Genomic DNA, 72089 nt, shown 5'->3' with positions numbered 1-72089 from the left:
CAAACATAAAAAAGAGGGTGGACAAAAGTATTGGCACTGTTCGAAAAATCATGTGATGCTTCTCTAATTTGTGTAATTAACAGCACCTGTAACTTACCTGTGGCACCTAACAGGTGTTGGCAATAACTAAATCACACTTTCAGCCAGTTGACATGGATTAAAGTTGACTCAACCTCTGTCCTGTGTCCTTGTGTGTACCACATTGAGCATGGAGAACAGAAAGAAGACCAAAGAACTGTCTGAGGACTTGAGAAACCAAATTGTGAGGAAGCATGAGCAATCTCAAGGCTACAAGTCCATCTCCAAAGACCAGAATGTTCCTGTGTCTACCGTGCACAGTGTCATCAGGAAGTTTAAAGCCCATGGCACTGTGGCTAACCTCCCTAGATGTGGACAGAAAAGAAAAATTGACAAGAGATTTCGACGCAAGATTGTGTGGATGTTGGATAAAGAACCTCGACTAACATCCAAACAAGTTCAAGCTGCCCTGCAGTCCGAGGGTGCAACAGTGTCAACCCGTACTATCCGTCGGCGTCTGAATGAAAAGGGATTGTATGGTAGGAGACCCAGGAAGACCCCACTTCTTACCCCGAGACATAAAAAAGCCAGGCTGGAGTTTGCCAAAACTTACCTGAAAAAGCCTAAAACGTTTTGGAAGAATGTCCTCTGGTCAGATGAGACAAAAGTGGAGCTTTTTGGCCAAAGGCATTAACATAGAGTTTACAGGAGAACAAAAGAGGCATTCAAAGAAAAGAACACGGTCCCTACAGTCAAACATCGAGGAGGTTCCCTGATGTTTTGGGGTTGCTTTGCTGCCTCTGGCACTGGACTGCTTGACCGTGTGCATGGCATTATGAAGTCTGAAGACTATCAACAAATTTTGCAGCATAATGTAGGGCCCAGTGTGAGAAAGCTGGGTCTCCCTCAGAGGTCATGGGTCTTCCAGCAGGACAATGACCCAAAACACACTTCAAAAAGCCCTAGAAAATGGTTTGAGAGAAAGCACTGGAGACTTCTAAGGTGGCCAGCAATGAGTCCAGACCTGAATCCCATAGAACACCTGTGGAGAGATCTAAAAATGGCAGTTTGTAGAAGGCACCCTTCAAATATCAGGGACCTGGAGCAGTTTGCCAAAGAAGAATGGTCTAAAATTCCAGCAGAGCATTGTAAGAAACTCATTGATGGTTACCGGAAGTGGTTGGTCGCAGTTATTTTGGCTAAAGGTTGTGCAACCAAGTATTAGGCTGAGGGTGCGAATACTTTTGTCTGGCCCATTTTTGGAGTTTTGTTTGAAATGATCAATGTTTTGCTTTTTGCTTCATTCTCTTTTGTGTTTTTTCATTTAAGACAAATTAAATGAAGATAATAATACCAAAGAATTTGTGTTTGCAATCATTTTCAGGAAGAAACTGAGTATTATCTGACAGAATTGCAGGGGTGTCAATACTTTTGGCCACAACTGTAACACCCTACTCCATACCATCCCTCGAAAACCCAACCAGCGAACGACGACCAGCTCCCTGTTAAAACCCAGTTGCCTACCATCTGGCCTCACGTCCGCCCGAAATACCCCCCAATAGACGAACGAATGTCCGAAAATCCAAGCCAAGTAGGGCTGCCAACCTGAAATACATAACCACAACAAAAATCGTTAATTCCCCCGTCCGAGCTATGCCACTCCAATCAATGACGCACATATGTTCGATAGAAGCCCGAACTCCAGCGGCCAATCCGCTTGATCGCATCCGCCCCCATGCCCAGACTATCACCTTCAGATGCTGCCCCAATCCTAAAGGAATGCGACCCATACATGTCTGGCGGAAGGCCCAACTCTCCCAAACCCAATTTTAGCAGCACAATGAACTGGAAACGGGACTAGAATGCCCCGCCTTCACAGCACAACAATGGGCCGACCCGACCTGGCCACAAACGTCAATACAACTCCAAACACCTTTTTGGGCACATCAAAGCCCCTTCCTCGCTCCCCAACACCACACGCTTAACTCTTCCGAGCTGATCGGTTTTAGAACGCCGAATCCAAAATGCAATACCTCCCACCCCCAACTCCACATCCTCAGCCAGCAGGCCACCTGCCCTGCCCCTACTGAGCGACACTAGTTCACCTATACGCATAGCCCCAAAGAACGCTAAAGAAAAAGCTAACTTGAACAATGCCGCCTCAAAATTAGAACAGCAAATCGTCTCTAGGACTCTCCCTAACCGTTCCAAGATACTAAAAGAGATCAGTCTACGCCTGTCAAAATTCCGGTTACCCTTCCGAAAACCTTTTAGAGCCTGTTTTACCCGAAAATCCTTCGTCACATCAACCGAACCCTCCATCATAAAACCGAAGGCAAGACCAGCAATAAATTTGTTACCCTTCGAAATAGACCAACCTATTTCCGCTGCCCTGCCGACCAAAAACAAAACCCCTGACATTTTATCCTCCACAGACCCCAAACCTCCCCAACGGGACACCCAACTCCGCCATATTTGCCATGATGCCTTGTAGCCTTGTATGACCCCCAAGTCTGGCTTGTAACCGACTCACGAATCAACCTTCCTGCTCTTCCATAACAATCCGCCACAAGTGAGAAGGGCATTCCGTTCCGGAGATCTCCGCGCCTGGGGCCAGCTCCCGAAACCGCTCCCACTGTAAACGAGACAAAGCATCCACTATAGAATTTTGCACACCCAGCACATGCACAGCCGAAATCCACGCATTCAATTCCAGACACCGCAAAACAAGTTCTCTCACTAGCTTAATAACTGGGGGGGGAAGAGGACAAAGTGTTGATCACTGACACCACACCCATATTGTCACAGTGAAACCTAACTCTGCGGTTCTCGAACATTTCACCCCAAATTAATACTGCCACAACAATGGGGAACAACTCCAACAAAGCCAGATTTTTTGTGAAACCTCTCTGACGCCACCAATCCGGCCAGCTCCCAATGCTCCAACACCCCATACAATAAGCCCCGTAACCAACACCACCTGCTGCGTCCGTATAAATTTTGCAGTCGAAATCATTCAATATCTCCTGTTGAATCAGAGTTTTACCATTGTAATTCTCTAAAAACCACTGCCACACCGCCAGATCTTCCTGGTGTTCCCTAGTCAAACGAATAAAGTGGTGCGACAACCGTGCTCCCGCCATCGCACCCAACAACCTACGGCAGAAAATTCGGCTCATGGGCATGATCCTGTAGGCAAAATTCAACCTGCCTAAAAGCGACTGCAATTCTTTCAGTGTCACTTTTCGCAGTCTCCTAACTCGCTGCACTTCCAGCCTCAGCAACGACAACTTGTCCTCCAGTAACCGACCCTCCATTTTCTCTGAGTCAATCAGTATACCCAAAAAACTTAAGACCGTGCAAGGACCCTCGGTCTTATCTCTCACCAACGGCACCCCAAAAAGCTCTGACATCCATTCCATCGCAGCCAACATATTCTGACATAAAACTGAATCTGGTGGACCTATGAACAAGAAATCATCCAAATAATGAATCACGGACGGAACGCCGGCAACATCCCTAACCACCCATTCTAAAAAAGTACTGAACGACTCAAACAGTGAACACGAAATTGCACAACCCATCGGCAAACATCTATCCAAATAGTAACCTTAGTTTCAAAAACATCCCAACAAGGGGATGCTATCCGGGTGTACCGGTAGTAGTCTGAAGGCCGACTCAATGTCGGTTTTGGCCAACAAAGCCCCCTTGCTGTACCTGCAAACCCATTGTACCGCCGTGTCAAATGAGATAAATACTACCGAACACAACTCTTGATCAATGCCGTCATTGACCGACAACCCCTTTGGGTAAGATAGATGTTGAATCAACCTGAATTTATTCGGTTCCTTCTTAGGAACCACCCCCAATGGGGAAACAATCATCCCTTCTACTGGGACCAACGCAAATGGACCTGCCATTCTACCCAATTCAACTTCTTTTATTATTTTGGCACTCACCACCTCTGAATGCAGGTTAGCCGACCTCAAATTCTTAACTGAAAAGGGGACCGCGTGGCTGGGAGGAGGGATTCTAAAACCATCCGCAAAACCATTCCATATCACCCCAGCCTTTTCCTCATCAGGGTACCTACTTAGAAGCCTCACCGGCGTCTCCCCCTTGACCGGCCGCCACTGCTGGCTTACCCCTTGTTTTCCTAAAACATTTTGATGCCCCATGCGAGCTACCATTGCAATGGGAGCAAACATGCTCGAACTTGCAGGTACTGCTATACTTGCATTGACCCTCATTGAACTGCCAGCATGCTCCTGACACGCTCCTTGCCCGATACCCCCTGACTACCACTTCCGTGTCCTCCCCACTGATTGCCACTCCGTCCGCCGCCAAGAAATGACTGCCCATACCTAACTGGCGCCATCACCTTTAACCAAAGCCCGATGTCTTTTTGGTCCCACCGAATCTCCAGCCGCACCGCCTTCTGCTGCCTAAATTGCTCATCGTAGCGCAGCCATGCCTGACCTCCATACATACGGTGAGCCTCCCCAATCGCATCCAGATAACAAAAGAGGCCAGAACAATTGTCAGGAGACTTTTCCCCAATCACACTCACCAATATCGCAAACGCTTGCAGCCAATTAACGAATGTCTGCGGAATCAGCCGCCACCTCCGCTTTTCTTCTTCTTCTTCCTTCTTACTATCATCCTTCTTCCCCTTGTCCAAATTTAACTTTTCCAATGGAAGAAGGGAGAAAATCTCCACGTACTCATCCCACCAAATCTTCTCTTTCACTTCTTTTTTTAAATGTGCATCCAACGGCCCCTCAAAATACACATATACCTCCCCTTTTGCTCGGTCATCTAATTTCACCAAATCAGCTTTTTCGTTTTCCGTCTGAACCGACATGGATACACCTGCCACTGGTATTTGGTCCCCTCCAATCGGCCTCACTGCCTCGCTCGCCATGTGCATCCCTGACCCCATTCCCGGGATTCATGCCCCCGCCGGTGACACCCCGGACACGGGTAATCCTGCTGCAGGTACTTGCTCCCTTTCAGCCGGTCCCAATACCTCGCCCGCCGTGGCTGGCCCAGGCCCTGACCCCGAGGTCCATGCTCCTGCTGGTGACATCCCGGACCTGCTCGCCGCCCGACCTTCCATCCTCCTTAAAATTTGCAACATGCTGCCGCTCTCCATCCTGCTGCTTCTCACTGGTGGAGTCAGAATCTTCTGCGCCGCTCGTGCTGCCCCAGGCCCGCGCCTCTAGCCTCCTCAGCACTAGGGGGGACTGGAGCTCCCGCAGAGCAATGCACCTCCGACCTCAACCTAAATTGCGAAAGCGTCTGCCCAAGAGACCAGGCAGATTAGCCCAGTCCAACCCATGTCCCCTGCCAGGCAGCTCGTCCCTGCTGCCTGCCGCTCCCCCGGCCATCTGCTGAGTGCCAGGGCCCAGCAGCAGAGCGTCCCGCTGCTGCTGCCTGCCCACCGGAGTCCTCTGCCAAGTGTTCTTCACTGTCCCCCCACTACGGCCACCACCAGGGGTGCCTGCTGCGCCGCTGTTCCCGGCTTCCGCGACGACATCCGGCCTCCTCGCGGTCACTGCTGCTGCCTCGTACCTCCGGGAAGTCTCACCCCTCCCGGGTGTGCAGCGGGCCCTCGCCGCCGCCTGCTGAGCTGCAGCAGGCCGCACTTCCGTTGTGGCCCTCACTTCCTGTGCAGCCCGCACAGCGGTGACGCGTCGCCTTCCTGCACCTGCCGGCCGGCTGCTTGGATTCCTGCCAGAGGTGGTGTCGCGGGAGGGAGCCATGCTGCTGCACCCAGCCTCCGCAGGGTCCCCGGAGGGGCTCCGGAGCCTGCGCCTGCTGCGCACGGTTACCTACGGGGAAAGTCTCTCTGGAGGCCGCGATCTCCTGCTCCTGCCCACGTTCTCCCGGGTCCCGGCTTCACCCAACAGAGAAGAAAGCTGCTCCTCCAGCCATCCTTCCCTTCTGTGAAAAATGAGGATGAATGAACTCATGGAGATCAACATCCAACACTGCGGAGACACCATCACATGTTTCTCAATGCAAGCAATGACTAGCCAGGTCTTTCCCCGGGAAGGAACAACCACGGGAAGGGCAGTCTCCAATAAAGGAAACCACCTATGCCAAAACATGGGATCCATCCACAGACAGCTGTTTCGGGGTATTGCCCATCATCATTGTGGAGTAGGAAACTGGCCAGTAGGAGCAATGCCTAGTAGAAGACTGTGAAAAATGAAGATGAATGAACTCATGGAGATCAACATCCAACACTGCGGAGACACCATCACATGTTTCTCAGCGCAGTGATTCTAGAGCAATGCCCCCATCCCTTATGGGAAATATGTAAAAATATGCAAAACACAAGCCGCGGAGACACCATCACATGTTTCTCAACGCAAGCAATGACTAGCAAGGTCTTTCCCCGGGAAGGAAAAACCACGGGAAGGGCAGTCTCCAATGAAGGAAACCACCTATGGCAAAACATGGTATCCATCCACAGACAGCTGTTTCGGGGTATTGCCCCTCATCAGTGTGGAGTAGGAAACTGGCCAGTAGGAGCAATGCCTAGTAGAAGACTGTGAAAAATATAATTAGACTTACCGGTAATTCGGTTTCTAGAAACCTTCCACGACAGCATAGGAGGTTGTCTCCACGCCCTAATGAAGGACAGGAAGCACGAAAGGTTAAAAGGTCCCTCCCACCTCCCTCTCACCAGTGACTTATAACTGATCACCATAGCACCGGTTACCTTAAGATTCTCAGAGTTTCGTCCAAGAATACAGGGAGGGAAATAGTGGTGTCGTGAAAGGTTTCTAGAAACCGAATTACCGGTAAGTCTAATTCTATTTTCTCTAGCAACCTTCCACGACAGCATAGGAGGCATAACAACCTATACTGCATTAGGGGGGGACAACGGCCTGAAGAACTTTTCGGCCAAAGACTAGATCCCTGTTGGACACAAGGTCCAACCTGTAGTGCTTAGTGAAAGTATGTAAGGAGGACCAGGTTGCTGCCTTACAAATCTGCTCTGAAGATGCGCCTGCCCTCTCAGCTCATGAAGTAGAGGTAGATCGTGTTGAATGCGCTTTGATCCCCGTAGGGGGAGTGATGTTCTGCGCCAGGTATTCTTTGGAGATGGCCTTCTTAATCCAATTGGCAATAGTGTTCTTTGCTACCTTTTTTCCCTTGTTTGGACCAGAGGTATGGATAAATAGGTTGTGGTCAATTCTATAGGGTTTGGTACACTCTAAGTAGTAGAGAATTATGCGCCTCACGTCCAGCGTATGAAACACCTCTTCCTTAGGGTTTGCTGGGTTTTGACAAAATGAGGGAAGAATTATTTCCTGTGATCTATGGAAGTCAGACACAACTTTTGGTAAGAACGATGGATCAAGGGAAAGAACTATGGAATCGTCTCTAACTGTTAGGAAGGGTTCCCTGATTGAGAGAGCTTGGAGCTCTCCTATTCGCCTTGCCGAGGTTATTGCTATAAGGAAGGCCACTTTACAGGAGAGGAGCTGAGGAGCACAAGATGGCAGGGGCTCAAAGGGAGATTGAGTGAGTCCCGTAAGTACCACATTCAAGTCCCATGGTGGAATGGCAACTAGCCTTTTTGGATGTAGCCTAGTGGCTGATATAATGAATTTTTTTATCTACCTGTGGTTGGCCAAGTCACAGTCAAACATGGAGCTCAATGCTGATACCTGGACTTTAAGTGTGCTGGGCTTTAGACCTAGCTCAAGCCCCCTCTGTAAAAAATCCAGAATACGGGAAATGTTAGGGTTTTCTAGGTCAGGCAACTCTGGCAGACACCATGAGGAAAGCTTTTTCCATATTTTGTTGTAAATAGCAATGGTGACCGGTTTCCGAGATTTCTGGAGGGTTTTTATTACTGCTTCTGATAGCCCCCTGGCCTTCAAGATCTGGGTCTCAGTAACCAGGCCACTAACTTCATTCCCCGGAGGTTTGGGTGATGTAGAGGGCCCTGGAAGAGAAGGTCATCTTTCAGGGGTAGGTGGAATGGCCCGTCTACCTGTAGCTCTGTAATTAGAGAATACCAGCTCCTCTTTGGCCATAGCGGGGCTACTAGAGTGGTTTGGGTCTGATCCTCCTGGATTTTCCTCAGGGTTGCGGCAAGGATTGCAACTGGTGGGAAGGCATACGCCAGACGAAACCTCCACTTGTAGGCGAAGACATCTACCCCCAGGGATCTGTCCCTGGGGTTCAGGGAGAAGTAGTTTCTCACTCGGGCATTCTCTCTTGAGGCTAGTAGATTCACCTCCGGAAGACCCCACCTGTTGACCAGCCTCTGAAAGATTCTTTCGTTTAGGCTCCACTCGACAGGCTGGATGCATTTTCTGCTCAAGAAATCTGCTTGAAGATTGGAGGTACCCTTTACTTTAACTGCTGTTAGAGAACGGAGGTGTCTTTCAGCCCAGCAAAATATTTGGCCTGAAAGGCTCTGTAGGCTGCTGGATCTTGTGCCACCTTGGTGTCGGAGATCGCCACTGTTGTTATGTTGTCCGAGTAGACTCTGATATGATGGCCCTGGACTAGGTGTCTTGCTGCCAGGAGAGCTTCCTCCACAGCCTTCAGCTCCCTGAAGTTTGAGGATTTTGCACTCACTTTCTGGCTCCACAACCCCTGGAATGGTGGTCGGGATACCACAGCTCCCCAGCCTTTTTTGCTGGCGTCTGACGTTACCGTGACCAGGGGGATCTGGGACCAGTTGATTCCCTTGCACAGATTCTTGTGGTCCATCCACCATACTAGTGAAGCTTTCACCCTTCCTGGGGTCTGGACTCTTTTGTTCAGGCAGGTGTGATCTCCCTTCCAGTTTCCTAAGATGTGGGACTGGAGCATTCTGGAGTGGGCCTGCGCCCAAGGCACTGACTGGATGCAGGAGGTCATTGACCCTAGTATGGACATGGCTGACCTGAGGGTTGGGGACCTCTGTTCCCTGAAACTCGAGATCCTTGATATTATGGACCTCTGATGTTCCTCTGGGAGGAAGGTCATTTGTTTTCTTGAATCTAGGAGGATTCCCTAGAATTTTATCTCCTGGGAGGGTTGGATCTGCGACTTTTTTATATTTGGGATCCACCCCAGCGATTGAAGAATACCCAGGGTTTGAGTCACCTGGCTTTCCAGGACCTGGTAGGAGGCTCCTATAATCAGTAGGTCGTCCAGGTAGGGTACAATGCATATGCACTGGCTTCTGATGTGGGACACAGCTTCCGCCATGATCTTGGAAAATACTCGAGGGGCAGAGGATATTCCAAAGGGAAGCACGTTGTACTGATAGTGTCTGACTTCTGTACCCTGACGGATCGCAAACCTCAGATACTTCCTGTGAGAAGGATGTATGGGAATGTGAAAATAGGCATCCTTCAGGTCTATGGTTCCCATGAAGCAAGACGGCCCTATCAGAGGAATGGCGGTCTTTACCGACTCCATCTTGAATCTGCGATATGCGATGTGTCGGTTGAGGCCCTTCAGATTTGTTATTATTCTTGCCTCTCCTGTGGGTTTTTTCACTATGAAGAGTCTGGAATAATGCCCCCTTCCCTGTTCCTCCCCAGGGACCTGAGAGATGGCGTTTGATTGTAAAAGGAGCTTGAAGCCGGATTTCAGTGCTGGAGTCTCCCGAGGTGGTAGGGAGGTAACTCTTATACCCCGCGGGGGGAGGATTCGAGCTCTAGCAGTAGGCCCTCCTTGATCATGCTGAGGACCCAGGGGCTGTTGGAAATCAACTGCCAAGAGTGAATGAACCTCGAAAGTCTTCCCCCCACCGGGGTCGAGTCATTGTTTTTCTTGTGGCTGTTGCTGCTGCTGCTGCTGAGGGACCAGGATATTCCTGCCTCTCCCCTTAGCATAACTCCATCTTCCTGTCTTTCCCTTCCCTCTCAGCTGGGATGGCTGATTCTGGGGGGCTCGAAAAAGCCGCTTTTTTGTTGTCCTCTGCTCAGGAAGTACCTTCTTATCTGTGGCCTTTTCAAAAATTTCATCTAAGGCCGGGCCAAAGACATGTTCACCCTTGAAGGGTAAAGAGCAGAGTTTAACCATGGAGGTCACGTCCCCGCTCCACGTTTTAAGCCAAAGGGCCCGCCTTGCAGAATTGGACTGTACCATAGCCCTGGCAGAGGTGCGGATCATCTCCATTGATGCGTCCACCAAGAAACCTGTAGCTCTCTGTAGTATAGGAAGGGAGTTAAGGAGGTCACCTCTTGAGGTTCCCCGAGAAATATGACTCTCTAGTTCCTCTATCCATTGAAAGAGAGACATAGAGACACATGTGGATGCAAATCCTGACTTTAGGGAAAAGGCAGAGGTTTCCCAGGCTTTTCTTAGGAGGCTTTCTGCCTTACGGTCCATCGGGTCTCTAAGCTGGGACACGTCATCAAATGGAAGGACTGTTTTCTTTACCACCCTTGCCACCTGGACATTAACCTTCGGGATGTCCCATTTAAACTCCTCTCCCTCCAGGGGGAATCTATGCCTGAGTTCTGGAGGGGCTGAGTAGCGCTTCTCTGGGTACTCCCATTCCTGAGAGATCATATCCACTATGCTCCGATGTACTGGGAAACCTGTTTGTCTGGGTCCCTCAAATCCCCAGAACATGCGGTCCTGTGCTAACCGAGTAACTGGTTCGTCGTCTAGGCCCATGGTGGCCCGTACTACTCTGACCAGCTCCTCCACATATTCCGCAGAAAGGAGGTATTTTCTAGTTTCGGCTGATTTAGAAGTTCCTGGGTGCTCCCAATTCTCGGAGCCCGAATTGTATGACTTTTCTGATTCGGATTCTGAGTCCTGTAATTGTATTTTCCGTTTTTTTGGGGATGGTGAGCCTACAATCGGAGGAGGAGAAGGTGGTGGAGGGGGGGACAGGGCGGCTAAAGAAGTCTGAACCTGATGAGTGACCAGGCTGCGGATCTCGTCAATCAATGACGGGTGCTCAGCCCTGACCACCCTGTCTGTGCAAGCTTGATACAATTTCTTCACCCAATTTGAGGGAAGTTTTGCACTGCATATGGCACATTTGGCCGACTTGCTGGTGGTATTGGTGCTTTTGTGGGCAGACTTTTCTCCCTATAATAAAAGGGGGAGAAGCATTTTGAGGACCTCTATCCCAGGACCGCACCACTAGGACCCACCCCAGGTACACTTACTGTGGCTGGGGCAGCGCTGGACTCTGCAGACACAGGACAGGAAGAACCGTCCATGCTGACAGGGGATTTCGCTTTACCTGTCGGCGTCTTCCGGCGGGTTAATAAGGGGTTAACCCCGCCCTCAGCGCAGTTTTTTCATTTTTGCCCTTCTCCCTGGGTCCCAGAGCAGGCACAGCAGGTGCTGGTGAGCTCCTTCCGCCGGCAGCTGAATGGGGGCCGCAATGACAGGAAGTCGTCACACCCGGAAGTGACTGCGCGCGTGACGTCACTTCCGGGTCACCACACGGCGCGCAGCAGGAGGAGGAGAGACCAGAGAGCTGCGGGAGGCCTCCAGTCGGGGATCACTGGCCCGCTTTACTCCCCCTAGGGGAGCGCGGGTGGGCCAGAAAGGTCCCGTGTTCTTATGAAGACGGGAGCAGTCTGGAGGAGGGGAGGCAGTGCCGCCGACCACCACTGCCTGGCTTAAGGATTCCAGGTACGCTGCAGCAGCCGGCCACACAGCATACCGAACATCTCCATGCCCCATGGGGGACAGAAAAGACACTGGTGAGAGGGAGGTGGGAGGGACCTTTTAACCTCTCATGCTTCCTGTCCCCCATTAGGGCGTGGAGACAACCTCCTATGCTGTCGTGGAAGGTTGCTAGAGAAAATGAGGATGAATGAACTCATGGAGATCAACATCCAACACTGCAGAGACACCATCACATGTTTCTCAATGCAGTGATTCTAGAGCAATGCCCCCATCCCTTATGGGAAATATGTAAAAATATGCAAAGCACAAGCCACGGAGACACCATCACATGTTTCTCAACGCAAGCAATGACTAGCCAGGTCTTTCCCCGGGAAGGAACAACCACGGGTAGGGCAGTCTTCAATGAAGGAGACCACATATGCCAAAACATGGTATCCATCCACCATCACATGTTTCTCAACGCAAGCAATGACTAGCCAGGTCTTTCCCCATGTTTTGGCATAGGTAGTTTCCTACATTGGAGACTGCCCATCCCGTGGTTGTTCCTTCCCAGGGAAAGACCTAGCTAGTCATTGTTTGAGTTGAGAAACATGTGATGGTGTCTCCGCGGCTTGTGTTTTGCATATTTTTACATATTTCCCATAAGGTATGGGGGCATTGCTCTAGAATCACTGCTTTGAGAAATATGTGATGATGTCTCCGCAGTGTTGGATGTTGATCTCCATGAGTTCATTCATCCTCATTTTTCACAGTCTTCTACTAGGCATTGCTCCTACTGGCCAGTTTCCTACTCCACACTGATGAGGGGCAATACCCCGAAACAGCTGTCTGTGGATGGAACCCATGTTTTGGCATAGGTGGTTTCCTTCTTTGGAGACTGCCCTTCCCGTGGTTGTACCTTCCTGGGGAAAGACCTGGCTAGTCGTTGCTTGCGTTGAGAAACATGTGATGGTGTCTCTGCGGCTTGTGTTTTTCATATCCTCCCCTTCTGGACCTGGTGACGTCCCGCAGCCTCCCGATCAGCGCCTCCACCGACTCCATCCAGCCTGGTCAGGTATGTCTTCTCTTGGCATCCTCCTGTGCAAGAGTGCGGTTTTCCCGCACTTTTTCCCCCCTCCAGCATCATCCGCCCCTCCCAGTACTCCTCCCTTATCCTGCCTCCACCAATCCCCTTCAAAACCTTAACCTGTCCCAGCGCAGTCATGGGGGGGCCTCCATCCAGCTGCGCTTATTTCCAGCCCCCCGTCTATATAAAAATATACAATAAATTATATTTCTGTTCAGTGCCATGTAAAAGTATTTCTTCATTGATATTTTTGCATTCAAAGTTTTTCATGAGTTGAACTAGATGGACTTTTAAAGTATAAGTTCCCTTTATTAACACACAAGGGCCCATTGAGATAACAGAATATACCCTGCAAGCTATCATGTGCGAGAGCGGCAGCCAGAATGAAGAAGTCGGACATGGTAGGAGATGAGGAGGTGCATCGTGACAGACAGCAGAATGAATTAAAAGTACAATTATGGTACGTAAAGGCACCTTCCCCTTTCAGACATTTTTTCCTATGTGCCCTTTGCAGTGAAAAAATAGATAGTATATATAAATAATATATAATATATATATGAGTAGAGTTGAGCGATACCGTCCGATACTTCAAAATATCGGTTCGGAATGGATCGGCCGATCTTTAAAAAAAGTATCGGTATCGCCGATGCCGATACCGGAAGTCCCATTCAAGTCTATGAGACTTCCGGTATCGGAATTGGAAAAACCCTTTCCTGCCCTTGTACAGCCTCTCGGGGGTCTGTACGGGCCTTCCGGGGGTCTCTGCCGGCCTGCCGGGGGTCTGTGCCGGCCTGCCGGTGGGCTGTGCGGACTGCCCGGGGTCTGTGCACCCTGTGGGGGTCTGTACCGGCCTGCCGGGGGGCTGTGCTGGCCTGCCGGTGGGCTGTGCGGACTGCCCGGGGTTTGTGCACCCTGTGGGGGTCTGTACCGGCCTGCCGGGGGGGCTGTGCCGGCCTGCCGGGGGGCTGTGCTGATGTCCGGGGGTCTGTGCAGGCATCGTCCGATGGGACTACAAGTCCCATCGGGCGATGCCTGCTACCATGACAGTGATTGACACATTAGCCAATGATGGGACAGTAGTAGTCCCATCATCCGGCTAATGTGTTAAATGTAAAAAAAAATAAAAAATACTACATACATACATACTACATGCTACATACATACTACATACTACATATATACTACATGCATGCTACATACATGCTACATACATACTACATACTACATACATACTACATATATACTACATGCATGCTACATACATGCTACATGCTACATACATACTACATACATACTACATGCTACATACATACTACATACATGCATCATACATACTACATGCTACATACATACTACATACTACATATATGCATCATACATACTACATGCTACATACATACTACATACATACTACATATATACTACATGCATGCTACATACATACTGCATGCATGCTACATACAGTACATACTACATACATGCTACATACATACTACATGCATACTACATACATACTACATGCATGCTACATACATACCACATATATACTACATACATACTACATGCATGCTACATACTACATACATACCACATATATACTACATACATACTACATGCATGCTACATACATACTACATGCTACATACATACTACATACATACTACATGCATGCTACATACATACTACATGCTACATATATACTACATGCATGCTACATACATACTGCATGCATGCTACATACATACTACATACATGCTACATACATACTACATGCTACATACATACTACATACATACTACATGCATGCTACATACATACTACATGCTACATATATACTACATACTACATATATACTACATACATACTACATATATACTACATGCATGCTACATACATACTACATGCTACATGCATGCTACATACATACTACATGCATGCTACATACATACTACATGCTACATACAGTGGGGCAAAAAAGTATTTAGTCAGTCAGCAATAGTGCAAGTTCCACCACTTAAAAAGATGAGAGGCGTCTGTAATTTACATCATAGGTAGACCTCAACTACGGGAGACAAACTGAGAAAAAAAAATCCAGAAAATCACATTGTCTGTTTTTTTTTCATTTTATTTGCATATTATGGTGGAAAATAAGTATTTGGTCAGAAACAAAATTTCATCTCAATACTTTGTGATATATCCTTTGTTGGCAATGACAGAGGTCAAACGGTTTCTGTAAGTCTTCACAAGGTTGCCACACACTGTTGTTGGTATGTTGGCCCATTCCTCCATGCAGATCTCCTCTAGAGCAGTGATGTTTTCGGCTTTTCGCTTGGCAACACGGACTTTCAACTCCCTCCAAAGGTTTTCTATAGGGTTGAGATCTGGAGACTGGCTAGGCCACTCCAGGACCTTGAAATGCTTCTTACGAAGCCACTCCTTCGTTGCCCTGGTGGTGTGCTTTGGATCATTGTCATGTTGAAGGACCCAGCCACGTTTCATCTTCAATGCCCTTGCTGATGGAAGGAGGTTTGCACTCAAAATCTCACGATACATGGCCCCATTCATTCTTTCATGTACCCGGATCAGTCGTCCTGGCCCCTTTGCAGAGAAACAGCCCCAAAGCATGATGTTTCCACCACCATGCTTTAAAGTAGGTATGGTGTTTGATGGATGCAACTCAGTATTCTTTTTCCTCCAAACACGACAAGTTGTGTTTCTACCAAACAGTTCCAGTTTGCTTTCATCAGACCATAGGACATTCTCCCAAAACTCCTCTGGATCATCCAAATGCTCTCTGGCAAACTTCAGACAGGCCCGGACATGTACAGGCTTAAGCAGTGGGACACGTCTGGCACTGCAGGATCTGAGTCCATGGTGGCGTAGTGTTTTACTTATGGTAGGCCTTGTTACATTGGTCCCAGCTCTCTGCAGTTCATTCACTAGGTCCCCCCACGTGGTTCTGGGATTTTTGCTCACCGTTCTTGTGATCATTCTGACCCCACGGGGTGGGATTTTGCGTGGAGCACCAGATCGAGGGAGATTATCAGTGGTCTTGTATGTCTTCCATTTTCTAATTATTGCTCCCACAGTTGATTTCTTCACTCCAAGCTGGTTGGCTATTGCAGATTCCGTCTTCCCAGCCTGGTGCAGGGCTACAATTTTGTTTCTGGTGTCCTTTGACAGCTCTTTGGTCTTCACCATAGTGGAGTTTGGAGTCAGACTGTTTGAGGGTGTGCACAGGTGTCTTTTTATACTGATAACAAGTTTAAACAGGTGCCATTACTACAGGTAATGAGTGGAGGAAAGAGGAGACTCTTAAAGAAGAAGTTACAGGTCTGTGAGAGCCAGAAATCTTGATTGCTTGTTTCTGACCAAATACTTATTTTCCACCATAATATGCAAATAAAATGAAAAAAAAACAGACAATGTGATTTTCTGGATTTTTTTTTCTCAGTTTGTCTCCTATAGTTGAGGTCTACCTATGATGTAAATTACAGACGCCTCTCATCTTTTTAAGTGGTGGAACTTGCACTATTGCTGACTGACTAAATACTTTTTTGCCCCACTGTACATACTACATACATACTACATGCATGCTACATACAATACATTCATACAATACATACATAGACATACAGTACATATAACATAGAATAACATACTTACCAATACTTGTCACATTGTTCCCCGAAGCCATTGTCGTCTACGGAATAAATATTAACATAACAAACCACAAAAATACTCACCCATGATCCGAAGCAGTCCACGAGTGTGTCCCACGACGATCTTGGGTAGAGAACTGCAGCATCAGCTGATGCTGCCGCTCTCTACGGGCTGCAGGAATCCAATGACGGAAGGTAGGTATCCTTCCGCACTGTATTCCTCCGCCACTTAAAAAAAAAAATCCCTAGTCTCACTTTATGGTAAAAGCTGTCTGGGTCAATGTACTGTACCAGCAGAATCATCTAGCAGTGGCTGGGCATCAGTGCACTCGTGGTGCCCCCAGGAGTACGGTCGCCACAGTGGCATTACCTTCCTCCTAGGGAGTGTGATGTCATGCTTGGGAGCAACAAAGGATCTCTCTAGCAGTTAAACCAACACACAACACAGTTCCCACTCTAGGCCAGCAGGGAGAGCTCTGAACCTGACTGCTGAGGAGCTGCTCTCTGTGGTCAGGAGGAGGGAAGTTAGGGCAGTCTGTGAAGGGAAGGGGAAGTGTGTGGACGTGAGAAGGGGAGCTGGAGGATGAGCAGAGTTAAGGCTCACTCCTAGCTGGAGCGCATAGTCGGGATTCCGGTCTCCGAGTTAGTAGGGACACTGACGGTCCTGCAGCAGAAACCGGAGGAAGTAGCAGCTGTAAATGCTCTGTTCCCAACTAAGGCTTGGAGGCCCCAGCAGAGACGTGTGTCAGCAAGAAGGAAAAGGCTATGGCTGCCTGCCATACGAGAAAGTTCCAAAAGAGAGTCAAGAGGGGGAACTTCAGTGAACTCAGTACTGCGAGTACCTCAGATAAGCGCTAGAATGGAGGCCACACTACCTATCTGCAGAGAGAGAATTCCAAATTTGCTTCAGGCTGACCAACTCCTCCATCTGTACTCTGGGTCCTGGATGGCACTTACCAAGTACAGGTAAAGGAACTGCACGACTGTGTCTGTCATCTTTCTCCTGCACCTGGCGCACGGCTCTGCTACATCCTGCACTGCACACCATCTACCAACTCTTTCATCTGCCCTGCGACTACGGCCGTACCTGTGCAGGGCTTCTACTTCTTAGCTGGACCACAACATCTGTCCCAGAGAAGCGACACTGCAGCGCGAGTCAATCTGATCAGAAACCACAGGTGGCGTCATGTATCATTCACCTATAAACATTATTCACCCCTTTGCATGGACGCCTAGGGCCACGGAATGGGTCATCACCACCAACGTTACACATCCCTGTGAGACACCGGCCCAATACCGATTAACCCCACTGCCCTGGCTGGCCACCCACACTCCATGTCAGATTCATCTTGGACTGGGGAATTCGCGATTTGACTTGATAACCCAGGCATGGTATGATAGAAAGAGCTACATGGACTAATGTGAAGTGTGGCCTGCTGCATCATTCACCTTTGGTGGGGGCGAAGGACACAAGGAAAGGGGTTCTTCCTGACCAGGAGCCAGCACTTGATGACTCAGTGCTTGCATTTTTTGAAACTTCAGAAGAGGAGGGCATATTAGCTGGAGTCTGTTTCGACAATGTAAGCCAAAACCAGTTCCTGATGCTCCGGCTTTAAAAGTGGTTAACCTACTCCCGGAAAAGGTAGCCTTCCAGGCGTTCCAAAGCCAGACCATGACGCAGGCTCAACACCTCCTGCCTTAGCTGCTATTGTGCTTTTGCCACTACCAGCAGATGCACCACCACCATCAGCACCAGCTGGGCCCCCCATGCCCACGTCCGCGGCCTCTTCCACCAAACTTCAAAATGTTGCAGAAAATGAACTCAAAATAACATCAGATATATGGTACTGTATCAGAAGCGTACAGCTCTATACAGTCAAAGGATGATTGTCAATCTCCCTATATATACCATCAGTCACACAGAGACGCTCACAGGCTCAGTATGGATTAGACAAGAATATGAAAAGTAGAAAAAGTTTACAGTATCATCAGATAGCAGGTATAAATAGTATAGTTTAAACATTCTAAATCTCCGTAGATATTTCAGGAGGCAGACACAGACGTTCTCAGGCTCAGTATGGATTACAACACAATATAACAAGCCGTAAAACGGTAATTGATCTGAAGAGTACAGCTGTACACAGTGTAGGGGTCATTGTTGTCAATCTCAGTATTTATTTCCACAGTCAGAAAATAACTCTCACTTGGTAAGTTTGGATTAGACCAGAATATAAAAAGCAGTTAATGGGTAATGTATCACAAGCGTAGAGCTGTATACACTAGTGTTGGGGTAATTTTTAAATGTACATCTAAATTGCAGGAGTAACCCACGGACTGTTACACGCTCAGGATGGATTACACCACAATATAACAAGAAGATCCGCAAGAAATAATCACACATTTGGGGACAATGTTCCAGGTATCAATGACACACTTAGAGTGGTGGGTGGAGGAGGACTTCCTGGCAGAAAGGGTACAGTATCACCAGATACCAGGTATATATAGCATAGTTTAAACATTGAAAATGTACGTCTATACATTCAGGAGTAGTGTTGAGCCACCCCGCTAGTGTTCAAGTTCGTTTTGGTTCGTCGAACACGAGGCAAGTTCGTCGAATGTTTGTCGAACGCTCGACGAACAACGTCGAACACCATTGAAAACAATGGCAGGCAAACACAAACACATGCAAACACATAGAAAACAATTACAAAACACCTTAAAAGATGTCCCAAAGCAGACAAAATGCTCAGAATACAAAAATAACATATGAAAAATGGCAACTACATATAGAAAAGAGGTGGAGGAGTAAAAGGAGGAGGAGGAGACACAGATATAGGCATGTCATGCCCTTATGAAGTCAAGAAAGGCTGGTATAAAAATGTAAAATACCAAAAACCAGTAAAATTCTGAAATTGAAGACGATCATATACAGTCGGACTTCCCACCATAAATTACGTAGGTCAACTGCTGATCGGGCGGCGTTATTCCCATCAACCTCCGAACAGCGTCCATGAAGGACGTGTTTGGTTTCCGGGGGCAGTATCGTTGCAAAGCTGAACCTTAAAGGAATTTCCAGAAGGGACCACCAGGAGTGGAACCTGCGGCTTAATCCGACTCCACCCGGGAAGCCACAACCATGCCAGCTACAAAAAAGATTGACAGATTGCAAGCTTTGTTGATTCTGTGGGTGGTGGTGGATGTCCATTTTTAGTTGTGCTAGCGATTTGTCAGCTTAATTCTGTTAACGAACGAACTCCGGCATGCCCCCGCGGTTGGCGTCAAGCTTACTAGAGGGACACGCGAGGCTCTGGCACGTGAGATCGAGCAATAACAGGTTTATTATGCACTTACATGTCCGGGGCTGCATGCGCGCTACACTGAAAGGTCCAGCGTGTGTCGCTCACAGGTGCAGATAACGCGCAGAACCCCGTTAGTGATGGGGATCTGGGATTACAATTCTTCCCCGCGAACGAGGATTTCCCAGTAAGTGCAGGTCAACCAGAATTCCGGAATTAGGCCTAACTGGCATTCCAGAAAAAATGAAAAAATTAAGTGTCCAAACCACAGGTGCTGTAGCTTGCTTAACAGCTGGGTTCCTATGCTGAGTAGCACGCAGTTCTTACATAAACAGGCGGCATAGCTTGGTTCACTGGTGGGCTCCTCTGCTGAGTAGCAGACAGTGCTGCAAGGCCCAAAAGGATTTTCTGGCCAAGATGCAGTAAAAAATAAATAGAAACACACACGTTGTAGCTCCTTGACAGGTGTACTACACCACTTGCTGCCACACACCGCTATTATGCCATGAAACAGTCTATTAACATTGAAAACCATTATGTGAAAATGAAGTTACGCTTTTGGTGAACGAACCATTCTCAAACGGAACCTCGAACAGCCTAATTTTAAGCAAAGTGTTCGAGTTCGACGAACGGCTCGAACACCGCCCAAAACAGCTGGAATTTTAACTTGGCGAACAGGTCGACTCGAACACCGCTCATCTCTAATCAGGAAGCAGACTCAGACGTTCTCAGGCCCAATATGGATTCGACAAGATTGTAGAAAGTTGAGAAAGGGTACAGTATCACCGGATAACAGGTATATATAGCATAATTTAAACATTAAAAACCTACAGTTGTGGCCAAAAGTATTGACACCCCTGCAATTCTGTCAGATAATACTCAGTTTCTTCCTGAAAATGATTGCAAACACAAATTCTTTGGTATTATTATCTTCATTTAATTTGTCTTAAATGAAAAAACACAAAAGAGAATGAAGCAAAAAGCATAACATTTATCATTTCACACAAAACTCCAAAAATGGGCCAGACAAAAGTATTGGCACACTCAGCCTAATACTTGGTTGCACAACCTTTAGCCAAAATTACTGCAACCAACCACTTCCGGTAACCATCAATGAGTTTCTTACAATGCTCTGCTGGAATTTTAGACCATTCTTCTTTGGCAAACTGCTCCAGGACCGTGATATTTGAAGGGTGCCTTCTCCAAATTGCCATTTTTAGATCTCTCCACAGGTGTTCTATGGAATTCAGGTCTGGACTCATTGCTGGCCACCTTAGAAGTCTCCAGTGCTTTCTCTCAAACCATTTTTTAGTGCTTTTTGAAGTGTGTTTTGGGTCATTGTCCTGCTGGAAGACCCATGACCTCTGAGGGAGACCCAGCTTTCTCACACTGGGCCCTATATTATGCTGCAAAATTTGTTAGTAGTCTTCTGACTTCATAATGCCATGCACACGGTCAAGCAGTCCAGTGCCAGAGGAAGCAAAGCAACCCCAAAACATCAGGGAACCTCCGCCATGTTTGACTGTAGGGACCGTGTTCTTTTCTTTGAATGCCTCTTTTTTCTCCTGTAAACTCTATGTTGATGCCTTTGACCAAAAAGCTCTACTTTTGTCTCATCTGACCAGAGAACATTGTTCCAAAACATTTTAGGCTTTTTCAGGTAAGTTTTGGCAAACTCCAGCATGTCTTTTTTATGTCTCGGGGTAAGAAGTGGGGTCTTCCTGGGTCTCCTACCATACAGTCCCTTTTCATTCACTACGCCGACGGATAGTACGGGTTGACACTGTTGTAACCTCGGACTTCAGGGCAGCTTGAACTTGCTTGGATGTTAGTCGAGGTTCTTTATCCAACATCTGCACAATCTTGTGTTGAAATCTCTTGTCAATTTTTCTTTTCCGTCCACATCTAGGGAGGTTGGCCACAGTGCCATGGGCTTTAAGCTTCTTGATGACACTGCGCACGGTAGACACAGGAACATTCAGGTCTTTGGAGATGGACTTGTAGCCTTGAGATTGCTCATGCTTCCTCACAATTTGGTTTCTCAAGTCCTCAGACAGTTCTTTGGTCTTCTTTCTTTTCTCCATGCTCAATATGGTACACACAAGGACACAGGACAGAGATTGAGTCAACTTTAATCCATGTCAATTGGCTGCAAGTGTGATTTAGTTATTGCCAACACCTGTTAGGTGCCACAGGAAAGTTACAGGTGCTGTTAATTACACAAATTAGAGAAGCATCACATGATTTTTTGAACAGTGCCAATACTTTTGTCCACCCTCTTTTTTTATGTTTGGTGTGAAATTATATCCAATTTGGCTTTAGGACAATACTTTTTGTGTTTTTTCATAATTAAATGAAGATAATAATACCAAAGAATTTGTGTTTGCAATCAGTTTCAGGAAGAAACTGAGTATTATCTGACAGAATTGCAGGGCTGTCAATATTTTTGGCCGCAACTGTATGTCTATATATCAGGAGGCAGACTCAGAGGGTCTCAGGTCCAGTATGGATTTGACATGATTGTGCAAATTTGAGAAAGGGTACAGTATCACTGGATAGCAGGTATATATAGCATAGTTTAAACATTAAAAATCTGCGTGTATATTTCCAGAGTCCGACAAAGACACTCACAGCCTCAGTATGGATTAGACAAGAATCTAAAAAGTAGAAAAAGGGTAATGTATTCGAAGCGTACACCAGTATGCACTGTTGGGGTATTTTTCAATATTCATATATATTTCAGTCTCAGTAAGACAGTAAGGACTCTCCGCAAGAGGAAACAAGATGGTTACAAGTACAGATGGAAAGTCGAGTGATTGCAGAAATTTTGGAATGACTAATCATGGTAAAAACTCCTTGTAGAATTCTCAGAGGCGATGCTGACCCTCAATTACTTTGTCTGTGGAGACAGCGAAAACAGTTCTTGTGAAGAAAGGTTTGCTGTATCGCAGTACCTTGGAACCCATCACCGTTACTCATCTCCATCAAATTGTGATCACATGGACAGATGTAGACATTGTCCTCACTGCCTATCATGATTTGTCAGGTAACTTTGGAGTGCAAAAGACACAAGCCACAGGCCTTAGGCGATTCTATTGGATTGGCATGAGAGGACACATTTAAAAATGTGGGCAGGAATGTCACACGTCTGTGAGTCGGAAAACCGTGAAAGCTGATGATAAACCACCACTGCCTCTCATAACATACAGTCATGGCCAAAAGTATTGACACCCCTGCAATTCTGTCAGATAATACTCAGTTTCTTCCTGAAAATGATTGCAAACACAAATTCTTTGGTATTATTATCTTCATTTAATTTGTCTTAAATGAAAAAACACAAAAGAGAATGAAGCAAAAAGCAAAACATTGATCATTTCACACAAAACTCCAAAAATGGGCCGGACAAAAGTATTGGCACCATCAGCCTAATACTTGGTTGCACAACCTTTAGCCAAAATAACTGCGACCAACTGCTTCCGGTAACCATCAATGAGTTTCTTACAATGCTCTGCTGGAATTTTAGACCATTCTTCTTTGGCAAACTACTCCAGGTCCCTGATATTTGAAGGGTGCCTTCTCCAAACTGCCATTTTTAGATCTCTCCACAGGTGTTCTATGGGATTCAGGTCTGGACTCATTGCTGGCCACCTTAGAAGTCTCCAGTGCTTTCTCTCAAACCATTTTCTAGTGCTTTTTGAAGTGTGTTTTGGGTTATTGTCCTGCTGGAAGACCTATGACCTCTGAGGTAGACCCAGCTTTCTCACACTGGGCCCTATATTATGCTGCAAAATTTGTTGGTAGTCTTCTGACTTCATAATGCCAAGCACACAGTCAAGCAGTCCAGTGCCAGAGGCAGCAAAGCAACCCCAAAACATCAGGGAACCTCCGCCATGTTTGACTGTAGGGACCGTGTACTTTTCTTTGAATGCCTCTTTTTTCTCCTGTAAACTCTATGTTGAAGCTTTTGCCCTAAAAGCTCTACTTTTGTCTCATCTGACCAGAGAACATTCTTCCAAAATGTTTTAGGCTTTTTCAGGTAAGTTTTGGCAAACTCCAGCCTGGCTTTTTTATGTCTCGGGGTAAGAAGTGGAGTCTTCCTGGGTCTCCTACCATACAGTCCCTTTTCATTCAGATGCCGACGGATAGTACGGGTTGACACCGTTGTACCCTCGGACTGCAGGGCAGCTTGAACTTGTTTGGATGTTAGTGGAGGTTCTTTATCCAACATCCGCACAATCTTGCATTGAAATCTCTTATCAATTTTTCTTTTCCGGCCACATCTAGAGAGGTTAGCCACAGTGCCATGGGCTTTAAACTTCTTGATGACACTGCGCACGGTAGACACAGGAACATTCAGGTCTTTGGAGATGGACTTGTAGCCTTGATATTGCTCATGCTTCCTCACAATTTGGTTTCTCAAGTCCTCAGACAGTTCTTTGGTCTTCTTTCTTTTCTCCATGCTCAATGTGGTACACACAAGGACACAGGACAGAGGTTGAGTCAACTTTAATCCATGTCAACTGGCTGCAAGTGTAATTTAGTTATTGCCAACACCTGTTAGGTGCCACAGGTAAGCTATAGGTGCTGTTAATTACACAAATTAGAGAAGCATCACATGATTTTTCGAACAGTGCCAATACTTTTGTCCACCCTCTTTGTTATGTTTGGTGTGGAATTATATCCAATTTGGCTTTAGGACAATTCTTTTTGTGTTTTTTCATTTAAGACAAATTAAATGAAGATAATAATACCAAAGAATTTGTGTTTGCAATCATTTTCAGGAAGAAACTGAGTATTATCTAACAGAATTGCAGGGGTGTCAATACTTTTGGCCATGACTGTATGGACTTCGAGGCCTTGTGGAGCCAGACGATGACGTAGGCTCAACACCTCCTGCCTTAGGTGCTATTGTGCTTTTGCCACTACCAACAGATGCAACACCACCACCACCACCATTGGGACCAGCTGGCAACCCCCGCCCACTTCTATGGCGTCTTCCACCATACTTGCTTATTTTTGTGAAAATGTACCCAAAATACCACCAGCTATATGGTACTGTAAAACAAGGTAGAAGGTGTATCTACTATTGGTGAGATTTTTAATCTCACTATAGATTTGAGGACGCTGAACTATTGTCTCAGGCCCAGGAGAGATTACACCTCAATGTAACAGACTGAAATTGGTTGGTGTATGACAAGGTGTAGGGTGTCTATAGGATTGGTGCAAGAAAGATGTATATCTTTGTACCGTGTTAGTCAGTAGATAGAAAAATATTCAAAATTGAGAGTCCTCAGTGGTTGATACCTTTTAATGGCTAACTGAAAAGATGGTAACACATTGCAAGCTTTCGAGACTACTCAGGTCTCTTCTTCAGGCTAGACTAATACAAAATCTGAAGAGTCACATATTTAGGCACAATACAACACAGAAAAAATGCAATGGATAAGACAAGTGACGTGAAGCAGAACTATTGTGCATAAATATGTGACTCTTCAGATTTTGTATTAGTCTAGCCTGAAGAAGAGACCTGAGTAGTCTCGAAAGCTTGCAATGTGTTACCATCTTTTCAGTTAGCCATTAAAAAGGTATCAACCACTGAGGACTCTCAATTCTGATTATTTTTCTATCTACTGACTAACACGGTACAAAGATATACAACTTTCCTGTATCAAAATGGAGGATACCAGAATGTACCGCATCTTTATGGAACTAAAACCACTTCTGAAGAAACGTGCACAAATGGACAGCGACATTTTTTTCTTATCTAAATGCAAAAAGGAGAATCTAATTCCCAAAGGACTCTGGATTACAAACCCAATTCTTCATACCTACAATACCCATTATGCACAAAACCTTTGTCACAGGACTTCTGAGAGACTAAGGAGCCACCTTTTACATGTCTGCTACAGCATAAGGAGTAAAGTCCAGGGGCAATTTGAAACTCTGAGGAAAACACTTACAGAAAGCACAGAGCAAAAATTACAACAATACTACAACAAACTACGGACCTTTCTGGTTCATAATAAGGAAAAGAAACTACACAGACTGCGCCTCAATTCAGGACTCTATATAAACAGATACAAAACCAATCCAAAACTTGACAACTTGGACAAACACTCCATTCCAGACAAAAAAGCATCTAACTGTGTCATCAATCTCTCAGATTATATACCCAACAAAGTGGAATTGGCCGTGCTTTCTAGAGGACTCTCATTTTGTCCCACATAGGTCCTAGATAAAACTGAACTCTGCAGTGATATGGAACATTTTTTCAGGAGACTGCGCCTGAGGGAATACTTCGGTGATACAGAAGATTCAGAAAACACTCAGACCGAAGGAAAAGGGATCCTAACAACTAGGAAAAGGTCAGACTGGACACCTCCACCTGGACGCAACCCTCATTTGGATAAATATATAGACTCCTTCAGACATTTGATAAAATCCACAATCATAGACACTAACAGGACACAAGCATCCAGCATCAGTGCCCAGTAGAGAAAGGCCATACAGTCTTTAAAAACCAACAAAGAAATCATCATTAAACCTGCTGACAAGGGAGGTACAATAGTCATGATGAGTACGTCAAACTACATGAAGGAAGCAAACAGGCAACTTATGGACACATGCTACTATAGAAAATTGGAGTCGGATCCTACAGAGGACTATTACAAGGAACTAAACAAGTTGGTATCTTGTCTGCCTGACCAGTCCATAAGAGCCGGTGATGACCTGATACCAGAGACTCCAAGAATAGGGACATTCTACATGCTTCACAAAATCCACAAGTCTGGAAATCCAGGAAGACCAATTATTTCGTGTGTGGGCACCCTTACTGAGCAGGTATCTGGATGGGTAGAGGGTATTCTTAAACCACTGGTGAAGGATACAACTAGCTACATTCAGGACACAACTGACCTATTGAATAAACTAGCAGCAATAGGTCCTCTACCAGAAGGAACCATCCTGGCCACCATGGATGTGGAATCTTTGTACTTTAATATCCCCCACCAAGATGGATTAAATGCCTGCAAATTCTTCATGGAAAACACAGGGACTGATGCTGATGCTGTGGTGAAACTTATAAAATTCATCCTCACCCACAATTACTTTGAATTTGACAACAAGATCTATCTACATGAGACTGGCACAGCTATGGGAAGTAAAATGGCTCCACAGTATGCAAATCTTTTCATGGCCAAGCTTGAAAGCGACTTTTTGTCCTCATGCCCCATCAGGCCCCTGGCCTACTACCACTTCATTGATGATATTTTAATCATCTGGACGGAGTCTGAGCAACAGCTAAAGACGTTCCATGAACAGTTTAATCAATTTCATCCCACCATCAATTTAACACTCAACTACTCCAGCACTGAGATTAACTTTTTGGACACCATCATTAAGCTAAAAAACAATGAAATAGAGACATCCCTGTATCAAAAGCCAATCGACCGTCCAACATACCTTAAATGGGACAGTTTCCATCCAAAACACATAAAGAACTCTATTATCTATAGCCAAGCCATCAGATACAATCGTATATGTTCCAACCCCATGGATAGAGACAAACACCTTGGTCGCCTCAAAAAGACCTTTTTGAATCAGGGCTACCATCCAAGAACAATTGAAAACCAAATTACAAGAGCCACCAGAATGTCAAGGAATCACCTGCTACATTACAAAGCTAAAGAAGAAAATAACCGGGTGCCTCTAGTAGTCACCTACAACCCAAATCTGGAAGTGCTAATGGGAGCTGCACGGAAATTACAACCTTTACTACAAAAAGATGCCCGATTGCAATCCATTTTTCCAGACCCCCCACTGCTGTGTTTTAGGCAGCCCACAAATTTAAGAAGCATCATTGTCAAAAGCTCACTGTCCTCTCCAACAACTGCAGGAACCTTTCCTTGCAACCAGAAAAAATGTAAAACTTGTCCATTTATAATGACCACGGACAAGATAAAGATCCCCAACTCACATCAGGACTACAAGATCCCAGGTACTTTCAGCTGCATTACATCTAATGTGGTGAACTTAATTATTTGTACTAAATGTCCAACTGGGGGTCTGTATGTGGGGGAGACAGGGCAAAAGCTTAGAACAAGGATGAATGCTCATCGTCACACAATAAGAGAAAAAAGAATGGATCTACCTGTGACAAAACATTTTTGCATCCTTGATCACAGCAACATGGATATGAAATTACTGGTATTGAAAGGTAACTTCACATCTCAGAGAGAGAGATGTGTTTGGGAGTATAAATTTATGGCGACCTTTGACACTCTCAGTGCTGGAATGAATGTGTCGCATGGATTTATGTCTTTTTACATCAATTAAGGAATTTGCTTTCAAGACCTGGTGGGGGCATCACAACACATTAGGAGACCCCAATCAGAGGACTATAAAATATCCGGACTCCTTATCTATGAACTGGTCCAATATTTATGTTTCTCCCTCTCCCATATTGATAGTTCTGCTTCACGTCACTTGTCTTATCCATTGCATTTTTTCTGTGTTGTAATGTGCATAAATATGTGACTCTTCAGATTTTGTATTAGTCTAGCCTGAAGAAGAGACCTGAGTAGTCTCGAAAGCTTGCAATGTGTTACAATCTTTTCAGTTAGCCATTAAAATGTATCAACCACTGAGGACTCTCAATTTTGAATATTTTTTTATAGGATTGGTGAGAATTTGAATCTCACTATAGATTTGAGGACGCTGAACTATTGTCTCAGGCCCAGTAGAGATTACACCTCAATGTAACAGGCTGAAATTGGATGGTGTATGACAAGGTGGAGGGTGTATGCAGTATTGGTGAGAATTTGAATCTCACTAGAGATTTGAGGACGCTGAACTATTGTCTCAGGCCCAGTAGAGATTACACCTCAATGCAACAGGCTGAAATTGGATGGTGTATGACAAGGTGGAGGGTGTATGTAGTATTGGTGAGAATTTGAATCTCACTATAGATTTGAGGACGCTGAACTATTGTCTCAGGCCCAGTAGAGATTAAACCTCAATGTAACAGGCTGAAATTGGATGGTGTATGACAAGGTGAAGGGTGTCTATAGGATTGGTGAGAATTTAAATCTCACTATAGATTTTAGGACGCAGAACTATTGTCTCAGGCCCAGTAGAGATTACACCTCAATGTAACAGGCTGAAATTGGATGGTGTATGACAAGGTGGAGGGTGTATGTAGTATTGGTGAGAATTTGAATCTCACTAGAGATTTGAGGACATTGAACTATTGTCTCTGGCCCAGTAGAGATTACACCTCAATGTAACAGGCTGAAATTGGATGGTGTATGACAAGGTGGAGAGTGTATGTAGTATTGGTGAGAATTTGAAACTCACTATAGATTTGAGGACGATGAACTATTGTCTCAGGCCCAGTAGAGATTACACCTCAATGTAACAGACTGAAATTGGATGGTGTATGACAAGGTGGAGGGTGTCTATATGATTGGTGAGAATTTGGATCTCACTAGAGATTTGAGGACGCTGACAATGATCCTCTCAGTCCAAGTATGGACGCAGGCAGCCTACTAAGCAGGACTGCTGCACACATAAAAGGGTGGAAAAATGACCGCTTGGTAACTGTGCAAAAGTGGAAGAAAAGTATTTTTGCTTTTAAAAAAGCAGTTTGCACAGCAGTGTGCAAACAGCAGTGCAGGGAGCTTTATAAGGCTGCCTAATATCCAACAGAGCTGATGGACAAAAATAGAGCCCACCTGTCACTGCACACAAAGTGTTGTGTTGTAAGTGGAAATCGCTAACAGCACAAGCAGTTTTTGGTTCTTCTTCTCTGCCTAATGCTCTCCCTACAGAATCAGCAGCAGCAGCTCTCCCTATGCTAAGATCTGCATAAGTAATATGGCGGTCGGCGTTCACACCCTTTTATAGCATCTGTGACGCCACACAAAGCCAGCCAATCACTTGCATGCCCTTCTCAAAGGTGGTGGTGACCGATGCCTATGTCATCGCGTTTGTCATGTCGGACACTGTTCGCACCAGGGTGTCCGGCAGACAGCGGTAATAACCCATCCTACCACATGGTTCTCAGCGGTGCTGGTTGGTCTTCTGATCCAGCTTGGACTGGGTTAACCAGGTTGTCATTCTGGCTGAGGGCTTAGCCACGCCCTCTGTCTTTAAATTGCCCTGTGTGACTATGGGCGTCGCCGAGTATAGCTCTTGCCTTGTGCTAAGCGATACCGGTCTGGAGTGGTGGTCTAAGGAGCATACGGTTGCTGGTGTAGTATATTCCATTGTTGCCATTTTGCCTCCCTGTGTTGTATTATTTGGTTGCCCTTGCACACTACTGTATTCCCCTGTGTGTACGCGGTGTGGTGCATTTCCGTTATCCCTGTCCATACTTATTTGTGGGGTCTGGTGTTTGGTCTCCTCACTGGGTGGAGGGTGGTGGGTTCAGCTTAGGGCTGGACAGGAGACAAGGACAGGGTGGAGGCCCAGGCAGGCACACCTTCAGTGTAAACCCTGGGTTGAGGGACAGACAGGGTTTCCCCTAGTCTGAGGGACACCGCAGGGGCCCCGGGGTTTCAGCCTAAAGTTACCTAGGCTTCCCATGACATTATAGTCGGCCCAAAAAGAAAAAAAAAAAAGAAAAAAAAGGAATTATTTACCATGGATCCTATAGTCTCCATAACCAAGAAGCTGGAGGCTCTGTCCATACAGGTCACTGAACTGAGGGGGGCGGTCCAGCAACAAGGCCTGTCTGTTCCTGCTGTGCAAACTGAGGCATCAGTCAGGGCAGCTGAACCCAAGTTACCTCTCCCTGAACGATTTTCTGGTGATCGCTGTAAGTTCGTTGTATTTCGTGAATCCTGCAAATTGTATTTTTGCATGCGTCCTCTCTCCTCAGGAAATGAGGCTCAGCGTGTGGGCTTGGTAGTTTCCTTGCTGGGTGGTGATCCACAAGCATGGGCGTTTTCACTACCTTCTGATTCACCTGCATTTGAGTCCGTAGACCTTTTTTTTTCTGCTCTGGGTTTAATCTATGACGATCCTGACAGACTGGCGTTAGCAGAGTCTAAAATATGCTCTCTACTCCAGGATGAGCGACTGGCGGAGGATTATTGTACGGAATTTCGTCGCTGGGCTGTGGACACGCAATGGAATGACCCTGCACTAAGGAGTCAATTTTTGCATGGGGTTTCCGAAAGGGTTAAACAAGCTCTGCTAATGAATGAGTCTCCCGCTTCTCTGGAGGCTGCTATGGTGCTTGTAGTACGCATTGATCGCCGTTTTCGTCAGAGGTCGCAGGAGACATTGCCTGTGGGGGGAGGGGCAGTCTCTGGTGAGGTCGCCTCAGGTGAATCCGTGGAACCTATGCAGATCGCTGGTATATCACATACACATAATAACAAGCATAAATGTCCCTTGCCCAGAAAGCAAGGGGTCTGTTTTTTTTGTGGCAAAAAAGGACATTTTATTAATGCTTGCCCCCTGGTACCTAAGAAAGACGTGTCGGCAGAAAACTGCTAGGCTCAGAGGGTTTGGAGGAGTCTAGTCTGAGCCTTTGCATATCCTCCGTGGTGGTCTCCCAGTGTATGCTCCCTGCCAAGGTAGTTATCGGGGGCCAAGAGCTGTCGATTACTGTATTTGTAGATAGTGGTTCAGCCGCTAATCTCATTGATGAAAAGTTTGCGCGTACTGCGGGATTTAAGGTGGAGACGCTGCCTAATCCTATCCGGGTGGTTACCATCAATGCCTCCCCTCTCTCACAAGGGGAGATTAAAGAGTTTGTGGCTGATGTAAAACTCCACATTGGGGTCCTACACTCTGAGCGGGTAACATTTATTATTATTATTATTATTATTATTTATTGTTATAGCGCCATTTATTCCATGGCGCTTTACATGTGAGGAGGGGTATACATAAAAACAAGTACAATAATCTTAAACAATACAAGTCATAACTGGTACAGGAGGAGAGAGGACCCTGCCCGCGAGGGCTCACAATCTTCAAGGGATGGGTGATAATACAGTAGGTGAGGGTAGAGCTGGTCGTGCATGTAAGGTGCTCAGTAATTTACCTTCTCAGGTAGTTCTGGGGTTTCCATGGTTGTCTATGCACAATCCGGTGATTGATTGGAAAACCCAGGACATAATTCAGTGGAGCAGATACTGCCAGGAGAGTTGTCTGGCCACGTGTATCTCTGCTGTGACTCCCAGCATCCCGGAGCCACTGCTGGACTTTGCTGATGTATTTTCTGAAAGAGGTTGTTCAGAGCTGCCACCGCACCGACCCTATGACTGTGCTATTAGGTTAAAACTGGGGGCCAAGTTACCAAAAGCCAGGATGTTTAATATCTCATGTCCTGAGAGGCAAGCTCTCAAAGAATACATTGCAGAAAGTCTAAGCAAAGGGCACATCAGGCCTTCGTCATCTCCATTGGCGGCGGGGTTCTTCTTTGTCAAGAAGAAAGATGGCGGATTACGCCCGTGTCTGGATTTCAGGGACCTCAACCAGATTACGGTTCATGACCCCTACCCGATGCCACTGATACCCGATTTGTTCAACCAGGTGTCTGGTGCCAAATGGTTTTCCAAGCTTGACCTCAGGGGGGCGTACAATCTCATAAGAGTCCGTCAAGGGGATGAATGGAAGACAGCATTTAATACCCCTGAGGGTCATTTTGAGAATTTGGTGATGCCATTTGGGTTGACGGGCGCGCCAGCAGTATTTCAACATTTCATAAATGATGTCTTTCCTCATCTCTTGGGGAAATTTGTTATTATAAACCTTGATGACATTCTTCTTTACTCACGCGACCGTGATGCACACATAGAGCATGTTAGGTAGGTGTTGCAGTTGCTCAGGGAAAACAAGCTCTATGCCAAGCTTGAGAAATGTGTATTTGTCGTCCAAGAATTACCTTTTTTGGGTTATGTAATTTCCGCCTCAGGGTTTAAAATGGACACCGCTAAGGTGCAAGCGGTGCTGCAGTGGGATCGGCCTGATAATCTCAAGGCGCTTCAGCGATTCCTGGGCTTTTCCAACTATTATAGGAAATTTATTAAGAATTTTTCTATGATTGCTAAGCCGCTCACCGACATGACTAAAAAAGGTACCAATTTTTCTGACTGGTCTGAGGCTGCTGTGCACGCATTTGAATTCCTCAAAAACAGTTTTGCTTCAGCTCCCATCCTGGTTCAGCCTGATGTCTCTCTACCATTTACCGTGGAGGTGGATGTATCTGAGGTTGGAGTGGGGGCGGTACTGTCTCAGGGTCCATCCTTGGGTGAATTGCATCCGTGTGCCTACTTCTCTAAGAAACTGTCGCCGGCCGAGCGTAATTACGATATTGGTAACAGGGAATTGTTGGCCATCAAGTTAGCATTTGAGGAATGGCGACACTTCTTGGAGGGGGCGTCCATCAGATTACTGTTATAACAGACCATAAGAATCTGCTTTATTTAGAGTCTGCTAAATGCCTGTCCCCCAGACAGGCTCGCTGGGCGTTATTCTTCACCCGGTTCAATTTTTTTGTGACATACCGACCAGGTTCTAAGAATACTAAGGCGGACGCCTTGTCCAGATGTTTTCCGGGTGGAGAGCCACGTGAGGATCCGGTGCCTATCCTCCAAAAGGGAGTTGTGGTCTCGGCTCTCACGACAGAGGTTGAGGCAGAGATTGCTGATGCTCAGGAGGAGGCACCGCCGGATCTGCTTCCTAATAAATCGTTTGTGCCACTACACCTACACTTAAATGTGTTAGGGGAACATCACGATACTGTCCTGGCGGGTCACCCAGGAGTTAAGGGCACTCTGGAACTTGTATCACGTCGTTTTTGGTGGCCCAAAATCCGGCAGGACGTGGCCTCATATGTGTCAGCCTGTACCACGTGCGCACGGGCCAAGACACCACGCTCCCGTCCTGCTGGCACATTGCATCCTCTCCTTGTGCCCAGTAAGCCATGGACTGAGATTTCCATGGATTTCATTACGGATTTGCCCTCCTCGGCTGGGAACACGGTCATTCTGGTAATAGTTGATCGGTTCTCTAAAATGTCGCATTTCGTTGCTTTGCCATCTTTGCCCAATGAGAAGACCCTTGCTCAGGTATTTATTCGCGAGGTGGTCAGACTTCATGTGTCCCGTCTGACATTGTATCTGATAGAGGTACACAATTTGTGTCAAAAATTTGGAGAGCTTTTTGTTCACGCCTAGGGATTAAATTGTCTCATTCATCGGCTTTCCATCCTCAGTTGAATGGGCAGACTGAGCGTATGAACCAAAACCTGGAACAATACTTACGCTGTTTTGTGTCTGACAATCAGGAAGAGTGGTCGGCGTTTCTTCCTCTGGCTGAATTCGCGATAAACAATCATTATAAGGAATCGTCTGGGGAATCTCCTTTCTTTTGTGTTTATGGTCAACATCCCCAATTCTGTACCTTGCGCCAAGGGAGCTCTGCGGGCGTCCCTGAGGAGGACCAGTTGGGAGCACAATTGTCATCCGTTTGGAGGAGAGTAAAGCTGCGCTTGCTGAATGTAGGTTCTAGGTATAAACGTGTGGCTGACGGTAGACGTGTGCCTGGTCCGGACCTGTGTGTGGGTGATTGGGTGTGGTTGTCTACAAGGAACATCAAACTCAAAATACCATCGCTTAAGTTGGGGCCCAGGTTCATTGGTCCATTTAGGATCTCTGCAATTATCAACCCTGTGGCATTTCGTTTAGAGTTACCTGCCGTATACAAGATACATAATGTGTTTCACAAGGCGTTACTTAAGAAAGTCGTGGGTGCTGTTGATGTTTCTCCCGTGCCACCACCTCCCGTCTTGGTGGATGGCACGTTGGAGTTTGAGGTGTCCAAGGTGGTTGACTCTCGGGTAGTGTGTCGCACTCTACAGTACCTGGTCCACTGGCGTGGCTATGGTCCTGAGGAGAGGACTTGGGTGCTGGCCTCGGACATACATGCGGACCGACTGATTACAGTGTTTCATCGCCGCCATCCGGACAAGCTGGGTCCTCGACATTGTGAGGATCCTGGGGTCCCTCGTAGAAGGCGGGGTACTGTCATGTCGGACACTGTTTGCACCAGGGTGTCCGGCAGACAGCGGTAATACCCCATCCTACCACATGGTTCTCAGCGGCGCTGGTTGGTCTTCTGATCCGGCTTGGATTGGGTTAACCAGGTTGTCATTCTGGCTGAGGACTTAGCCACGCCCTCTGTCTTTAAATTGCCCTGTGTGACTATGGGCGTCGCTGACTATAGCTCTTGTCTTGTGCTAAGCGATACCGGTCTGCAGTGGTGGTCTAAGGAGCATACGGTTGCTGGTGTAGTATATTCCATTGTTGCCATTTTGCCTCCCTGTGTTGTATTATTTGGTTGCCCTTGCACATTACTGTATTCCCCTGTGTGTACGCGGTGTGGTGCATTTCCGTTATCCCTGTCCATACTTATTTGTGGGGTCTGGTGTTTGGTCTCCTCACTGGGTGGAGGGTGGTGGGTTCAGCTTAGGGCTGGACAGGAGACAAGGACAGGGTGGAGGCCCAGGCAGGCACACCTTCAGTGTAAACCCTGGGTTGAGGGACAGACAGGGTTTCCCTTAGTCTGAGGGACACCGCAGGGGCCCCGGGGTTTCAGCCTAAAGTTACCTAGGCTTCCCATGACAGCGTTGCCCACAGTGTGCGTCCTCCATCATAGGCTGAAAAAGGGTGCTGGAAGCATCTTTTGAAACGCGACTTTGACACTCTGGTCGCCGACCTCGTTGCCGACCTCACGCTATGGTCGGGTTTCGTTTCATGAAACCCGACTTCAGCGAAAGTCGCCGACTTTTGAATATGACCGACCCGTTTCGCTTAACTCTATTCAGCAGCCTTTGCCATCTATAATCTGTGGCACTGCTGAGCTTGGTTGTCTGTAGCACTGTCTGTCATGGCAGCTAATCAGTGAACTCAGCAGCCTGTGCCATCTATAAGGCCGGGGTCACACATGCAAGAAACTCAGATGAGTCTCGCATATTAATAGCTGGCACTGCCATCGGCACTTGGGAGCGGAGCGTGCGGCTGCATGTATTTCTATGCTGGTATTAACATGTGAGACTCGTCCGAGTTTCTCGCATGTGTGATCCCAGCCTAATCTGCAGAGCTGCTGAGCTTGGTTATCTGCAACACTGTCTGTCATGGCAGCTAATCAGTGAGCTTAGCAGCCTGTGCCATCTACATTGTTAGGCTGGAGTCACACTGCCGAATTTCTCATGCGATAATCGCATTGTATACAGGGCCAGTTTTAGGCAAAGTGGGGCCCTAGGCAAAGTTTAAAATGGGGCCCCAAATGCTAACATATTGCACATCACACAGAAGCATTTTGATTGTATTTACATGTGCTGAATTCAGGTCGGCAAATTATCGACAAAATTGAAGAAGTCGTTCAATACTTGCTTCCCGGCCTCTTTCCACCGTCTGAGAAAGAATGATGGGGACAGAACGATCACTAATGGATCACCAAGGGCGTGTGCACACGTTGCGGTTTTTGCTGCGGATCCGCAGCGGATTTGCTCCTGCGGATCCGCAGCAGTTTCCATGCGGTTTACAGTACCATGTAATCCTATGGAAAACCCAATCCACCGTGCACATGCTGTGGAAAATTCCGCACAGATTTGCTGAAGTTTACTTTCCGCAATATACTACTTCTTTTTTGCAGAACCGCAGCTGCAGTGTACGTTCGGGGACATACAAATCAATCAATCTCTCTCTCATCTGCACTGCCAAACCTCACTAGAACCTGCATCAAACCCACTGTACACATGCTAGGAATCCGCAGTAAAAATGCATGTGTTTTACTCTGCGGTTTCTGCCAAGAGATATGGATTCTCTGCAGAAAAAGCCGCAGAGTAATCCGCAACGTGTGCACACACCCTATCAGATCACCATACAGTATTATGTTATCAGCAGTACACCTACAGTTTACACCCCATAGTCCTCCATATAATATAATCTGACCCATAGTCCTTCATATAGTATAATACACTCCTCATAGCCCTCCATATATTAAAATACACTTCTCCGTCCTCCATATAGTATAATACACTCCTCATAGTTCTCCATATAGTATAATGCACCACCATAGTCACCCATGTAGTACAATTCATTTCCCATAGCATAATGCAATATAATGTAGCCCCAAATAGAATAGAATACAGCACACCTCCCCATAGAATATAATGTAGCCCCCCATATTATATAACACAGCCTCCCCTATAGAATATAATGTAAAATGTACCCCCCATAGTGTATAACACAGCCGCATAGTATATAGCAGAGCACCACATGGTATATAGCCCAGCACCACATGGTATACAGCCCAGCCCACCATGGTATACAGCACAGCCCACCATGGTATATAGCACAGCATGGTATATAGCCCATCATGGCATAATACAGCCCAGCATGGTGTACAGGCTGTATACCATGCTGGGCTGTATACCATGCTGGGCTGTACAATACAGCCCAGCATGGTATACAGACCACCATGGTATAATACAGCCCAGCATGGTATATAGCCCCCCCAGAATGGTATAATACAGCCCAGCATGGTATATAGCCCCCCAGAATGATATAATATGGCCCAGCATGGTATAATACAGCCCAGCATGATATATAGCCCCCCAGAATGGTATAATACAGCCCAGCATGGTATAATATGGCCCAGCATGGTATAATACGGCCCAGGATGGTATATAGCCCCCACCAGAATGGTGTAATACAGCCCAGCATGGTATAATACATCCCAGCATGGTATATAGCCCCCCCAGCATGGTATGATACATCCGAGCATGGTATATAGCCACCCCCAGAATGGTGTAATACAGCCCAGCACGGTATAATGCAGCCCAGCATGGTATTATACGGCCCAGCATGGTATATAGCCCCCCCAGCATGGTATGATACAGCCGAGCATGGTATAATACAGCCCAGCATGGTATATAGCCCCCCAGAATGATATAATATGGCCCAGTAAGGTATAATACAGCCCAGAATGGTATATAGCCCCCCAGAATGGTATAATACAGCCCAGCACGGTATAATACAGCCCAGCATGGTATATAGCCCCCCAGAAGGGTGTAATACAGCCCAGCATGGTATATAGCCCCCCAGAATGGTATAATACTTTCCAGCATGGTATATAGCCCCCCAGCATGGTATGATACAGCCCAGCATGGTATATAGCCCCCCCAGAATGGTGTAATACAGCCCAGCATGGTATATAGCCCCACAGAATGGTATAATATGGCCCAGCATGGTATATAGCCCCCCATCAAGGTATGATACAGCCCAGCATGGTATATAGCCCCCCCAGAAGGGTGTAATACAGCCCAGCACGGTATAATACAGCCCAGCATGGTATAATATGGCCCAGCATGGTATAATACGGCCCAGGATGGTATATAGCCCCCACCAGAATGGTATAATACAGCCCGGCATGGTATAATACATCCCAGCATGGTATATAGCCCCCCCAGAATGGTATAATACGGCCCAGCATGGTATATAGCCACCCCCAGAATGGTGTAATACAGCCCAGCACGGTATAATACAGCCCAGCATGGTATAATACGGCCCAGCATGGTATATAGCCCCCCAGCATGGTATGATACAGCCGAGCATGGTATAATACAGCCCAGCATGGTATATAGCCCCCCAAGCATGGTATGATACATCCAAGCATGGTATATAGGCCCCCCCAGTCCAGTACTCACACTGATTTAAAAAAAAACACTCCTCACCTTCTCCTCGTGCCCACGCTGCCTGCTGCTCCTGTCTCCTCCTGCTCTGTCTCGCACACAGTGAGAGCGCGATGACGTCATTGTGCCCCCGCTGTGTCAGAGGCAGAGCAGGTAATGATGGGAGAGGGAGCGTCAGCTGACGCTCTCTCCTCCATCACTGTCTCCTTCAGTGTGGCGGTGACAGGAGTCAGCACTGGGGGCTGGGGGAAGGCGGGCCCCCCTGCCTCACAGGGGCCCCATAGCAGCTGTGCGATGTGCCACTGGCTGGGGGCCCCTGGAGGAGCGGGGGCAGCCCTAGGCAGCTGCCTGGTCTGCCTGTCCATAACACTGGCCCTGATCGTATAGCATGGACTGGCCAGCACCTCTCCTGACCTGAGCTTGACAGCATGATGGATTACTATGCAGCTCTCAAGCTCAGGTCTGGGTAGGTGCCGGCCAGGGCAAGTTTTACGATCCGATTCTCGGACGAAAAATACACCAGTGTGTCTCTGCCCATAGACCTGCTGAGCTTAGGTGTCTGTAGCATTGTCTGTCATGGCAGCCAATTAGTGAGCTCAGCATCCTGAGCCATCTATATCGGCAGAGCTGCTGAACTCAGTTGTCTGCAGAATTGTCTGTCATGGTAGTCCAGCACTGCAGAAAACAACAGACACCTGGAGCAACCACTGAGACTCAGGGCTGGACCTGGATATGGTGTTTTTTGTTTTTCCTATTAAGGAAAAATGTTTCTGAAAAGTGACAACCCCTTTAAGCACTATAATAGAAAGTTGTCCCCTTTTAGAAAAGTTTTTCCTACAAGGGCCCATGCTGCCCTTCTTCACCCACACCGCACAACCACCCTCTTCAGTAAATGGGGGTCTCTGTTGCAAATATAAAAATAAAAGGCACTCCAACATGTACAACCTTCAGCAATAAAGGTGAGTACAAAAAATTATGGTAACTTAGTTAGACAGAAATCAGACACAAAGCTGTTCCACACATGCAATCTCACTTTCTTATTCATCTGTGTATCAAGGACTATCCCTTACTGATATCACAGTGTTCAAAGAAAATGCTAGCAACCAGTGAATAAAACAAGGCAGATTTCATGAGGGAGCTACCAGCAAACTGAAGGTAATTTTCATGGTAAATGTCAGGCAAAATTTATGGTATAATTGTACATCACATCTCAGAGTTGCACAGTCTCCTTCATTAGGTCAATATAAAAGTCCTGATCCACAAGCAATTTACTAGTTTCAATTTAAAAAGGGGTAAAAAATGTTTTGCCTATATTAGCGATGAGTGAGTGTGCTTGTCACTACTCGTTACTTGCTTAAGCATCAGTGTGCTCGGGATTTCTCGGTGAGTATTTTTTTAATATTTCAAGCAAGTGTCCCAGCCTTACACGTTTGATGTCCTGGCCCAGGTGCTCAACTTCAGTGGTTTCTCAAAACCAACCCAGATGTGCCTGAGCTACTAACGAAATAATACCCCATGTGTGCCCATGTCCACAAGTCGGCTACAATTTTTACAGGCCTACTGTACCTCGCACATTCTTTTGTTTATATATATATATATATATATATATATATATATATATATATATATATATAGTGCATGGGCATTACCAGTCTAGGATACCCATTCCTTATAAATGGAAAAAATTAATTATGAGGCCCTCTACTATGTCTCTTCAAAGGGTCATTGGAGTACCTCACGCTAATTTTTTGGCATCCCTTGCACTTACTGCATACGCTTTACCAGTCTAGGAGACCCACCCCTTATTAGTGGGAAAAAAATGCTTTTCTGAGGATCTACCTTCAAGTTGTCAGAAAGTTTTTTCAAGCCAAAAGAGCTAGTTGGTTCCATTAGTAGTTGATCCAGTGCCTTGTGTGCTTTTAGGTTGTTGTCACTTAGAGAGTTCTCACACTGCATACAAGATTTCACAGCTTGAACAGCTGCTACTTCCAATAGGTGGCACTAGAGTTCTAGTCCTCTTTCTCTCTGAAGAGGCAATTTGCATTTTTCCCAGAGGAACATTTCGGCTTTGTCCCCTCATCTCGGCATGCTTAGCATGTTAATCTCCGCAAGAAGAAACGATACTTCTTGGTTAACAGTTGGAATAGGAAAGTTTGCACATTAAGTACAGAAGATCCTGGTCTCCTCTATAGGCTGAGTAGATGCAAAACGCTCCACTATATTCCCCGGCAGGGTTGATGAAATAACAGTCCTTGATGCTACTACATTAAACTAATCACTTTTTAGGGCTAATTCAAATTCTATTCTGTTATAATAATACCTCTCTTATCTGCAATTTGTTTATGGTGAGGTGTTGCAATAGGTATAGCGTATGACAGGCATCTAGTCAGGGATTATTGCCTTATAAATTCTAAGCCATGCTGTTGATTTTTTCCATGGACTCCTTGAACGATTCACATTTTTACGGTGTTCTGTACTCAGAAATTTTTAAAAGGCAAAATTAAATGATTTACAGTATTTTTCAGACTATAAGATGCATGGGGGTACATATAAAAGTCCATCTGTACCTGCTTTGGCTGGGGAGGTGGAGAGTAGCAGCAGTGGATCAGCAGGTGACAGGAGCCAGGGGCCTGCTGCTGCGGCTAACACATGTGACCACTGCTAAAGAGAAATGAATATTCACTGCTCTCCACGCCCATGGGTGTGGAGAGTAGTGAATATTCATTGATCTTTAATAGCGGACACGCTGTTAGCCACAGCAGCCTGCTTCCTGCAGCAGCTGGACTCTGAAGTGTGTCCACTACTTAAGGGAATGAATATTCACTGCTCTCCATGGGTATTGAGAACAGTGAATTTTCATTGCCTTTAGTAGCAGGCACACGTGATTGAGGTTACTGTGCCTGCTATTAAAGAAGATGAATATTCACTGCTCTCCACGCCCATAGTCCCAGCTTGGGGAGCAGTGAGTGTTCTGGCAACTGTCTTCTGCTTGTAATCAGCGCATGACGCCAATTCCATGTGTGGCTTACAAGCATAAATCAGCTGCCGACATCAGAACAGAACACTGCAAGTAAGCTCAGGTAAGGTAAGTAAAAAGGTTTATTTTTTTTCTTTTCTGATGGGAGGCATGCATACCAGGATAGGGATGAGGGGCCATGCATAGCAGGATAGGGATGAGGCGGCCATGTATACTGTGATAGGGATTAGAGGACCATATATACCAGGATCGGGGACATTAGTTCAGAATTGATCGCATTTTTTGCTTCAATTTTTTTTCTATTTTCCTCCTCTAAAACCTATGGCTCCTATGGTCCGATGCGTCTTATAATCCGAAAAATACGGTAATTTGTCCATTCACAGTTTCTCGCTAGCATCTGTATGTAATACATAGTAGTTGGCCACTTTACACTACTGGAGCTGGAATTACCACTTCTGAATTTTTGAGTGCTTTGTTTCTAACTATTTCTGGGTGCTACTTTATGTATATTTGGGGTCATTGTCCTGCTGGAAGACTCATGACCTACGAGGCAAACCCAGCTTGCAGACCCTGGACACTACATTGTGACATAAAAATCATTTGTACCTGAGCTGAGGTGGAGAGAGGTTGCAGAGTAATCTACTGTGGGCAGTAAGCAGAGGGTTACATGTCAATAGAGTAACTACTAAGCAGATTAACTGTTCTGCCTTCATACACGTTGACACTGTTTGCAATCTAGCATACAGCATAAACCACCTTCTTTCTTCCAATATAGGCAGACTGTTCTCTGTAGTCTAACTTGTTTATTGGTGAAGAGTATAGAACATTCAGTAAAACTATAAAGAATACAAACAACATTGGTAAATTGGGCAGATGATCAAACAGCTAACACAAATTACAGGAATTATTCAGTGTGCAAACTTTACATAGAAACACACAGGTGTCTAATTACATCTACTGAGCACTGGCTGACATACAGTTAATAATCTCTCTTAACAACACTGCATTGTAAGAAAAGATGTTAGTCTTACCAGATATGCTTTACCTGAATATATAAACTCAAGTAGGGGAGTTAACAGGAGCACAAATAAACATGTGTGTCCTTATGAAATACACAGAATAAAATGGCATCTTCTTTATCCCAGAATACACTGCTTCATTCCCACAATGCATTGCTTCAATCACACATGCATTGCTTCTGTTAAAGACACAGACTGTAAATGCTATTTCAGACACAGCTATAAATTCAGCCACCACTAAATGGTGCTATGACTAAACCCAGCATATAACCAGCACATAATATAAACACATTTGCCCTATTCATAGGGCAGAACAGTAACTATTAAGCAAGCTTCTGCACCTTGCTGAAGTGCTGGCAAGGTCATCGGTGTCTTATCTCTATATACACTGATAGCTTCTATTGCGCAGGACATTTTGAAGTGGATTTTTTTTTAGATATCAGGATAACCTCAATCATAATAATTATATGCACATTATACATGCAATTATGCTGCAGCCCCTGCAGAAGTTTTTTTTTTATTTTAGTATGCACAGCTCTGGCAAAAATTAAGAGACCACCACCTCAAAACCCTGTCATGGGCAGCACATTCTCCAGACCTGAACCCCATTGAAAACCTCTAGAATTTAATCAAGAGGATGATGGATAGTCACAAGCCATCAAACAAAGAAGAACTGCTTACATTTTTGTAACAGAAGTGGCATAAGGTTACCCAAAAGCAGTGTGAAAGACTGGTGGAAAGCATGCCAAGCCGCATGAAAGCTGTGATCAAAAATCATGGTTATTCCACAAAATATTGATTTCTGAACTCTTCCTGAGTTAAACCATTAGTATTGTTGTTTCCAAATGACTATGAAATTGTTTTCTTTGCATTATTTGAGGTCTGAAAGCAGTTTTTTCTTTTTTTTAAATTTTGACCATTTCTCCATTTCAGAAAAAAAAGCAAAATATATTGCATGGAAATTCGGAGACATGTTGACAGAAGTTTGTAGACTAAAATAATAATTTACATTTTACTCAAAAATATACCTATAAAGAGAACAATCAGACAAACTGAACATTTGAAAGTTGTCCTTAATTTTTGCCCGAGCTGTATATATAATATTCATTATAGAAATTAGGTGGCAGGTCACTTAGGGATCAGTGACCTGTCAGCAATCTTCATTAAGAATAGCTAATCAGAGCACCACATGAATACCCCCACAGGCCGCCCTGCACGAGCATATCATTAACTCAAAACTGAAAATAAAGATTAAACAACAACCACAAGGTGTATTTCATCAACCAAGGTATCATTTTAATCAGTATGACAGTGTATGTAGGTTACTCAGCACAATCCTGCTGACAGGTTCCCTTTAAAAAAAATTTCATCATTGAAAGCAATGCAAATGTGCAAAAAATGCTTCAAAACACTATGTGTGAACATAGCCCAAGGTGTGAAGGAGCATTTTTTTTTCTCTTATTTATTTTGACTTTTACACAAGTCATTATCCTGGAAAGATAACATTTTTTTTCAGTCAAATCCATTTTAACTGTGGTTTTGTATATTTTTTTGTCAGTCCATAAAAGTGGCATAATACTCTGACAATATTGTTCCCATCAGCGACCTGGGATTAAGAGATGCATCCAGGAGTGTTCCCCAAGCTGTTCCCATGCCATTTCAGTGATGTTTCCATTTTTAGCAATTTTAAGACCTCCTCCAGACCTTCTGGGGTAGTGGGAGGGCACCGAAAAATTGCTTGAGTTTCCCATTGACTTCCGCTATACTTGTTACTGGTTGAGCACCCGAACATTAAGATTTGCTCGACTCAAGTAGCGAGTAGCTGAGCACTTCAGTGCTCGCTCATCACTAGTCTTTATACCTTTAAAATATTCAGCTCCCACAAAGCTGAGTCAGTCTTTCCACATTGATGAGTAAAAGTTCACTTCTCTTGAGATAATGAGTAATTTCCTTGGTGGATTTGACTGCCCCCCCCCCCCCCGAATGAGCAGTATCCAAGCTTTAACAATGTGTTGTCATTTTTTCGGAAACTCAACAGATGGTGTTCAAATTCCCTACAACGCCACCAACAGACAAAGTAAGTAGAGTTGAGCGAAACGGGTCGAAAAATTTCAAAAGTCACCGACTTTTGGCAAAGTCGGGTTTCATGAAACGAAACCCGACCCTAGGATGAGGTCGGCCACGAGGTCGGCGACTTACGCACCAAAGTCGCGTTTCAAAAGTTTGTTTTGCGCTCTTTTTCAGCCAATCAGGATCCACGGACAATGTGGGCAACGTGATGACATAGGCAGGGGTCACCACCATCTTTCAGAAGGGCATGCAAGTGATTGGCTTGTTTTGGTGGGCGTCACAGGGGGTATAAAAGGGCGTGCACGCCAACCGCCATCTTACTTCTGCCGATCTCAGTATAGGGAGAGGTTGCTGCTGATTCTGAAGGGAGAGCGTTAGGCAGGGAAGAAGACAAAAAAACTGCTTCTGCTGCTAGCGATTTGGCCTGCACAACACACCAGTCACTGTGTGTGCAGTGCAAGGGGAGGCTATATAGTGGTGTATCAGTGGTGTTGGTTGTTGGGCTGCCTTCTAAGGCTTCCTGACATTCCTGCATTGCTGTTTACCCACTGCTCCGCAAACTGCTTTTTTAAAAGCAATCCCAATTTTTTTTTTTGTCCTGCTGAGAAGAAAAAAAAACTGCTTCTGCTGCTAGCAATTTGGCCTGCACAACACACCAGTCACTGTGTGTGCAGTGCAAGGGGAGGCTATATTGTGGTGTATCAGTGGTGTTGGTTGTTGGGCTGCCTTTTAAGGCTTCCTGACAGGCTGGCATTGCTGTTTACCCACTGCTCCGCAAACTGCTTTTTTAAAAGCAATCCAATCTCCCTTATCCTCTAGTCACTTTTGTCACAGCTGTGCCATCGAGCCTGTGACATAGCGCTCAGATATCAGTGGGCCTCACACAATCCAAAAGTGTCCAGTGTCCAAAAGTGTGTGCAGAGATTCAAAATCTCCCTTATCCTCTAGTCACTTTGGTCACAGCTGTGCCATCGAGCCTGTCACATAGCGCTCAGATATTCATTGGGCCTCACACAATCCAAAAGTGTCCAGTGTCCAAAAGTGTGTGCAGAGATTCAAAATCTCCCTTATCCTCTAGTCACTTTGGTCACAGCTGTGCCATCGAGCCTGTCACATAGCGCTCAGATATCAGTGGGCCTCACACAATCCTAAAGTGTCCAGTGTCCAAAAGTGTGTGCAGAGATTCAAAATCTCCCTTATCCTCTAGTCACTTTGGTCACAGCTGTGCCATCGAGCCTGTCACATAGCGCTCAGATATTCATTGGGCCTCACACAATCCAAAAGTGTCCAGTGTCCAAAAGTGTGTGCAGAGATTCAAAATCTCCCTTATCCTCTAGTCACTTTGGTCACAGCTGTGCCATCGAGCCTGTCACATAGCGCTCAGATATTCATTGGGCCTCACACAATCCAAAAGTGTCCAGTGTCTAAAAGTGTGTGCAGAGATTAAAAATCTCCCTTATCCTCTAGTCACTTTGGTCACAGCTGTGCCATCGAGCCTGTCACATAGCTCTCAGATATTCATTGGGCCTCACACAATCCAAAAGTGTCCAGTGTCTAAAAGTGTGTGCAGAGATTCAAAATCTCCCTTATCCTCTAGTCACTTTGGTCACAGCTGTGCCATCGAGCCTGTCACATAGCGCTCAGATATTCATTGGGCCTCACACAATCCAAAAGTGTCCAGTGTCCAAAAGTGTGTGCAGAGATTCAAAATCTCCCTTATCCTCTAGTCACTTTGGTCACAGCTGTGCCATCGAGCCTGTCACATAGCGCTCAGATATCAGTGGGCCTCACACAATCCCAAAGTGTCCAGTGTCCAAAAGTGTGTGCAGAGATTCAAAATCTCCCTTATCCTCTAGTCACTTTGGTCACAGCTGTGCCATCGAGCCTGTCACATAGCACTCAGATATTCATTGGGCCTCACACAATCCAAAAGTGTCCAGTGTCCAAAAGTGTGTGCAGAGATTCAAAATCTCCCTTATCCTCTAGTCACTTTGGTCACAGCTGTGCCATCGAGCCTGTCACATAGCGCTCAGATATTCATTGGGCCTCACACAATCCAAAAGTGTCCAGTTTCTAAAAGTGTGTGCAGAGATTCAAAATCTCCCTTATCCTCTAGTCACTTTGGTCACAGCTGTGCCATCGAGCCTGTGACATAGCGCTCAGATATCAGAGGGCCTCACACAATCCCAAAGTGTCCAGTGTCCAAAAGTGTGTGCAGAGATTCAAAATCTCCCTTATCCTCTAGTCACTTTGGTCACAGCTGTGCCATCGAGCCTGTCACATAGCGCTCAGATATTCATTGGGCCTCACACAATCCAAAAGTGTCCAGTGTCCAAAAGTGTGTGCAGAGATTCAAAATCTCCCTTATCCTCTAGTCACTTTGGTCACAGCTGTGCCATCGAGCCTGTCACATAGCGCTCAGATATCAGTGGGCCTCACACAATCCTAAAGTGTCCAGTGTCCAAAAGTGTGTGCAGAGATTCAAAATCTCCCTTATCCTCTAGTCACTTTGGTCACAGCTGTGCCATCGAGCCTGTCACATAGCGCTCAGATATTCATTGGGCCTCACACAATCCAAAAGTGTCCAGTGTCCAAAAGTGTGTGCAGAGATTCAAAATCTCCCTTATCCTCTAGTCACTTTGGTCACAGCTGTGCCATCGAGCCTGTCACATAGCGCTCAGATATTCATTGGGCCTCACACAATCCAAAAGTGTCCAGTGTCTAAAAGTGTGTGCAGAGATTAAAAATCTCCCTTATCCTCTAGTCACTTTGGTCACAGCTGTGCCATCGAGCCTGTCACATAGCGCTCAGATATTCATTGGGCCTCACACAATCCAAAAGTGTCCAGTGTCCAAAAGTGTGTGCAGAGATTCAAAATCTCCCTTATCCTCTAGTCACTTTGGTCACAGCTGTGCCATCGAGCCTGTCACATAGCGCTCAGATATTCATTGGGCCTCACACAATCCAAAAGTGTCCAGTGTCTAAAAGTGTGTGCAGAGATTAAAAATCTCCCTTATCCTCTAGTCACTTTGGTCACAGCTGTGCCATCGAGCCTGTCACATAGCTCTCAGATATTCATTGGGCCTCACACAATCCAAAAGTGTCCAGTGTCTAAAAGTGTGTGCAGAGATTCAAAATCTCCCTTATCCTCTAGTCACTTTGGTCACAGCTGTGCCATCGAGCCTGTCACATAGCGCTCAGATATTCATTGGGCCTCACACAATCCAAAAGTGTCCAGTGTCCAAAAGTGTGTGCAGAGATTCAAAATCTCCCTTATCCTCTAGTCACTTTGGTCACAGCTGTGCCATCGAGCCTGTCACATAGCGCTCAGATATCAGTGGGCCTCACACAATCCCAAAGTGTCCAGTGTCCAAAAGTGTGTGCAGAGATTCAAAATCTCCCTTATCCTCTAGTCACTTTGGTCACAGCTGTGCCATCGAGCCTGTCACATAGCACTCAGATATTCATTGGGCCTCACACAATCCAAAAGTGTCCAGTGTCCAAAAGTGTGTGCAGAGATTCAAAATCTCCCTTATCCTCTAGTCACTTTGGTCACAGCTGTGCCATCGAGCCTATCACATAGCGCTCAGATATTCATTGGGCCTCACACAATCCAAAAGTGTCCAGTTTCTAAAAGTGTGTGCAGAGATTCAAAATCTCCCTTATCCTCTAGTCACTTTGGTCACAGCTGTGCCATCGAGCCTGTGACATAGCGCTCAGATATCAGAGGGCCTCACACAATCCAAAAGTGTCCAGTGTCCAAAAGTGTGTGCAGAGATTCAAAATCTCCCTTATCCTCTAGTCACTTTGGTCACAGCTGTGCCATCGAGCCTGTCACATAGCGCTCAGATATTCATTGGGCCTCACACAATCCAAAAGTGTCCAGTGACCAAAAGTGTGTGCAGAGATTCAAAATCTCCCTTATCCTCTAGTCACTTTGGTCACAGCTGTGCCATCGAGCCTGTCACATAGCGCTCAGATATCAGTGGGCCTCACACAATCCAAAAGTGTCCAGTGTCTAAAAGTGTGTGCAGAGATTCAAAATCTCCCTTATCCTCTAGTCACTTTGGTCACAGCTGTGCCATCGAGCCTGTGACATAGCGCTCAGATATCAGTGGGCCTCACACAATCCAAAAGTGTCCAGTGTCCAAAAGTGTGTGCAGAGATTCAAAATCTCCCTTATCCTCTAGTCACTTTGGTCACAGCTGTGCCATCGAGCCTGTCACATAGCGCTCAGATATCAGTGGGCCTCACACAATCCAAAAGTGTTCAGTGTCCACAAGTGTCTGCAGAAATTCAAAATCTCCCCTGTCCTATAGACACCTTGTACCTTGTTTTACATTACTATATAGTTTGTTGGATTTTGTCTACATTTCTACCAAAAATGAGGAAGGCTAGTGGAAGAGGCCGTGGAATTGGGCAGGGGTTGGCAGCTGGTAATGATGGTGTTGGTGGTGGATCTGATGGTAGTGGCAAGAGCAAAATAGGACCGAATGCAGGAGGTGTTGAGCCTGCGTCATCGTCTGGCTACATAAGGCCTCGAACGCTTAGTTTTCTAGGAGTTGGCAAACCGCTTTTAAAGCCAGAGCATCAGGAAAAAGTTTTGTCTTACATTGCTGACTCAGCCTCCAGCTCTATCGCCTCCTCTTCGTCAGTTGTAAAAAGTAAAAGCACTGAGTCGTCATTGGAGGCTCATGTTCATGAACCACACCTTTCCTTGTGTCCTTCACCCCAACCAAGATTGAAGGATGACAGGCCTTACTACTGATTACTCCATGGAGCTGTTTTCACATACCATGCCTGGATTATCAAGTCAAATGGTGAATTACCCAGGCCAAGATGAATCTGACATGGAGTGCACTGATGCACAGCCGCTGATGGATGATTCTGCTGGTACATTCACTCAGAGCACTACATTGTCCTCGCAGTGTACAGAGCCAGATTCTGACCCTGATGAGACTCAGGTGCCCCTTCCCGCACACTATACCACCATACACGGTGACACAGAGGAAGGTGCACATGACATAGAAGAGGAGGTGATGGATGACCCAGTTGTTGACCCAGATTGGCATCCATTGGGGGAAGAGGGTGCTGCTTCCAATAGCTCAGATGAGAAGCATCCACAGCAGACATCGACATCGCAACAGCTGTTATCTGGCAGGCCCGGAGCACTCCAAAGACAGGTTCCAAACATCAAAAGAGTTGCTGGACAGCTTGTCCAGAGGGTCAAAAGATCACAGCGTGCTTGGCCGCAAAATGTCTGCCAAAGTAGGAAGAGTGCAGTGTGGCACTTTTTTGAACAAAATCCTCATGATCAGGCCAAGGTTATCTGTAAGAAGTGCGCATAGACCTTTCGCCGAGGGAAAAATCTGAAAAATTTGAATACCAGTTGCATGCTTAGACATTTAACCAGCATGCACTTGCAAGCGTGGACACAACACCAAACCTCAAGTGCCACATGTGCAACTGATCACAACGAAGGTAGTCAGCAACGCTACATTGTTTCCCCCACTGTAAGCCCACCGGTTAGCACAGCAGCAAATGTTGAGGTGTCGTTGCAAGGCCACAGCAGTCAGGGAATCCCACTGTTATATCAACGAAAGACTGATTCTAGGCCATCAGAAAGAACACCAACTCCATCATCATCATCAACCCTCTCTCAGTCCGCCCTGTCCACCGCTACTTCCACCATATGCAGCTCTCAAGTCCAGCTCACCCTCCCAGACACTATGAGTAGGTCAAGAAAGTACTCAGTCTCTCATCCGCGTACACTGGGTTTGAACGCCCACATTGCCAAACTAATCTCGTTTGAGATGATGCCCTTTCGGTTGGTGGAAAGCACAGCTTTCCGCGAACTCATGGCCTATGCAGTACCACGCTATGACCTACCCAGTCGCCACTTCTTCTCTCGCAAAGCCATCCCAGCCCTCCACCATCATGTGAAAGACCGCATTGTCCATGCACTCAAGCAGTCAGTGAGCGGAAAGGTGCACCTCACAACTGATGCATGGTCCAGTCGGCATGGCCAGGGCCGTTACGTGTCCATCACTGCGCACTGGGTTAATGTGGTGGATGCAGGGTCCACAGGGGACAGCGGTGGTGGGACAGTGCTGCCTAGCCCACGGTATAGGAAACAGTTGGCTGTAGGCGTTCGACCCTCCTCCTCCTCCTCCAGAAGCGAAAGCTCATCCACAGAGCGCAGTCGTACGAGCACTCCATCTGCAGCTGCCACTGTTGCACACGATGTGTCCCCCTATCGAGCAGCTAGTGGAAAGCGTCAGCAGGCTGTGTTGCAGATGATGTGTTTGGGCAACAGACACACCGCCGAGGTGCTGGCCGAGTACTTGAAGCGACAAACTGAGTCATGGCTGGGCAGTGTACATCTTGAGGCAGGCAAGGTAGTTAGTGATAACGGCCGTAATTTTGTGGCAGCCATAGCCCTTTCAAAACTCAGCCACATACCTTGCTTGGCTCACACCTTGAACCTGGTGGTGCAGTGCTTCCTCAAAAATTATCCGGCGTTAACAGCCCTGCTCCAGAAGGTGCGAAGACTGTGTGCGCACATCCGCCGGTCGCCTGTACGCTCCATTCGTATGCAGAAGCTGCAGTGATTGCTCCACCTTCCCAACCACCGCCTCATTATCGACATTGCAACAAGGTGGAACTCCACCCTGCACATGGTGGAGCGGCTGTGCGAGCAGAGGCAGGCCATAATGCATTTGTGGGAGGATACACGGCCAGGCACTTTGAGAGCAGACATGGAGTTGACAGGTGTGCATTGGTCGAAGCTGAAAGACCTCTGTAAAGTCCTTCAGTGTTTTGAGGAATGCACACGGCTGGTAAGTGCAGACGACGCCATCCTAAGCATGAGAATCCCACTTATGCGTCTGCTCATGCAAACTTTGACGCACCTTAAGGAGCAGGCGTCTGCAGCCAATGTTGATGAGGAGGAAGAGGAGGAGGGAATCCTTGATGACATTCAGCCATTGTCTGCTCAGGGACCTCTCCTGGACGAGGTGGAGGAAGAAGAGGAGGAGGAGGATGATGATGGGGATGATTACATAGGGGAGGAGGATGCATCTCGTGGGGCAAGTGAAAATGTTGGCGTGGCAAGGTCTGGTACAGGGTTTGTGCGTGACTGGAGGGATGTGGATTTGCCAGAAAGTGCTCCTCCACCCAGCACTCGCAGTGCATCATTGACACCGGGAACATTGGCCCACATGTCAGATTATGCCTTGCAGATCCTAAAAAGGGACCCCCGCATTGCCAAAATGATGAACGATGACGACTACTGGTTGGCCAGCATCCTGGATCCACGCTATAAAGGCAAATTACAAAACATCATGCCACAGGAGAACCTTGACCTAATATTGGCTAATAAACAAGCAACTCTGGTAAATCGGTTGCTTGAGGCATTCCCAGCACACAGCAGCGGTGATGGTTCTCACACGAGCCGTACGGGCCGGGGGCAGCTTGGCAGAGGTGTTCGTGGTGCACACAGCAGAAGTGGCGTTGGAGACAGGGGTTTCATGACAATGTTATGGACTGATTTTTCAAATACCGCTCACACAACTGGTAATACTGCATCGATGGAAAGTGACAGGAGACAGCAGTTGTCAACTATGGTTACAAACTACTTTTCCTCCCATATCGATGTTCTCCCACACAGGTCATTCCCCTTTGACTATTGGGCCGCTAAACTGGACACCTGGCCTGAATTGGCCCAATATGCCTTACAGGAGCTCGCTTGCCCAGCTGCAAGTGTGCTATCGGAAAGAGTCTTCAGTGCAGCTGGATCAATCCTGACAGAAAAAAAGGACCCGTCTGTCAACCCAAAATGTGGATGATCTAACCTTCATTAAAATGAACCATGCATGGGTTTCCAAGGATTTTGTCCCACCTTCCCCTGATGACACATAGGGTGACAGAAAAATGGCTTGCTTTGGTCCACCTCTTCCTGGGACTTCACCTATTTCGCCTTTTGCATCAGCTGAATGTCCAACATCAACATATGCCACTTTCTAAAACTCCCTAACTGTGCTGCCTCCCCCCCATGGCCGGGGTCACCACCTAGCGCACGACACCGTGCGAGTGCCGTTGCCCTTGACAGGTGGGTAGGCCGACTCTTGGGAGCGGGCACTGGCACAGGGTCCCTCATAGTGCAATCAAGTGTCTCTGACGGTGGTGGTGCACACCCGCCGTCAGACACACCGCTGTACTATGAGGGGCCCAGTACCAGTACCGACGCCCACGAGTGGGCCCCCCTTGCTTGGGCAGGGCCCCAGCATTTGCAATCTTTACCTCTCCCTGCTCCTCCGCTGTGTAATCTGCGACGTCAAATCCATACTGTGCCTGACACCGTCTGAGCCTGCCTCCTGATGTATAGACATATATTTTGAATGTGTACGCTATCCATACATGTTATCTGGGGATACGGTACCCTTTCTAACCTTTGTGCAATCACGTGCAATCCATACTGGGCCTAACACCGTCTGAGCCTGCCTCCTGAGACATATATTTTGAATGTGTACGCTATCCATACATGTTATCTGGGGATACGGTACCCTTTCTAACCTTTGTGCAATCACGTGCAATCCATACTGGGCCTAACACCGTCTGAGCCTGCCTCCTGAGACATATATTTTGAATGTGTACGCTATCCATACATGTTATCCGGGGAAACGGTACCCTTTCTAACCTTTGTGCAATCCATACTGGGCCTAACACCGTCTGAGCCTGCCTCCTGAGACATATATTTTGAATGTGTACGCTATCCATACATGTTATCTGGGGATACGGTACCCTTTCTAACCTTTGTGCAATCACGTGCAATCCATACTGGGCCTAACACCATCTGAGCCTGCCTCCTGAGACATATATTTTGAATGTGTACGCTATCCATACATGTTATCCGGGGATACGGTACCCTTTCTAACCTTTGTGCAATCACGTGCAATCCATACTGGGCCTAAAACCCTCTGAGCCTGCCTCCTGAGACATATATTTTGAATGTGTACGCTATCCATACATGTTATCCGGGGATACGGTACCCTTTCTAACCTTTGTGCAATCACGTGCAATCCATACTGGGCCTAACACCGTCTGAGCCTGCCTCCTGAGACATATATTTTGAATGTGTACGCTCTCCATACATGTTATCCGGGGAAACGGTACCCTTTCTAACCTTTGTGCAATCACGTGCAATCCATACTGGGCCTAACACCGTCTGAGCCTGCCTCCTGAGACATATATTTTGAATGTGTACGCTATCCATACATGTTATCTGGGGATACGGTACCCTTTCTAACCTTTGTGCAATCACGTGCAATCCATACTGGGCCTAACACCATCTGAGCCTGCCTACTGACACATATATTTTGAATGTGTACGCTATCCATACATGTTATCCGGGGAAACGGTACCCTTTCTAACATTTGTGCAATCACGTGCAATCCATACTTGGCCTAACACCGTCTGAGCCTGCCTCCTGAGACATATATTTTGAATGTGTACGCTATCCATACATGTTATCTGGGGATACGGTACCCTTTCTAACCTTTGTGCAATCACGTGCAATCCATACTGGGCCTAATACTGTCTGAGCCTGCCTCCTGAGACATATATTTTGAATGTGTACGCTATCCATACATGTTATCCGGGGAAACGGTACCCTTTCTAACCTTTGTGCAATCACGTGCAATCCATACTGGGCCTAACACCGTCTGAGCCTGCCTCCTGAGACATATATTTTGAATGTGTACGCTATCCATACATGTTATCTGAGGATACGGTACCCTTTCTAACTTTTGTGCAATCACGTGCAATCCATACTGGGCCTAACACCGTCTGAGCCTGCCTCCTGAGACATATATTTTGAATGTGTACGCTATCCATACATGTTATCCGGGGATACGGTACCCTTTCTAACCTTTGTGCAATCATGTGCAATCCATACTGGGCCTATCACCGTCTGAGCCTGCCTCCTGAGACATATATTTTGAATGTGTACGCTATCCATACATGTTATCTGGGGATACGGTACCCTTTCTAACCTTTGTGCAATCACGTGCAATCCATACTGGGCCTAACACCATCTGAGCCTGCCTCCTGAGACATATATTTTGAATGTGTACGCTATCCATACATGTTATCTGGGGATACGGTTCCCTTTCTAACTTTTGTGCAATAACGTGCAATCCATACTGGGCCTAACTCCGTCTGAGCCTGCCTCCTGAGACATATATTTAGAATGTGTACGCTATCCATACATGTTATCCGGGGATACGGTACCCTTTCTAACCTTTGTGCAATCACGTGCAATCCATACTGGGCCTAACACCGTCTGAGCCTGCCTCCTGAGACATATATTTTGAATGTGTACGCTATCCATACATGTTATCCGGGGATACGGTACCCTTTCTAACCTTTGTGCAATCACGTGCAATCCATACTGGGCCTAACACCGTCTGAGCCTGCCTCCTGAGACATATACTTTGAATGTGTGCGCTATCCATACATGTTATCCGGGGATACAGTACCCTTTCTAACCTTTGTGCAATCACGTGCAATCCATGCTGCGACTAACACCGTCTGAGCCTGCCTCTTGAGACATATATTTTGAATGTGTACGCTATCCATACATGTTATCCGGGGAAACGGACCCTTTCTAACCTTTGTGCAATCACGTGCAATCCATACTGGGCCTAACACCGTCTGAGCCTGCCTCCTGAGACATATATTTTGAATGTGTACGCTATCCATACATGTTATCTGGGGATACGGTACCCTTTCTAACCTTTGTGCAATCACGTGCAATCCATACTGGGCCTAACACCGTCTGAGCCTGCCTCCTGAGACATATATTTTGAATGTGTACACTATCCATACATGTTATCCGGGGAAACGGTACCCTTTCTAACCTTTGTGCAATCACGTGCAATCCATACTGGGCCTAACACCGTCTGAGCCTGCCTCCTGAAACATATATTTTGAATGTGTACGCTATCCATACATGTTATCTGGGGATACGGTACCCTTTCTAACCTTTGTGCAATCACGTGCAATCCAAACTGGGCCTAACACCGTCTGAGCCTGCCTCCTGAGACATATATTTTGAATGTGTACGCTATCCATACATGTTATCCGGGGATACGGTACCCTTTCTAACCTTTGTGCAATCACGTGCAATCCATACTGGGCCTAAAACCCTCTGAGCCTGCCTCCTGAGACATATATTTTGAATGTGTACGCTATCCATACATGTTATCCGGGGATATGGTACCCTTTCTAACCTTTGTGCAATCACGTGCAATCCATACTGGGCCTAACACCGTCTGAGCCTGCCTCCTGAGACATATATTTTGAATGTGTACGCTATCCATACATGTTATCCGGGGAAACGGTACCCTTTCTAACCTTTGTGCAATCACGTGCAATCCATACTGGGCCTAACACCGTCTGAGCCTGCCTCCTGAGACATATATTTTGAATGTGTACGCTATCCATACATGTTATCTGGGGATACGGTACCCTTTCTAACCTTTGTGCAATCACGTGCAATCCATACTGGGCCTAACACCGTCTGAGCCTGCCTACTGAGACATATATTTTGAATGTGTACGCTATCCATACATGTTATCCGGGGAAACGGTACCCTTTCTAACCTTTGTGCAATCACGTGCAATCCATACTTGGCCTAACACCGTCTGAGCCTGCCTCCTGAGACATATATTTTGAATGTGTACGCTATCCATACATGTTATCTGGGGATACGGTACCCTTTCTAACCTTTGTGCAATCACGTGCAATCCATACTGGGCCTAACACTGTCTGAGCCTGCCTCCTGAGACATATATTTTGAATGTGTACGCTATCCATACATGTTATCCGGGGAAACGGTACCCTTTCTAACCTTTGTGCAATCACGTGCAATCCATACTGGGCCTAACACCGTCTGAGCCTGCCTCCTGAGACATATATTTTGAATGTGTACGCTATCCATACATGTTATCTGAGGATACGGTACCCTTTCTAACTTTTGTGCAATCACGTGCAATCCATACTGGGCCTAACACCGTCTGAGCCTGCCTCCTGAGACATATATTTTGAATGTGTACGCTATCCGTACATGTTATCCGGGGATACGGTACCCTTTCTAACCTTTGTGCAATCACGTGCAATCCATACTGGGCCTAACACCGTCTGAGCCTGCCTCCTGAGACATATATTTTGAATGTGTACGCTATCCATACATGTTATCCGGGGATACGGTACCCTTTCTAACCTTTGTGCAATCACGTGCAATCCATACTGGGCCTAACACCATCTGAGCCTGCCTCCTGAGACATATATTTTGAATGTGTACGCTATCCATACATGTTATCTGGGGATACGGTTCCCTTTCTAACCTTTGTGCAATAACGTGCAATCCATACTGGGCCTAACTCCGTCTGAGCCTGCCTCCTGAGACATATATTTTGAATGTGTACGCTATCCATACATGTTATCCGGGGATACGGTACCCTTTCTAACTTTTGTGCAATCACGTGCAATCCATACTGGGCCTAACACCGTCTGAGCCTGCCTCCTGAGACATATATTTTGAATGTGTACGCTATCCATACATGTTATCCGGGGATACGGTACCCTTTCTAACCTTTGTGCAATCACGTGCAATCCATACTGGGCCTAACACCGTCTGAGCCTGCCTCCTGAGACATATACTTTGAATGTGTACGCTATCCATACATGTTATCCGGGGATACAGTACCCTTTCTAACCTTTGTGCAATCACGTGCAATCCATGCTGCGCCTAACACCTTCTGAGCCTGCCTCTTGAGACATATATTTTGAATGTGTACGCTATCCATACATGTTATCCGGGGAAACGGACACTTTCTAACCTTTGTGCAATCACGTGCAATCCATACTGGGCCTAACACCGTCTGAGCCTGCCTCCTGAGACATATATTTTGAATGTGTATGCTATCCATACATGTTATCTGGGGATACGGTACCCTTTCTAACCTTTGTGCAATCACGTGCAATCCATACTGGGCCTAACACCGTCTGAGCCTGCCTCCTGAGACATATATTTTGAATGTGTACGCTATCCATACATGTTATCCGGGGAAACGGTACCCTTTCTAACCTTTGTGCAATCACGTGCAATCCATACTGGGCCTAACACCGTCTGAGCCTGCCTCCTGAAACATATATTTTGAATGTGTACGCTATCCATACATGTTATCTGGGGATACGGTACCCTTTCTAACCTTTGTGCAATCACGTGCAATCCATACTGGGCCTAACACCGTCTGAGCCTGCCTCCTGAGACATATATTTTGAATGTGTACACTATCCATACATGTTATCTGGGGATACGGTACCCTTTCTAACCTTTGTGCAATCACGTGCAATCCATACTGGGCCTAACACCGTCTGAGCCTGCCTCCTGAGACATATATTTTGAATGTGTACGCTATCCATACATGTTATCCGGGGATACGGTACCCTTTCTAACCTTTGTGCAATCACGTGCAATCCATACTGGGCCTAACACCGTCTGAGCCTGCCTCCTGAGACATATATTTTGAATGTGTACGCTATCCATACATGTTATCCGGGGATACGGTACCCTTTCTAACCTTTGTGCAATCACGTGCAATCCATACTGGGCCTAACACCGTCTGAGCCTGCCTCTTGAGACATATATTTTGAATGTGTACGCTATCCATACATGTTATCCGGGGATACGGTACCCTTTCTAACCTTTGTGCAATCACTTGCAATCCATACTGGGCCTAACACCGTCTGAGCCTGCCTCCTGAGACATATATTTTGAATGTGTACGCTATCCATACATGTTATCTGGGGAAACGGTAACCTTTCTAACCTTTGTGCAATCACGTGCAATCCATACTGGGCCTAACACCGTCTGAGCCTGCCTCCTGAGACATATATTTTGAATGTGTACGCTATCCATACATGTTATCTGGGAATACGGTACCCTTTCTAACCTTTGTGCAATAACGTGCAATCCATACTGGGCCTAACTCCGTCTGAGCCTGCCTCCTGAGACATATATTTTGAATGTGTACGCTATCCATACATGTTATCCGGGGATACGGTACCCTTTCTAACTTTTGTGCAATCACGTGCAATCCATACTGGGCCTAACACCGTCTGAGCCTGCCTCCTGAGACATATATTTTGAATGTGTACGCTATCCATACATGTTATCCGGGGATACGGTACCCTTTCTAACCTTTGTGCAATCACGTGCAATCCATACTGGGCCTAACACCGTCTGAGCCTGCCTCCTGAGACATATACTTTGAATGTGTACGCTATCCATACATGTTATCCGGGGATACAGTACCCTTTCTAACCTTTGTGCAATCACGTGCAATCCATGCTGCGCCTAACACCTTCTGAGCCTGCCTCTTGAGACATATATTTTGAATGTGTACGCTATCCATACATGTTATCCGGGGAAACGGACACTTTCTAACCTTTGTGCAATCACGTGCAATCCATACTGGGCCTAACACCGTCTGAGCCTGCCTCCTGAGACATATATTTTGAATGTGTACGCTATCCATACATGTTATCTGGGGATACGGTACCCTTTCTAACCTTTGTGCAATCACGTGCAATCCATACTGGGCCTAACACCGTCTGAGCCTGCCTCCTGAGACATATATTTTGAATGTGTACGCTATCCATACATGTTATCCGGGGAAACGGTACCCTTTCTAACCTTTGTGCAATCACGTGCAATCCATACTGGGCCTAACACGTCTGAGCCTGCCTCCTGAAACATATATTTTGAATGTGTACGCTATCCATACATGTTATCTGGGGATACGGTACCCTTTCTAACCTTTGTGCAATCACGTGCAATCCATACTGGGCCTAACACCGTCTGAGCCTGCCTCCTGAGACATATATTTTGAATGTGTACGCTATCCATACATGTTATCTGGGGATACGGTACCCTTTCTAACCTTTGTGCAATCACGTGCAATCCATACTGGGCCTAACACCGTCTGAGCCTGCCTCCTGAGACATATATTTTGAATGTGTACGCTATCCATACATGTTATCCGGGGATACGGTACCCTTTCTAACCTTTGTGCAATCACGTGCAATCCATACTGGGCCTAACACCGTCTGAGCCTGCCTCCTGAGACATATATTTTGAATGTGTACGCTATCCATACATGTTATCCGGGGATACGGTACCCTTTCTAACCTTTGTGCAATCACGTGCAATCCATACTGGGCCTAACACCGTCTGAGCCTGCCTCTTGAGACATATATTTTGAATGTGTACGCTATCCATACATGTTATCCGGGGATACGGTACCCTTTCTAACCTTTGTGCAATCACTTGCAATCCATACTGGGCCTAACACCGTCTGAGCCTGCCTCCTGAGACATATATTTTGAATGTGTACGCTATCCATACATGTTATCTGGGGAAACGGTAACCTTTCTAACCTTTGTGCAATCACGTGCAATCCATACTGGGCCTAACACCGTCTGAGCCTGCCTCCTGAGACATATATTTTGAATGTGTACGCTATCCATACATGTTATCTGGGAATACGGTACCCTTTCTAACCTTTGTGCAATAACGTGCAATCCATACTGGGCCTAACTCCGTCTGAGCCTGCCTCCTGAGACATATATTTTGAATGTGTACGCTATCCATACATGTTATCCGGGGATACGGTACCCTTTCTAACTTTTGTGCAATCACGTGCAATCCATACTGGGCCTAACACCGTCTGAGCCTGCCTCCTGAGACATATATTTTGAATGTGTACGCTATCCATACATGTTATCCGGGGATACGGTACCCTTTCTAACCTTTGTGCAATCACGTGCAATCCATACTGGGCCTAACACCGTCTGAGCCTGCCTCCTGAGACATATACTTTGAATGTGTACGCTATCCATACATGTTATCCGGGGATACAGTACCCTTTCTAACCTTTGTGCAATCACGTGCAATCCATGCTGCGCCTAACACCTTCTGAGCCTGCCTCTTGAGACATATATTTTGAATGTGTACGCTATCCATACATGTTATCCGGGGAAACGGACACTTTCTAACCTTTGTGCAGTCACGTGCAATCCATACTGGGCCTAACACCGTCTGAGCCTGCCTCCTGAGACATATATTTTGAATGTGTACGCTATCCATACATGTTATCTGGGGATACGGTACCCTTTCTAACCTTTGTGCAATCACGTGCAATCCATACTGGGCCTAACACCGTCTGAGCCTGCCTCCTGAGACATATATTTTGAATGTGTACGCTATCCATACATGTTATCCGGGGAAACGGTACCCTTTCTAACCTTTGTGCAATCACGTGCAATCCATACTGGGCCTAACACCGTCTGAGCCTGCCTCCTGAAACATATATTTTGAATGTGTACGCTATCCATACATGTTATCTGGGGATACGGTACCCTTTCTAACCTTTGTGCAATCACGTGCAATCCATACTGGGCCTAACACCGTCTGAGCCTGCCTCCTGAGACATATATTTTGAATGTGTACGCTATCCATACATGTTATCTGGGGATACGGTACCCTTTCTAACCTTTGTGCAATCACGTGCAATCCATACTGGGCCTAACACCGTCTGAGCCTGCCTCCTGAGACATATATTTTGAATGTGTACGCTATCCATACATGTTATCCGGGGATACGGTACCCTTTCTAACCTTTGTGCAATCACGTGCAATCCATACTGGGCCTAACACCGTCTGAGCCTGCCTCCTGAGACATATATTTTGAATGTGTACGCTATCCATACATGTTATCCGGGGATACGGTACCCTTTCTAACCTTTGTGCAATCACGTGCAATCCATACTGGGCCTAACACCGTCTGAGCCTGCCTCTTGAGACATATATTTTGAATGTGTACGCTATCCATACATGTTATCCGGGGATACGGTACCCTTTCTAACCTTTGTGCAATCACTTGCAATCCATACTGGGCCTAACACCGTCTGAGCCTGCCTCCTGAGACATATATTTTGAATGTGTACGCTATCCATACATGTTATCTGGGGAAACGGTAACCTTTCTAACCTTTGTGCAATCACGTGCAATCCATACTGCGCCTAACACCGTCTGAGCCTGCCTCCTGAGACATATATTTTGAATGTGTACGCTATCCATACATGTTATCTGGGAATACGGTACCCTTTCTAACCTTTGTGCAATCACGTGCAATCCATACTGGGCCTAACACCGTCTGAGCCTGCCTCCTGAGACATATATTTTGAATGTGTACGCTATCCATACATGTTATCCGGGGAAACGGTACCCTTTCTAACCTTTGTGCAATCACGTGCAATCCATACTGGGCCTAACACCGTCTGAGCCTGCCTCCTGAGACATATATTTTGAATGTGTACGCTATCCATACATGATATCCGGGGATACGGTACCCTTTCTAACCTTTGTGCAATCACGTGCAATCCATACTGGGCCTAACACCGTCTGAGCCTGCCTCCTGAGACATATATTTTGAATGTGTACGCTATCCATACATGTTATCCGGGGGAAACGGTACCCTTTCTAACCTTTGTGCAATCACGTGCAATCCATACTGGGCCTAACACCGTCTGAGCCTGCCTCCTGAGACATATATTTTGAATGTGTACGCTATCCATACATGTTATCTGGGGATACGGTACCCTTTCTAACCTTTGTGCAATCACGTGCAATCCATACTGGGCCTAACACTGTCTGAGCCTGCCTCCTGATGTATAGACATATATTTTGAATGTGTACGCTATCCATATATGTTATCCGGGGATACGGTACCCTTTCTAACCTTTGTGCAATCACGTGCAATCCATACTGGGCCTAACACCGTCTGAGCCTGCCTCCTGAGACATATATTTTGAATGTGTACGCTATCCATACATGTTATCCGGGGATACGGTACCCTTTCTCACCTTTGTGCAATCACGTGTAATCCATACTGGGCGTGAGAACGGCTGGCGAGCTGTTAAGCAAGCTACAGCACCTGTGGTTTGCACACGTAAGTTTTTCATTTTTTCAGGAATGACGGTTAGGCCTTATACCGGAACTGCGGTTGACCTGCACTTACTGGGAAATCATTGTTCGCGGGTAATAATTGTAATCAGTGATCCCCATCACTAACGTTGTTCAGCGGGTTATCTGCACCTGTAAGCAACAAACGCTGGCCTTTTCAGTGTAGCGCACATGCAGCCACGGACATGTAAGGGCATGACACACCAGTTATTGGCCAATCTCATGTGCCAGAGCCTCACGTGTCCCTCTAGTAAGCCGGACTCGGACCGCGGGGCATGACGGAGTCTCGTTTGTTAACGGAATTAAGCTTGCAATGTGTGCATCTGTTCTGTAGCTGGCATGGTTGAGGTTTCCCAGGTGGAGTCGAATTTAACCGTAGGCTCCACTCCTGGTGGTGCCCTTCTGGACATTCCTTTAAGGTTCAGCTTTGCAACCATACTGCCCACGTAAAACAAACACTTTGCCTTCATGAACGCTGTTTGGAGGGTCATGACTCGTGGGAATAGCGCCGCCCAATCAGTTAACCTGCTAGAGAGATCCTTCGTTGCTCCCAAGCATGACATCACACTCCCTAGGAAGAAGGTAATGCCACTGTGGCGACCGTACTCCTGGGGGCGACACAAGTGCACTGATGCCCAGCCACTGCTCGATGAATCTGCTGGTACATTTACCCAGACCACTACATTCCCCTCGCACGCTACCCGGCCTGAATCTGACCCTAATGAAACTCAGGTTACCCTTCCCATATACAGTTCCATCTTACACGGTGACAAAGAGGAAGCTGCAGATGAAAGTGCAGGTTCGGCCCACCCGCCATCAGACACACCACCGTACTATCAGGGGCCCTGTGCCAGTGCCGTCGCCAACGAGTGGGCCCCCCCTGCTTGCCCAGGATCACAGCACTTGCAAAGTTGAAATACTGTGCAGTGAGATGGAAGATGGGGACGACGAGGAGTCTAGACTAGTACAGGGATTCCCTAGCGAGGAGACTTATTTGATTGTTTTCAATGTTGGGACAGCAATTTTTGGGGAGCACTATACTCTGGAGAATGATAGATGGGGCCCACCATACACTGGAACATTCCAAAGGTGGACATCAGACACTGGAGCAGCATTTACAGGGCCCATTATACACTAGAGCATTAGAAATGGGGCCCATTATGTTTGGAGCATTATTTGGGCCCATAAGACAGTGGAGCTTCATCCATGGGGACCAACATATACTGTAGCATTATGTGGAGCTCATCATATACTGTTTCAAACATTATATGGGACCAATGATTCTGTATGGAGAAATAGATGGGCCTCGTCATGAGATGTAAAAAGTGAGGTATTTTTCATTGTACTATACCGCTATTTCTCTGCCGTATCGGAGCATGATGAGTTGTGGTATGTATTAAAGGGGCGCTCTTTCGCCCAGGGCACATGAAAACCTGCAGCCAGCCCTCCCCCCCCACAACTTTAGCCAAATAACCCCCATTTTTCAGTGCGTAACTTGTATTATGAAGTTAATTAAGGTTGACAAGCTTAAGTAAGAAGAATTGATGCTTTTGGCATTCAAATGGGCACTGTTGGTGTGTTTCCTGTCCTCCTCTCACTGCCGACTTTTATTCCCCATTGACTTACATTGGGTTTCGTGTTTCGGGACGACCCCGACTTTTCCCTATAATCGGACGATCTTGCTCGACCCGACTTTTGGAAAAGTCGGGTTTCACGAAACGAAACGCGACCCTAAAAAACCAAAAGTCGCTCAACTCTAAAAGTAAGTATTACGCAGTATGGTATTGTAAATTGAATCTTCCAAACGAGTCAAAACCCCTTCAAGATCAAGTAACAGATTAATGGAAAGCCAGCACCTCTGCTGCTAGAAGCCCGAGTATTGCTAATAAATCCTTTCCCCCCACCACAAGCTTGGCATTTTAACTTTTAGATTTGGGTGAAGTGAAATTTTGCCTATGCTCATACTTCTGTACAAGACTAATATAGTATTAATCTTTTTAATGTGGGCAAAGCGGTGCCTTTATACTTACATTTTAGTAAAATGGTGTCAACGTAAGAGTTAAAGCCAAATAAGAGTTAGACTTATTCAGACTTGCAAGCCTTGGATGCAAACTGAACATTTGTGTTATTCCAAGATCTGAGCTGCTAATTCACCAATGTTCCAGGAGGGGCACAACCCTTCATAAAATCTCAGTTGGTGGCTGAATATTTTAAGAGCATCCTCTGGTCATTTTGCAGCACTTTCTCTATTCATTGGGTTCTGAGCAATGTTCCTTCAGAGGCATGGCTAGGCCCCCCCGTCCCTTCATCTATTGCCAAAACTTCATATGCTCAGTCTGAAATAATTACATTTTTGTAAACGAGGTCATTGGACCTTTTTATAACAAAAAATAAAATATTAGCCTCTGCATTGCTGGGGGTCAATAAAGACCCCTATAGAAATGCCCCAATGGTCCTTGTTCCTGCTTATGTAGCTGTCCTAAATTCTATCACCGTGCTTCTGAGTGAAAGTACAAGCTTTTTATCTGTCATACAGAATTAAATAGGGTTAGGAGAAATCATTATATAGACCCAATAAACTCATAGCTGCTTAGCTCTGGGGCAAAATGAGATCTTGAGTGGAGTCTGATGAAGTCTTTAATTCTGAAGTTGGGATCTAATAAATTCTTGAGTGCTGAAAATGGGCTCTGACGTTGGGGCTTGGTAGAGTATTGAGTACTGGAATTGATATCTAATGAAGTTTTTGGAGTCTCAAAGTCTTAGGTGTTCAGGTGTAGGGTCTAATGAGGTCTTGTTTGTTTGTATTGATGAGGGTCTAAAGAGGTCTTGCTTGTGTGTATCCCCCTCTGCTTCTCCTTGGTGTGACCTAATCTGGAATACTGTTTCCACTTTTTAAAAAAAGACATTGAAATACTGGAGCAAGTTCAGAGAAGAGCTACCAGGATGGTGCGCGGACTGCAAAGTATGTCCTACAAGGAAAATTAAAGGATCTGGGAATGTTTAGCTGGCAAAAAAGAAGGCTAAGTAGAGACATAATAACGGTCTATAAATATCTAAAGGGATGTCACAGTGTAGAGGGATCATCCTTATTCTCATTTGCACATGGAAACATGAGAAGCTATGGAATGAAACTGAAAGAGAAAAAATGCGGATTACCGCATATACTTGCGTATAAGCTGAAATTTTCAGCCCGATATTTTTTGGGGAGGGGGAACGGGGGTGTCAGGTCATACTCACCCCACCTGGTGCTGTCTCTGCAACCCCCTTGCTTCTCCTGGTCTCAGGATCCTTCCTTCAGTGGTCACATGGTACCACTCATTAAAGTCATGAATATGCGCATATTTACGACTTTAATGAGTGGTACCACATGACAGCTGAAGGAAGGAGCCTGAGACCAGGAGAAGCAGGGGGGCTGCAGAGACCACGCCAGGAGGGGGTATGTATAAGCTATATTCACCTGTCCCTGGTCCATCGCTGCACTCTGCTGTCTTCTCCTCCGCATCCTCTGTCTGTGATGTTCAGGTCAGAGTGCGTGGTGATGTAGTTAGTGCACGCCGCGTCCTCTGCCTGAACGCCACTGACAGAGGGATCCGGCAGACAGAGCGATACGCAGCCATGGAGCGGGGATCAGTAAATATCGCCAGTGCCAGGGTCCTGAGCCAGCGGTGACATCAGAACCTGCTCAGGACCCCGGCATCAGGCCCCCAGCGACGAGAGCTGAGTATGTCATTTTTCTTTTTTATTTGCAGTGGCAGCAGCAGCATATGGGGGCATAATTATGGAGCAGCATATGGGGGCATAATTATGGAGCAGCATATGGGGCGTAATCTATGGAGCAGCATATGGGGGCATAATCTATGGAGCAGCATATAGGGGCATAATCTATGGAGTGTCTTATGGGGGCATAATCTATGGAACATGTTATGGGGCATAATCTATGGAGCATTTTATGGGGGCATAATCTATGGAGCATCTTATGGGCAGCATATGGGGGCATAATCTATGGAGCATCTTATGGGGGCATAATCTATGGAGCATCTTATGGGGGCATAATCTATGGAGCATTTTATGGGGGGTATAATCTATGGAGCATAATCTATGGAATATCTTATGGGGCCATAACCTTTATGGGGCAGCATATTGGGCATATTATTCTATGGAGCATCTTATGGAGGCATTATTAACCTTTGTGCAGCATTATATGTGCGTGTTTTGTATGGAGCATCTTATGGGGTCATAAACTGTATGGAGCATTATATGGGGTGTATTTTGTACGGAGCATCTTATGGGGCCATCATGGACTGTATCGCGCATTATATGGGGCTCCTGATTCAATATGGATATTCAAAAACATTTAACCTACTGATGTCTCAATTAACTTTACTTTTATTGGTATCTATTTTTATTTTTTAAATCTACCAGTAGCTACTGCATTTTCCACTCTAGGCTTATACGCGAGTCAATAAGTTTTCCCAGTTATTTGTGGCAAATTTAGGGGGGCCGGGTTATACGCGGGTCAGCTTATACACGAGTATATACGGTGATATTAGAAAAAACAATTTGATAGTGAGGGTGATCAATGAGTGCAACATGCTGCCACAAGAAGTGGTGAGTTCTCCTTCAATGGAATTCTTCAAACAGTGGCTGGATAGATATCTGTCCGTGATATTTAGTGAATCCTGCATTGAGCAAGGGGTTGGACAAGATGACCTTCGAGGTCCCTTCCAACTCAAACATTCCATGATTCTATGAAATGGCAAACCTATGTCCATGACTCTGATCCATAATAGCAACATTTATAATGATGAAAGGCATTAGTTTAAGGGCATATCATATCAAGAAAAGTGACTTTTGACCTAAAATTTTATGGCATTTATTTCTGGAGTAATTTCTGAAAAGAAGTAGAGTATGGACAAATGTTGCAATAAATTGGCATATGAGATCATGTATCAAAATTTATATACAATGAGAATAAGACACCTCCACTACATTTGCCAAACACATGAAAAGTGAGTTATGACAGCAGGAGCCACATGGTTGTGAGTTGTCCTGTGATTTTATTTTTCAGTCAAAATTATAAACTTGATCCTTGACTTTTTAAGATGTTTGCACCTTCTGCACATTTCCCAGGAATTGTTCACATTCTCCTTACTGTAACAGACCTTTCTGATCTCATGTGGAGAATATTCTTTAACTCACCACCCTTTCCGTGAAAAATACTCATACTTTCTGCAGATCCTCCTACCATTCAGCTCTATTGTGTGACCTCCTGCCTTTCTTTCCCTCCTACACCTCTGCACACAGTTTTTAGACTTGAATGTTGCATTTATCATTGATGATGTCTTTGAATCTGTTGGGTGCCATGTTTTGCCCTAAGGTCTGAGCCTGTCTTAGGGTACTGTATATGTTGTCTTTATGGCCTAAAGAAACTGAAGGTTGAATAGACCAAGATAGCAGAGCACCCTAAGTATATTGTTAGATTATTTTAAACGATCTTCTCAAGGTATTCCATTTTTTTGCTCATCTGTTTTTAAATCCATCATAGAGTTCCTGCGATATGAGCCTTTATATTTAGTTTCATTTTTTTTTTTAACCAAGGAGGTGTTATTCACAAGATTTTCTTGTGGCGTCTTTAGGCTGCTCTGTAGAATTATCATGTGACTCATGCTTCCTGGAAAAGACGATAACAATTAGGACTAAATAAAAATAAAATCATGAAGTATTAAGGACTATTTTCTGTGTATGATAAATTTATTTATATTACAAACGAAGGTAAAGTATATTAACCCCTTTCCGACGTTGGGCGTAATAGTACACCCACGTCGGACTCCCACTGTTTGGTGCGGACTCCGGGGCTGAGCCCACACCTTTCCGGGCAGACAGCCTGATATCCCAAGATAAAATTACACATGGATTACCTCAATTTTTTTGAGAACTATAATTTTTATGCCACATTGGGCCAAAACCGTGCTGAAAATGCAAGTTAAAAAAGTACACAAAATCACAAGTAATCTAAAATAAATAATAGGTGCAAAAATTCTGCACCGTCAAAAACTCATCTAAAACTCATTGTGGGAGCTTAGCCTTACAATCTTGACTAACCTTCTACTCTGGTTATTCTAGACATGACCCCAGACACCATAGACTGTAAAGACTATTGACGCTATAGTCACATATGTAAGTATGGAAGGAGGTCATCAGTAACTGACAAAATATGTTCCATCCACTTCATATTTATTAGATCATAAGGGAACAACCAGAAAATTAATATTAATGACGGAACTACAGCTGAACATCTATCTTCTCCCATAACCATTGCTTGCACATCTGGAGAAAGACCTTAACAGGTTATGGAAGCGGTGCTGAACATGACATATCTTAGATAAGGTTGCCTAACTACTCGATACTTGTCTATAACACAATTGCAAAATATAGTTTATAAATAAAACTGAAAGGGATTACAGCCTGAACCAAGTCCCTGCAGACATCCTAAGCAACCACTGTGCTGGTACTTAATTTGTTGCTTCCTCCCACAGGTACAACTACTATCATACTTGTCTGTCATCACCTCAAAGGGGGCATCCTCTCCCTCAGCAATCAGACCAGCTGGAGTTAGCAGCCTTCCTTCCTCCTGGGTCCTTTCTCAGCTGCATATTCGCAACAACAAGTTTATACCAAGACAGTGCCAAAAATATTGCATGCTCAAATATGTTCGTGGCTTTGTGTACTTTTCCTTAGAATTAGTAAGAGATAAGGTTGTAGTCAGAAGAAAAGTCTTATTGACCTGCTCAGACTGTAATTGTCATGGCTGCACTGCAGGACTCGGCTTGACATGAGCAGTAGGAGTATAGACAGCTGTACCTATACATTTAATATACCACCTGCAGTCTACACTTCCTTTTTACCTCTAGTGGTCTACAATGTCTATATTCTCTTTTTAACCCTAAGACCAGTTCTTAACATAGTGCTTATGTAAGCAGAGGGACCAGGCTAGGGGTACCTTTCTTGCGCCGGGTCCGGAACTGTCGAGGCTATCTCCTCTGTTGTCCGAGGGAAAGCTAAAAGAACCGGAACAACCTTTGCACTTAGCAGCAGGGGCTGTGTCTGGGGCTAAAAAGCAAAATCGCACATGGAAACAGGCAGTCTTGGCAGGAACTAACAGCGCGCAGCAGGGGGAGGTGAGTGCTCCGTCCCTCGAGCACCATAGCAGCACAAGCCTGCTCTCCAGCATCCCCGCTGCTGCCCGCCGAGACTGTGAACAGAGAAGTACCGTGTGCCCGTTGGCCCCCGCAAAGCAAGTTATCAAACACTCCAGGCTCGTGAGAACCGCGCGCGTGCCGCCTAAGAAGGGCCGGGTGTGTGACCGTGAACTGAACCCTGACCTCTTGGTGCATTTTTGTAGGGCCATGTTGGGAATCGACATTGCTGTGGCCTGTGCCTTGCCCTCCACAGCACTTGTTGGACTTAGGATCCCACAGAAGGCATCAGAGACTCACTGCTGCTGGAATGACGCCCTCAACCTGCTCACACTTACTCACATGCTCCGCTAGTTTTTGGTGACCACATAGAATAGCAAATAACTTTTTTCACTTTGACTAAACTACAAAATCCTTATTGTATACATAGTTTAAAAACATATCTTACAGTATACTTACCTTACCGATACCACTCTTCCCATGCCTGAGTTTCCTTCTGTTTCACGTGTTCCCCATATACACCATGTACTTGATGATGTGATGTCCACACATCACTGTAATGGCCTATTGCCAGGGGGCAATATACTCCTATCTTGCATGGTGGTGGTGGTGGGGGGATATTTTGCCATATAACATGATATAACATTTTTAAATGTTTTGGACTGATAGTAGCAAACTACAAAAGATGAGTACACATATCTTTAACAAGCATCTCCTTAGAGAAGAACATTTAGATCTGGACAAGAACAACCTAATTCAAGAATTACATTTTTTGGAAACTTACTAAAGTGCGTTCCCCATTTATTTTTGTTTTTTCATTCTAAAAGGAGAAAACCCAAAAGATAAGTATAAAAAAATCCAAACAAATGAGTGGAGAAAGACTGGTGGCCAAAATTATTGTCTGAAACTCCTGACACAAAAATTATACTGTTTGCCAAATATCATGACAAGATGAATGGGAAATATTTAAAGTGAGATCCTTCTGCCCATAATATGTTACAGAGGATCTGTAACCTCCTCAGATACATGAATACAAATGAGATTTCTAACATCATTACCGTACTTTATTGCTTAAAGGGGTATTTCACTCTACTAATCTACAAAAATGATCATCTATCTACCAGATTGTCACACTGCTGCTATGCTGGTACATGCAAGCTCCACTAGATGGCAATAGATTGGAGGGAGGACTGCACACAGCAAGAGCAGACCTGCAGCGCAGCAGCGAGGCTACCACCAGGTGGCAGTGGAATTGTAAAACAAGCTGGGTCGATATTATTCTGTAGCGCAGTACCAAAGGAATAAACAAGCACAGAGTTAGAAACAAGCCAAATGGGTCAATACGGTCAGGAGCAGATATGCCAAAAACAAGAGACAAACAGCCAGTCAGGGTCCAAGCCAAGTCAAATACCATGGAGTCAAAACACGCGAAGGGGAACACAGAGTCGGGACAGGAATAAAGAGGGGAATAAACAGACATGGGTACAGTCAACAAAAGCAGCAGGACAAATCAGGGCAAGCAGAGTCAGCCACACACTCTGTAGGCAGAAACTATAACTGACACTGCCTGGAGGATGCAGTGGAGAGAAATAGCCGACCTGAAGCCAGAACGAGGCAGAGAAAAGTTAACCCTTGATATGATCAGACTGGGAATGAGAGACAGGATACAAAACCTGGCCTGGATCATGACACAGAGAGTGATAATTATATAATCAGAGTTTGTCCCACATCTTAGCCACCCTCACAGATTGCAAAAGAAGAGAATGCCTGGTTCTCTCTTGGCCCTGAGACTGTGACTAGCAGGAGTAAGATGGAGCACTCAACCAGCAAGAAGAAGAAATAGTCCAATGTTTAGTCAAACAACAGTCTTAGTCAAGAACATCTCTATGTTGGTAGAGACGGGTTTAGGGTACTTGCAGCTAAATGGAGTCCTATATTTAGCCGCATCTACCCTAAACCCGGCTCTTCCAACATACAGATATCTTTGCAAAGACTGAACTTCTAGAAGTTGTCTTTTTTGATGATTAAGTTTTCATCTACAGCATTTCAAGACCACAGCAGAGCATTTGCCTGACTAGCCTCTCCACGCAGTTCCTTCAGTCTATGATTTTGCAATGGATTTTGGTAGGCTAGAATTCCTTTTTAGTAGTTTGCAATGCCAATGAACCAGAAGAGTACATCCAATTTTCTTCACTTGATGATTGGAGTAGAAAAAGTGACCTTGAACATGAAGATTTAATCAATAGAAATTGACTATTTGGTATGTAAATTAAAAAAAAATATTTTGCCCAAATTATATTGTATGACGGTAAGAGTCATAAGTGTAAAATGCATAATGTAAAATGTTTAGGTGATACTATATTA

This window comes from Dendrobates tinctorius, unplaced genomic scaffold, assembly GCF_039654945.1.
Source record: "Dendrobates tinctorius isolate UK_male_01 unplaced genomic scaffold, ASM3965494v1 ptg000370l, whole genome shotgun sequence".
NCBI lineage: Eukaryota > Metazoa > Chordata > Amphibia > Anura > Dendrobatidae > Dendrobates > Dendrobates tinctorius.
The sequence above is the reverse complement of the archived record's forward strand: the minus strand, read 5'-3'. Positions refer to the sequence as shown.